Source organism: Dendrobates tinctorius, unplaced genomic scaffold (genome assembly GCF_039654945.1).
Source record: "Dendrobates tinctorius isolate UK_male_01 unplaced genomic scaffold, ASM3965494v1 ptg000166l, whole genome shotgun sequence".
NCBI classification, from domain to species: Eukaryota; Metazoa; Chordata; class Amphibia; order Anura; family Dendrobatidae; genus Dendrobates; species Dendrobates tinctorius.
Window position 1 is genome coordinate 2641081 of NW_027361833.1, and position 72089 is coordinate 2713169.

Below are 72089 nucleotides of genomic sequence, written 5' to 3' on the forward strand. Positions count from 1 at the left end.
GGATAGCGTACACATTCAAAATATATGTCTCAGGAGGCAGGCTCAGACGGTGTTAGGCCCAGTATGGATTGCACGTGATTGCACAAAGGTTAGAAAGGGTACAGTATCCCAAGATAACATGTATGGATAGCGTACACATTCAAAATATATGTCTATACAGCATGAGGCAGGCTCAGACGGTGTTAGGCCCAGTATGGATTGCACGTGATTGCACAAAGGTTAGAAAGGGTACCGTATCCCTGGATAACATGTATGGATAGCGTACACATTCAAAATATTTGTCTATACAGCATGAGGCAGGCTCAGACGGTGTTAGGCCCAGTATGGATTGCACGTGATTGCACAAAGGTTAGAAAGGGTACCGTATCCCTGGATAACATGTATGGATAGCGTACACATTCAAAATATATGTCTATACAGCATGAGGCAGGCTCAGATGGTGTTAGGCCCAGTATGGATTGTACGTGATTGCACAAAGGTTAGAAAGGGTACCGTATCCCCGGATAACATGTATGGATAGCGTACACATTCAAAATATATGTCTCAGGAGGCAGGCTCACACGGTGTTAGGCCCAGTATGGATTGCACGTGATTGCACAAAGGTTAGAAAGGGTACCGTATCCCTGGATAACATGTATGGATAGCGTACACATTCAAAATATATGTCTCAGGAGGCAGGATCAGACGGTGTTAGGCCCAGTATGGATTGCACGTGATTGCACAAAGGTTAGAAAGGGTACCGTATCCCCAGATAACATGTATGGATAGCGTACACATTCAAAATATATGTCTATACAGCATGAGGCAGGCTCAGACGGTGTTAGGCCCAGTATGGATTGCACGTGATTGCACAAAGGTTAGAAAGGGTACCGTATCCCTGGATAACATGTATGGATAGCGTACACATTCAAAATATATGTCTATACAGCATGAGGCAGGCTCAGACGGTGTTAGGCCCAGTATGGATTGCACGTGATTGCACAAAGGTTAGAAAGGGTACCGTATCCCTGGATAACATGTATGGATAGCGTACACATTCAAAATATATGTCTATACAGCATGAGGCAGGCTCAGACGGTGTTAGGCCCAGTATGGATTGCACGTGATTGCACAAAGGTTAGAAAGGGTACCGTATCCCCAGATAACATGTATGGATAGCGTACACATTCAAAATATATGTCTCAGGAGGCAGGCTCAGACAGTGTTAGGCCCAGTATGGATTGCACGTGATTGCACAAAGGTTAGAAAGGGTACCGTATCCCTGGATAACATGTATGGATAGCGTACACATTCAAAATATATGTCTATACAGTATGAGGCAGGCTCAGACGGTGTTAGGCCCAGTATGGATTGCACGTGATTGCACAAAGGTTAGAAAGGGTACCGTATCCCCGGATAACATGTATGGATAGCGTACACATTCAAAATATATGTCTCAGGAGGCAGGCTCAGACGGTGTTAGGCCCAGTATGGATTGCACGTGATTGCACAAAGGTTAGAAAGGGTACCGTATCCCTGGATAACATGTATGGATAGCGTAGACATTCAAAATATATGTCTCAGGAGGCAGGCTCAGACGGTGTTAGGCCCAGTATGGATTGCACGTGATTGCACAAAGGTTAGAAAGGGTACCGTATCCCTGGATAACATGTATGGATAGCGTACACATTCAAAATATATGTCTATACAGCATGAGGCAGGCTCAGACGGTGTTAGGCCCAGTATGGATTGCATGTGATTGCACAAAGGTTAGAAAGGGTACCGTATCCCTGGATAACATGTATGGATAGCGTACACATTCAAAATATATGTCTATACAGCATGAGGCAGGCTCAGACGGTGTTAGGCCCAGTATGGATTGCACGTGATTGCACAAAGGTTAGAAAGGGTACCGTATCCCTGGATAACATGTATGGATAGCGTACACATTCAAAATATATGTCTATACAGCAGGAGGCAGGCTCAGACGGTGTCAGGCACATTATGGATTTGACGGCCCAGATTACACAGCGGAGGAGCAGGGAGAGGTAAAGATTGCAAATGCTGGGGCCCTGCCCAAGCAAGGGGGGCCCACTCGTGGGCGTCGGTACTGGCACTGGGCCCCTCATAGTACAGGGGTGTGTCTGACGGCGGGTGTGCACCACCACCGTCAGAGACACTTGATTGCACTATGAGGGACCCTGTGCCAGTGCCCGCGCCCAAGAGTCGGCCTACCCACCTGTCCAGGGCAACGGCACTTGCACGGTGTCGTGCGGTAGGTGGTGACCCCGGCCATGGGGGGGGAGGCAGCACAGTTAGGGAGTTTTAGAAAGTGGCATATGTTGATGTTGGACATTCAGCTGATGCAAAAGGCGAAATAGGTGAAGTAACAGGAAGAGGTGGACCAAAGCAAGCCATTTTTCTGTCACCCTATGTGTCATCAGGGGAAGGTGGGACAAAATCCTTGGAAACCCATGCGTGGTTCATTTTAATGAAGGTTAGATCATCCACATTTTGGGTTGACAGACTTGTCCTTTTTTTCTGTCAGGATTGATCCAGCTGCACTGAAGACTCTTTCCGATAGCACATTTGCAGCTGGGCAAGCGAGCTCCTGTAAGGAATATTGGGCCGATTCAGGCCAGGTGTCCAGTTTAGCGGCCCAATAGTCAAAGGGGAATGACCTGTGTGGGAGAACATCGATATGGGAGGAAAAGTAGTTTGTAACCATAGTTGACAACTGCTGTCTCCTGTCACTTTCCATCGATGCAGTATTACAAGTTGTGTGAGCGGTATTTGAAAAATCAGTCCACGACATTGTCATGAAACCCCTGTCTCCAACGCCACTTCTGCTGTGTGCACCACGAACACCTCTGCCAAGCTGCCCCCGGCCCGTACGGCTCGTGTGAGAACCATCACCGCTGCTGTGTGCTGGGAATGCCTCAAGCAACCGATTTACCAGAGTTGCTTGTTTATTAGCCAATATTAGGTCAAGGTTCTCCTGTGGCATGATGTTTTGTAATTTGCCTTTATAGCGTGGATCCAGGATGCTGGCCAACCAGTAGTCATCATTGTTCATCATTTTGGCAATGCGGGGGTCCCTTTTTAGGATCCGCAAGGCATAATCTGACATGTGGGCCAATGTTCCTGGTGTCAATGATGCACTGCGAGTGCTGGGTGGAGGAGCACTTTCTGGCAAATCCACATCCCTCCAGTCACGCACAAACCCTGTACCAGACCTTGCCACGCCAACATTTTCACTTGCCCCACGAGATGCATCCTCCTCCCCTAAGTAATCATCCCCATCATCATCCTCCTCCTCCTCTTCTTCCTCCACCTCGTTCAGGAGAGGTCCCTGAGCAGACAATGGCTGAATGTCATCAAGGATTCCCTCCTCCTCTTCCTCCTCATCAACATTGGCTGCAGACGCCTGCTCCTTAAGGTGCGTCAAAGTTTGCATGAGCAGACGCATAAGTGGGATGCTCATGCTTAGGATGGCGTCGTCTGCGCTTACCAGCCGTGTGCATTCCTCAAAACACTGAAGGACTTTACAAAGGTCTTTCAGCTTCGACCACTGCACACCTGTCAACTCCATGTCTGCTCTCAAAGTGCCTGGCCGTGTATCCTCCCACAAATGCATTATGGCCTGCCTCTGCTCGCACAGCCGCTCCACCATGTGCAGGGTGGAGTTCCACCTTGTTGCAATGTCGATAATGAGGCGGTGGTTGGGAAGGTGGAGCAATCGCTGCAGCTTCTGCATACGGAGTGTACAGGCGACCGGCGGATGTGTGCGCACAGTCTTCGCACCTTCTGGAGCAGGGCTGTTAACTCCGGATAATTTTTGAGGAAGCACTGCACCACCAGGTTCAAGGTGTGAGCCAAGCAAGGTATGTGGCTGAGTTTTGAAAGGGCTATGGCTGCCACAAAATTACGGCCGTTATCACTAACTACCTTGCCTGCCTCAAGATGTACACTGCCCAGCCATGACTCAGTTTGTCACTTCAAGTACTCGGCCAGCACCTCGGCGGTGTGTCTGTCGCCCAAACACATCATCTGCAACACAGCCTGCTGACGCTTTCCACTAGCTGCTCGATAGGGGACACATCGTGTGCAACAGTGGCAGCTGCAGATGGAGTGCTCGTACGACTGCGCTCTGTGGACGAGCTTTCGCTTCTGGAGGAGGAGGAGGAGGAGGGTCGAACGCCTACAGCCAACTGTTTCCTATACCGTGGGCTAGGCAGCACTGTCCCACCACCGCTGTCCCCTGTGGACCCTGCATCCACCACATTAACCCAGTGCGCAGTGATGGACACGTAACGGCCCTGGCCATGCCGACTGGACCATGCATCAGTTGTGAGGTGCACCTTTCCGCTCACTGACTGCTTGAGTGCATGGACAATGCGGTCTTTCACATGATGGTGGAGGGGTGGGATGACTTTGCGAGAGAAGAAGTGGCGACTGGGTAGGTCATAGCGTGGTACTGCATAGGCCATGAGTTCGCGGAAAGCTGTGCTTTCCACCAACCGAAAGGGCATCATCTCAAACGAGATTAGTTTGGCAATGTGGGCGTTCAAACCCAGTGTACGCGGATGAGAGACTGAGTACTTTCTTGACCTACTCTTAGTGTCTGGGAGGGTGAGCTGGACTTGAGAGCTGCATATGGTGGAAGTAGCGGTGGACAGGGCGGACTGAGAGAGGGTTGATGATGGTGATGGAGTTGGTGTTCTTTCTGATGGCCTAGAATCAGTCTTTCGTTGATATAACAGTGGGATTCCCTGACTGCTGTGGTCTTGCAATGACACCTCAACATTTGCTGCTGTGCTAACCGGTGGGCTTACAGTGGGGGAAACAATGTAGCGTTGCTGACTACCTTCGTTGTGATCAGTTGCACATGTGGCACTTGAGGTTTGGTGTTGTGTCCACGCTTGCAAGTGCATGCTGGTTAAATGTCTAAGCATGCAACTGGTATTCAAATTTTTCAGATTTTTCCCTCGGCTAAAGGTCTTTGCGCACTTCTTACAGACAACCTTGGCCTGATCATGAGGATTTTGGTCAAAAAAGTGCCACACTGCACTCTTCCTACTTTGGCAGACATTTTGCGGCCTAGCACGCTGTGATCTTTTGACCCTCTGGACAAGCTGTCCAGCAACTCTTTTGATGTTTGGAACCTGTCTTTGGAGTGCTCCGGGCCTGCCAGATAACAGCTGTTACGATGTCGATGTCTGCTGTGGATGCTCCTCATCTGAGCTATTGGAAGCAGCACCCTCTTCCCCCAATGGATGCCAATCTGGGTCAACAACTGGGTCATCCATCACCTCCTCTTCTATGTCATGTGCACCTTCCTCTGTGTCACCGTGTATGGTGGTATAGTGTGCGGGAAGGGGCACCTGAGTCTCATCAGGGTCAGAATCTGGCTCTGTACACTGCGAGGACAATGTAGTGCTCTGAGTGAATGTACCAGCAGAATCATCCATCAGCGGCTGTGCATCAGTGCACTCCATGTCAGATTCATCTTGGCCTGGGTAATTCACCATTTCACTTGATAATCCAGGCATGGTATGTTAAAACAGCTCCATGGAGTAATCAGTAGTATGGCCTGCGTCATCCTTCAATCTTGGTTGGGGTGAAGGACACAAGGAAAGGTGTGGTTCATGAACATGAGCCTCCAATGACGACTCAGTGCTTTTACTTTTTACAACTGAAGAAGAGGAGGCAATAGAGCTGGAGGCTGAGTAAGCAATGTAAGACAAAACTTTTTCCTGATGCTCTGGCTTTAAAAGCGGTTTGCCAACTCCTAGAAAACTAAGCGTTCGAGGCCTTATGTAGCCAGACGATGACGCAGGGTCAGCACCTCCTGCATTCGGTCCTATTTTGCTCTTGCCACTACCATCAGATCCACCACCAACACCATCATTACCAGCTGCCAACCCCCGCCCAATTCCACGGCCTCTTCCACCAGCCTTCCTCATTTTTGGTAGAAATGTAGACAAAATCCAAAAATTATATAGTAATGTAAAACAAGGTACAAGGTGTCTATAGGACAGGGGAGATTTTGAATTTCTGCAGACACTTGTTGACACTGGACACTTTTGGATTGTGTGAGGCCCACTGATATCTGAGCGCTATGTGACAGGCTCGATGGCACAGCTGTGACAAAAGTGACTAGAGGATAAGGGAGATTTTGAATCTCTGCACACACTTTTGGACACTGGACACTTTTGGATTGTGTGAGGCCCACTGATATCTGAGCGCTATGTGACAGGCTCGATGGCACAGCTGTGACAAAAGTGACTAGAGGATAAGGGAGATTTTGAATCTCTGCACACACTTTTGGACACTGGACACTTTTGGATTGTGTGAGGCCCACTGATGTCTGAGCGCTATGTGACAGGCTCGATGGCACAGCTGTGACAAAAGTGACTAGAGGATAAGGGAGATTTTGAATCTCTGCACACACTTTTGGACACTGGACACTTTTGGATTGTGTGAGGCCCACTGATGTCTGAGCGCTATGTGACAGGCTCGATGGCACAGCTGTGACAAAAGTGACTAGAGGATAAGGGAGATTTTGAATCTCTGCACACACTTTTGGACACTGGACACTTTTGGATTGTGTGAGGCCCACTGATGTCTGAGCGCTATGTGACAGGCTCGATGGCACAGCTGTGACAAAAGTGACTAGAGGATAAGGGAGATTTTGAATCTCTGCACACACTTTTGGACACTGGACACTTTTGGATTGTGTGAGGCCCACTGATATCTGAGCGCTATGTGACAGGCTCGATGGCACAGCTGTGACAAAAGTGACTAGAGGATAAGGGAGATTTTGAATCTCTGCACACACTTTTGGACACTGGACACTTTTGGATTGTGTGAGGCCCACTGATATCTGAGCGCTATGTGACAGGCTCGATGGCACAGCTGTGACAAAAGTGACTAGAGGATAAGGGAGATTTTGAATTTCTGCACACACTTGTGGACAGTGGACACTTTTGGATTGTGTGAGGCCCACTGATATCTGAGCGCTATGTGACAGGCTCGATGGCACAGCTGTGACAAAAGTGACTAGAGGATAAGGGAGATTTTGAATCTCTGCACACACTTTTGGACACTGGACACTTTTGGATTGTGTGAGGCCCAATGAATATCTGAGCGCTATGTGACAGGCTCGATGGCACAGCTGTGACAAAAGTGACTAGAGGATAAGGGAGATTTTGAATCTCTGCACACACTTTTGGACACTGGACACTTTTGGATTGTGTGAGGCCCACTGATATCTGAGCGCTATGTGACAGGCTCGATGGCACAGCTGTGACAAAAGTGACTAGAGGATAAGGGAGATTTTGAATCTCTGCACACACTTTTGGACACTGGACACTTTTGGATTGTGTGAGGCCCACTGATATCTGAGCGCTATGTCACAGGCTCGATGGCACAGCTGTGACAAAAGTGACTAGAGGATAAGGGAGATTTTGAATCTCTGCACACACTTTTGGACACTGGACACTTTTGGATTGTGTGAGGCCCACTGATATCTGAGCGCTATGTCACAGGCTCGATGGCACAGCTGTGACAAAAGTGACTAGAGGATAAGGGAGATTTTGAATCTCTGCACACACTTTTGGACACTGGACACTTTTGGATTGTGTGAGTCCCACTGATATCTGAGCGCTATGTGACAGGCTCGATGGCACAGCTGTGACAAAAGTGACTAGAGGATAAGGGAGATTTTGAATTTCTGCACACACTTGTGGACAGTGGACACTTTTGGATTGTGTGAGGCCCACTGATATCTGAGCGCTATGTGACAGGCTCGATGGCACAGCTGTGACAAAAGTGACTAGAGGATAAGGGAGATTTTGAATCTCTGCACACACTTTTGGACACTGGACACTTTTGGATTGTGTGAGGCCCACTGATATCTGAGCGCTATGTGACAGGCTCGATGGCACAGCTGTGACAAAAGTGACTAGAGGATAAGGGAGATTTTGAATTTCTGCACACACTTGTGGACAGTGGACACTTTTGGAATGTGTGAGGCCCACTGATATCTGAGCGCTATGTGACAGGCTCGATGGCACAGCTGTGACAAAAGTGACTAGAGGATAAGGGAGATTTTGAATCTCTGCACACAATTTTGGACACTGGACACTTTTGGATTGTGTGAGGCCCACTGATATCTGAGCGCTATGTGACAGGCTCGATGGCACAGCTGTGACAAAAGTGACTAGAGGATAAGGGAGATTTTGAATCTCTGCACACACTTTTGGACATTGGACACTTTTGGATTGTGTGAGGCCCACTGATATCTGAGCGCTATGTGACAGGCTCGATGGCACAGCTGTGACAAAAGTGACTAGAGGATAAGGGAGATTTTGAATCTCTGCACACACTTTTGGACACTGGACACTTTTGGATTGTGTGAGGCCCACTGATATCTGAGCGCTATGTGACAGGCTCGATGGCACAGCTGTGACAAAAGTGACTAGAGGATAAGGGAGATTTTGAATTTCTGCACACACTTGTGGACAGTGGACACTTTTGGATTGTGTGAGGCCCACTGATATCTGAGCGCTATGTGACAGGCTCGATGGCACAGCTGTGACAAAAGTGACTAGAGGATAAGGGAGATTTTGAATCTCTGCACACACTTTTGGACACTGGACACTTTTGGATTGTGTGAGGCCCAATGAATATCTGAGTGCTATGTGACAAGCTCGATGGCACAACTGTGACAAAAGTGACTAGAGGATAAGGGAGATTTTGAATCTCTGCACACACTTTTGGACACTGGACACTTTTGGATTGTGTGAGTCCCACTGATATCTGAGCGCTATGTGACAGGCTCGATGGCACAGCTGTGACAAAAGTGACTAGAGGATAAGGGAGATTGGATTGCTTTTAAAAAAGCAGTTTGCGGAGCAGTGGGTAAACAGCAATGCAGGAATGTCAGGAAGCCTTAGAAGGCAGCCCAACAACCAACACCACTGATACACCACTATATAGCCCTTGCACTGCACACACTGTGACTGGTGTGTTGTGCAGGCCAAATCGCTAGCAGCAGAAGCAGTTTTTTTGTCTTCTTCCCTGCCTAATGCTCTCCCTACAGAATCAGCAGCAACCTCTCCCTATACTAAGATCGGCAGAAGTAAGATGGCGGTCGGCGTGCACGCCCTTTTATACCCCCTGTGACGCCCACCAAAGCAAGCGAATCACTTGCATGCCCTTCTGAAAGATGGTGGTGACCCGTGCCTATGTCATCACGTTGCCCACAGTGTCCGTGGATCCTGATTGGCTGAAAAAGAGCGCAAAACAAACTTTTGAAACGCAACTTTGGAGCGTAAGTCGCCGACCTCGTGGCCGACCTCATCCTAGGGTCGGGTTTCGTTTCATGAAACCCGACTTTGCCAAAAGTCGGCGACTTTTGAATTTTTTCGACCCGTTTCGCTCAACTCTAATGGGCATTGGTAGAATAGGCATAAGGTGAATATCATGATTATTTATTATTTTCAGCTTTTTACAGGTGACAAATACTTCAATGGAAAGATGAGTATAACTGTTTTTTATTTTTGCTTCAAATAAAGGTGTCAGTGACTTTCTTTTAAATAAAAGATTTTATTCTGGCTGTTTATTTTTTTACAATGGGGTTAGTCAATGGGGCATCTTATAGATGCCTTTCCATAACTAACCTATAGCCTTGATGTCAGCAGCCATAAAATAGCTGACAACAACCATTATCCCACTTTCCACCTTCTGCGTTAGCTTAGCTGGTTGTCAAAAATGGGGGGAACTCCATGCCATTTTTTAAAAATTATTTATTTAATTAATTAAAAAAAAGACATGGGGGCCCCTCTATTCTTGATAATCAACCATGATAAAGCTGACAGCAGAGGGTTGCAACCCGCAGCTGTCAGTTTTGACTGTGCTGGTTATCAAAAATAGAAGAAAACCCATGCCATTTTTGAAAATGTGTTTAGAAATAGCACATATGCGGGCAGATGAATACTCCCATAAGCGGTGCCTGCTCTCGCTGTTTTCAGCAACAGCATGTATAGGCTGATGGGGGAATTACTTTCTCATCAGTTGATGTCTGTGACTGGATGTAAACTTTTACCATTGGTCACAGCTGGGGTCAGAATTTTTTTAGAAGTTCGGTCAAACCTGCTGAACATGAACATCCACTGTTTTGCCCACCACTACTCTAGTGGCAACATGTTTTATACCACATTATCCAATACCTGGCAATGTGCTTGATTATGCAAGACTTACATACAGCTATAGAAACCCATGTCATGAAGTTCACAGGATACATGATCTTGGTCTCAATACCAATTGGAGGTTTGAAGCTGCATTTATTGAGTCAACAAAATGTTGGTAACTTTTATGTATGTCTTCAGGACTTGACTCCCCTGGTGGGAGATTTAAATAATCTGTCACTTTGTGACTGAATTGCTGTGGTTCTGAAATACTTCCATTCTGCAAAAATATCACTCATGCTTGATAATGGGATAATTGACAGTGACAAAATTTCATAAACTGACCACGCTAGAATTACGTGAGCCTTTTAAAACTGTGGCAATGGAACTGAGTGACAAGCCTGAATTCAATGAATAACTGGCAACTACCAACACGTTTGACAAAATAGTGTATATATCCAATGCAGAAAAGCAGATACAAAATTTTGTATTTCATATAAAAAATGTGTATTGATATGATGTTCTTATGGATCAAACGTGTCCTTTACCTTTATTTAGATCCAGAGGAGCAAAGAAAACTCCAATCTTTTATAGGTATTGCATATAAAAAATGTGTATTGATATGATGTACTTATGGATCAAACGTGTCCTTTACCTTTACTTAGATCCAGAGGAGCAAAGAAAACTTCAATCTATTATAGGTGTCCAAAGTCTATTTTACGAATGTCATGAGTATAAAGCAGGGGAAGAGTCATGAGGAGATCATTTGCATATTCCCAGTGCCTTCTGGGATAAGTGAAGAGTCTCCGCGAGCTCAACGATCAACGAATTTTGGCTCATCTTTCATCGTTTTTAAGAAATCTCAAGATGGAAGAGGCCAGGAGCCATTTGGTGAGCTGCATTTCTTGCTACATGTTCACAGATTTACCAGTGGAAAAGCCAAACTTCACATGCCACAAATGCAAGCTTGTGTCCCTGTTGGAGGAAAAGTTGCAAAATCTCGAAGAGAGGTTAGCTACGTTGAAGATCATTAAGGAAGGTGAAGAGTTCTTGGACAGAGCAGAATTATCTCTTCATGTTACAGAAAGAGAAGAAATTCGAAGTGCACCTGAAGAAACAGAGGAATGGAGACATGTGACCCAGAGAAGCAGGAGGATCAGGAGGCAGTCAGCACCCATACTGCTCAGAAACCAGTACCAGGCTCTCACGCAGGAAAACGATGAAGAAATACATCAGGATAAGACTTTGCCAACAAACAGCAACCTTGTGCGCCTTCAGAGTCCTCCTGAATGGAGAAAGAAAAATGTTATGAAGAAGAAACGGAGAGTGGTGGTCATGGGGGATTCCCTGTTGAGAGGAACAGAGGCCGCTATCTGCAGACCGGATATAACTTCAAGAGAAATGTGCTGTCTTCCAGGTGCAAAAATTAAAGATGTGTCTGACAGGATATCAGGACTCTTCAGACCTACAGATGACTACCCATTCCTGCTACTACATGTGGGGACAAATGACACCGCAAGAAACGACCTGGAAACCATCTGCAGAGACTTTGAAGACTTAGGCAAGAAAGTGAAAGAACTGGGAGCGCAGGTGGTCTTCTCTTCCATCCTCCCAGTGGATGGCCATGGAGCAAGGAGGTGGAATAAGATTCTGCAGGTGAACAACTGGCATGTCGATGGTGCCGTCAGCAATGATTTGGATTTCTGGATCACGGAGTGAACTACTTATACGATGGACTACTTGCTAGAGATGGGGTGCACCTTACGAAGACTGGAAAGCATGTATTTGGAAGTCGCCTTGCTACACTTGTAAGGAGAGCTTTAAACTAGAGCAACTTGGGAAGGGAAGCAAAAGACCAGAAAAAGCCATACACCTGACAAATGCTATTGAGAACTCTGCTATTAGAAGTGGAAAGGAAGAACAAAGATGAAAGAATCTAATTAATAAAAATATTGGAGAAAGAGGTAGTGGCCAGTTTTAAATGATAATCTACTTTGTTAGGCCTCTTTCACACATCAGTTTTTTGCCGTCAGGCGCGATCCGGCTTTTTTTTGTAAAACCGGATCCGGCAAAATGCAATGCCGGATCCAGTTTTTCCCCATTGACTTGCATTAGCGCCGTATCGCGTTTCATCCGTTTTTTGCCGGATCCGGCTACTTGTCTCATTCCGGCGTCTGGAAAAAACGGCTACTGTAATGTTTCTTGTCTCCGGCGAAAAAGCCGGAAGCGCCGGATCCAGCGCTTCCAGCTTTTTGCTACAATGAAAGTCTATGGGCGCCGGAATGCGCCGGATCCAGAAAAAGACGGATCCAGCCACCGGATCCGTTTTTTTAAGTCTGCGCATGCTCAGATCCAATTGGCCAGCCCCCAGAAAAAGATATAACCTGCTAGACGGATCCAGCAAAAAAACGGATCCGTTTCTACAGTTCTCCAAAATTTATGCCGGATCCGTTTTTTCTAAAAATAGCCGGATCCTGCCTGACGGCAAAAAACTGATGTGTGAAAGTAGCCTTAGAGTAACTTTTTTGTGTGCCAACTACCTTATCCAAGAGTTGAGGATCCTGCAAATTAATTTGCACTCACTTTCTCACAACATATACAGTATATGCTGTGCCTGTTTTGCTTCTAAAACAGATATTATATGATGGCTTTTAGCAAAATAATGTACGGTAAGTATTATCTCACAGTTCAAAAAGACTGACTTGAAACTTTCTCCACTCCAATTCAATTAGACTAGATGTCAGAAGTCTATCTACGGTCATGTTGATTTTGCAAAATAACCATTGACAGCCTAAGGTAAAACTGCAAATAAGGACTAAAGTGTGTCAATAGTGTTTCATAAGAACAATTTGAGGCAAGAGTTGTACTTGTTGGAACATTTTGACATGTATTTAGTGATGAAACGTACTAAGTTTTCAGTGTTTCGAGACTTGCTGTTAGCTGTAGTGTTTTATTGATTTTCCTGTTAAATTGCACAAGGCCACCTGGGACATCACTGAGATGGTAGCAACAGAAATAAATCAGTAAAAGAAGTTCCTACATCTGATTTTCTCTAAAGGTAATCAAAAGTGACCCTTGCACTTGAATTATCTGTCATATAGTCATTTTTTCATATATGAATAAACGATTTCTCTATACTTTCCCACATCAGATAATTTGTACTTTTCCAACAATATTTACTTTATATATAAACCTCAGTATTTTACTTTGATTGTGAATATAATCAATTATTTTGGCTATTCTAATTTTTTTTAGCATTTTTGTCTTAATCCAAATTATTTTTTATTGATCTGCAGTCCCTGAAACAGTCATATTACCAAGGTAAGCAGCAATTGCCTTGGTACAAGAAAAATAATTCACTTTAGGTTTTTTATTTTCTTCTAATAACATTAGGTTCCACTAAAAATGATAACATTAGTAGAAAATAACATGCTGAAGATCAATTTTTTGTGTACTCCAAACATATACACGTAGTCAAAATTGTTGGTACCCCTCGTTTAATGACAGAAAAACCCACAATGGTCACAGAAATAACTTGAAGCTGACAAAAGTAATAATAAATCAGAAATCTATGAAAATGAACAAATGAAAGTCAGACATTGCTTTTCAACCATGCTTCCACAGAATTTAAAAAAAACTCATGAAATATGCCTGGACAGAAATGATGGTACCCCTGAAAATAATGTGACAAAAGGGACATGTTAAATCAATGTGTGTCCACTAATTAGCATCACAGGTGTATACTATCTTGAAATCAGTGAGTGGACCTGCATAGAGGGCTGAAGATACTCACTGTGCTGTTTGGTGACATGGTGTGTATCACACTCATCATGGACCAGAGGAAGCGAAGGAAAGAGTTGTCTCAGGAGATTAGAAAGAAAATTATAGACCAACATATTAAAGGTAAACGTTATAAGACCATCTCCAATCAGCTTGATGTTCCTGTGACTACAGTTGCACATATTATTCAGAAATCTAAGCTCCATGGGACTGTAGCCAGCCTCCCTGGACACGGCTGCAGGAGGAAAATTGAGGACAAATCAAAGAGACAGATAATACGAATGGTAACAAAAGATCCCAGAATAACTTCTAAACATATTAAAGGTGAACTCAAAGCTCAAGGAACCTTAGTGTCAGATCGCACCATCCGTCGTTGTATGAGCCAAAGTGGACTTCATGGGAGACGACCAAGGAGGGCATTATTATTGAAAAAATAATCATAAAAATTCCAGACTGGAATTTGCCAAACTACATGTTGACAAGCCACAAAGCTTCTGGGAGAATGTCCTATGGACAGCTGAGACAAAAATGGAAGATTTTGGCAAAGCGCGTCAGCTCTATTTTCATAGACGGAAAAATGAAGCATATCAAGAAAAGAACGCTGTCCATATTGTGAAACATGGAAGAGGCTGCAATTTCTCATGAGTTTAGAATGTTTCATTGTCACTCTTTAAAGTAGAGAAAAAGTGTGACACCATTTTTCTCAGCAGCGATCTGGGAGTCAGAGTTGCTTCCAGGGGTCTTCCCCATGCTGTTCTCCTTCCATTAACCACTTTTCCCATCCAGTTGCACATTTTCACTTCCAAATTATCGTCTTTGTAGGGTCTGCCAGAAAAAAAAGCTTGGCTTTTCCATTGACTTCCTTTATACTTGTTGCTTGAAACGAGCATTCTAATATTAGAACTTGCTTGTTTCATGCAAGGAGCACCCAAGCATTTTAATGCTCGCTCATCTCTAACATCTTTGACTTTAAAAATCCTTGTTTGACGCATGGTTGGGAATGCTTAAAGAAAAACGTGTCTCTGATTGAGGATTCATAAATCAAAGTGAAAACTAGGGGTTTCTTAAGGGTTTTGAGAGGAATATTAAGTTTCTGGACAAGAAAATATTCAATAAATGTATTGCTGTGTGTGAGTATAAAAAGGCCATACTAAGCAGGTGCAGAAATTGGAAACTCATGAAACATGATCCGAAGTTGTACCAATGGAGAAAGAAAGTATCATGCATAAGGCGATCTTTCATCTCTCACCCTAACAGGCTTTAGAGCTTTCCCACGTCAAGATGCTGCCACAGAAAAAATCTCTTTGACCACTTTAAGGTCATGGGCTTCCAGTCAGAGAATGACTTTGTTCTTCTTCTGGCATTACCTTATGACCCACTAACATGAGTTTATTTGGATCAGCTACAAGTAAATTATAAAAGATAGACGTTAGAAAGACAAAATTATAAGTATTTTTTTCTAGATTTCTCTTCTAACCTAATTTCCTCTGTAGCTAGGAGGATCTTGAAGCAGAAGCTCAAATTTGATATAAAGTGGCAATCATAATTATAGAACCCCCATTGCACATTATATTAGCAACAGTAAGACATTTTCTAGCTTACAATAAAGCAATAAAACAAAAACAGTTTACATAGGTCAACGCAACAAATATAAGAAATTTCTTCAACACAAAATGCCTCCAAATCACTCATATTCTTGTGTTTACATGTTACAACAGTCATCATCAAATCTTGCCAAAGAATTCTCTATTGGATTCAAGCTAGTCAACCACTCCAGAATCTTCAGGATTTATTTTTAAACCAAACCATGATTAGATTAATAAACCTTCATAAAGGTCACAACCAGAACTTCATTCTCCCCTCACTTGGGGATTGGCACAGAAACCAGTTGTAGGGAGCTACATCTATCTGATATCTAATCTGTTGATATAGGTAGGACTTAATAATAGATCACCAAATTTTACACTAGTGTGATATTGCAGTGTTTTGTGCAAGCAATCAAATGCAAATTTTAAATGTTAAGCTTAAAATTTTGTACTGGTTTCACTACATTAAATAGCAAATTAAATGATACCAATGAAAAATTTAACTCGAGAAAATGCAAATTACACGGTTAATGAAAAACAGAGTAAAAAACAAAAGCTGAAAAAAAGTGTGGTCCTTAAAAGAATAATTAGAAAAATAGGGGGAAATTACAAAAGCCCTTTTAATCTTTGAACAATTATCTTTAGATTAAAAAAAATGTTAAAGGACACCATTGACACAAAAAAACAGATTATTTTAAGACCATGAGAAAAAAAGTTGAAGTGTTACAAATTGCATACATTTAAGGTGCATTTTTCAGGCTACCATTTCATTCATTCTTTCACTGATATGCTGTATACAACCTGCTCCTTGATTCACATTTTTCTCATGCTATTTTCATTAATACATGCTGATTGTAAGGTCTGTGTGCCCAGAATTCTGCTTCTTTCACTAGTTTCCATGCACTAACACAGTTTTATCCTTATACTGACTTCTACTGTAGTGCTTGATGAGTTTTTTCTACTTATTTTGAAAGACACATATGCTGAGAACTGTATAAATAACCTTTCTGCACACAATCTGCTTTGGTTGCTCTCCTTTCTCTCCTTTCCCTGAAGTTTGTATGTTCTCCCCATATTTGCGTGGGTTTCCTCCGGGTACTCCAGTTTCCTCCATATTCCAAAGACATACCAAAAGGTAATTTAGATTGTGAGATCCATTGGGGACAGTGATGACGATTTTTGTAAAGTGCTGTGGAATATTATAGTGCTATATAAGTAAAGCATAATAAATAAATAATAACTGCCTTCTTTTTTTTCCAATCTATAGCTTATAATTTGACCACATTTGAATGCTTTATTTGCTCTCCACACACTGATCTGCTAGGTAGAAGCTCCTTATGTCAAGGACAAAGTTTTTAATTTTTACAGCATACAAAGGCAGGTGTTGGTTCAAAACAATGCCGGACGGGGGTAACAAGGGCCCACCAGTAAGTTGAGTCTGGTGGCTCACTGTTCAGCTACCTGCAAATATCACATTACCTTCACTCACAAATTTGTCTATAATTTTATGTAATAAAAACAAGGTAGTTTTTTAATTGTATGTTGAGATGAAGCCCTTGTCTGTACATAGTGTACATATAAGTGGCGTTGACAGCCCATCCCTGCATGGGTGTCTACAGGAGGATCCTCCTGTTCTCCTGTGGACCAGTCTGAGCCTGGAGCAAAGCTACAGTGTACCAAAGCAAAACATTAAGTTAAGCCTCTTTAGGATGTTTAGGAGATATGCATGTCTTTTTAGATCACAGTTTGAGCTGCCCACTAACTTTTTGTGTGGCTAAAACCTGTGCACTGTTCTTCTTTGGATTTTGCTGCAGTTCTTTGTATCAAAATGTATGTACAATATATGATTTCCACAAAGTTCTGGGTGTAAACACAATCTTAGATTTCTCATATAATTACAAATAATTTATTTTTTTTATACTTATTTATTATTTGGTTCCAGGTTTCCTCTACATAAATATCACGTAACGGTGATCTAATGGCTGATAGATATTAATACCATTATTTACAGTAACCTGAAAAGCAAAGCTAGAAATCAATGCACACTTAAGCTGAATATAAGAGAGTTTTACTAGTGTCTTAACTTCCAGTTGCAGGTCTTCTCCCAAGAAGACTAACTATTCAGGTATTAAAAACTCAACACAGAAACATAAAAATTAGATATTTACATTTAATAAAAAACACACAAAAATGGTTTGTCAGCAATATACATGGCATTGAAAAAAGATGCCACAGCAACAATGTCTGTGTGCCTAGAATATTAATCTTATGCTTTTTAACTAATGTTATTTTATATGCTGTATTTTAAAACAGATTTAGTTTTGCAGGGCTAAATCAATAACTAAAAGGTGAACTTTGTTTCATAGTGAATGTTTTAAAAACAACAAAATATGCACTTGAAAAACTAAAGATGCAATACATTAAACATTGAATTTCTAGTAGGAAAGTCAATTATTTAAATATTTACAAGAGAGAAGTGTCAATCATTACATTTTACAGGGATCTCCCAGGAAAAGCATGCAGTAGATAGCCAACGGCAGTCAGCAAACCAAGGTCAAATGTATAGGTTTGAGCTACATTAAAAAATCTTTTCTGATGCAATTTTATAGACAAACTGGAAGCCTTGAAATGAACCAGCTGTACACAAGAGTATAGTATGAATCATTATTTACCATGATCAGTGACAGCATACTCAATATTAGAATTGACTGGAATATACCATAGATGTTTAACAACTCTCAAAGCCACAGATTGCAAGCCCAACAAGCTAAAGGAATGTTTTAGATTAAAAGTTCACGTGATTTTGGCAGAGAACATTTCCTCACTAATTAAGAAGCATGGCTTAAGGCGCAATGTTTTGTCTTTTGTACCTTATTCTTTTATCACTGCATCAGAGTGCATGTAGTTCACTTGGCATAGAATACATATGGCAGAAAAAAAATGAAACGGAAAAAGGGGAATGTTTGCAGAATTAAAAAAAAATTGACATATTTTTCTGTATTTATATAATTTTAGCATTTTAGATATAGCATTCTAAATTAATGTTTATTGCTTACAAAGTGTAAAATATTATTGTTTAAGATAGGTGTTCCTCTTAGGTTCCAGAAGGGGTTTTCCAAAATATGGCATTACGTGATAAATACCCATTTTAAGGTGTTCCAAACATTCTTTGGGAATGCATACACAATGTCTTAAAAGGCAGACTCTGCAAATAACCTGCAGGAAAAAGTGCAAAAAAACCAACAAAAAATTAATATAATGTACTGCATAATCAATACGGCCTGCAGTGAATATGTGCCATCTTTGAAGTTTCTTTTTACAGCTTAAGACTTCAAAATACGTGAAGTGACTAAAAGATGTAACCTGTTTATTGTTCGGTCGCTCACTATTTATAGTTTAAGTTATCAAAAGAAGCCACCAGTGGCAAACACCCCGCAAAAATAACTGAAGTGCGTAAGAACAGACACTTAATGAAAAAGACACATGTCATGTAGAGGACAGGCCTAGCATGTGGAAGAAGGTGATGTGATCATATGATAGAAAGTAGAACTTTTTGGGCTAAATGGAAAAGTGCTTTTTGTGGCAGAAAACTAGCACTCACCCTGAAAACACCATACCCATCGTCAAACATGGTGGTAGCAGCATCATGCTGTGCGGAAACTTTTCTTTAGCAGGGACAGAAAAACTGGTCAGAGATGATGGGAAGATGAATGGAGGTAAATACAGGACAATCCTGGAGGAAAACCTGTTAGAAGTTGCAAAATACTTGAGACCGGGACTAGGGTGTAGGTTTACCTTTTAGCAGTACAACGATCCAAAGCACACTGCCAGATCTAAAATGGTAAGGTTTAGATCAAAGCATATTCATGTGTCTGAATTGCTCAAAGTCCAGACCTAAATCCCACTGAGAATTGTGGAAATCCTGCAACTTGAAAATTGCTGTTCACAAATGTCTCCAGCCAGTCTCACTAAGCTAGAGCTAGTTTGCAAAGAAAAGTGGGCAAAACATTCAGCCTCTAGATGTGCAAAGCTGGTAGAGATATATCCCAAAAGACAGCAGTAATTGCAGCAAAAGGTGGTCCTACAAAGTAGTGACTCAGAGGAGCTGAATTCAAATGCATGTAACAATTTTCGGATTTATATTTGAAAATATTTAAATAACTATATATTGTTACTAGTTATGAACGAGTATACTCGTTATTCAAGATTTCCCGAGCATGCTCGGGTGATCTCCGAGTATTTGAATGTGCTCGGAGATTTAGTTTCTGTCACTGTAGCTGCATGATTTGCAGCTGCTAGCCAGCCTGAATACATGTGGGGATTGCCTGTTTGATAGGAAATCCCCACATGTATTCACTCTGTCTAGCAGCCGCAAATCATGCAGCTATGGCGAAATAAACTAAATCTCTGAGCACATCCAAATACTTGAAGATCATCCGAGCATGCTCAGGAAATCTCGAGTAACGAGTATACTCGCTCATCACTAATTGTTACCTTTACACTTCACAAATACTTGCTACTTTGTGTTGGTACACACGTGGTCAAAATTGTTGGCACCCCTCGTTTAATGACAGAAAACAAACAAAGGTGACAGAAATAACTTGAATCTGACAAAAGAAATAATAAATAAAAAATCTATGAAAATGAACAAATGAAAGTCAGACATTGCTTTTCAACAATGCTTCCATAGAATTTTAAAAGAATAAGACACATGAAATAGGTCTGGACAGAAATGATGGTACCCTTAACTTAATATTTTGTTGCACAACCTTTTTAAGGTAATCACTGAAATCAAACGATTCATGTAAATGTCAATGACACTTCTGCACCTCTTGACAGGTATTTTGGCCCACTTCTCAAGAGCAAACTGCTCCCATTGTCTCGTGTTTGAAGGCTGCCTTTTCAAGATGGCATGTGTTAACTCTTTGCAAAGATGGTCAATAGGATTTAGGTCAGGGTTCATAGAAGGCCACTTCAGAATAGTCCAATGTTTTCCTCGTAGCCATTCTTAGGTGTTTTTAGCTGTGTGTTTTGGGTCATTATCCTGTTGCAAAACCCATGACCTGTGACTTAGACCAAGCTTTCTGACACTGGACAGCACATTTCACTCCAGAATCCCTTGATTGACTTAAGATTTCCTTGCACCCTGCACAGATTCTAGACAACATGTGCTAGATGCAGCAAAGCAGCTCCACAACATAACAGAGCCTCCTCCATCTTTCACAGTAGGGACTGTGTTCTTTTCTTGATATGCTTTATTTTTCCATCTATGAACATAGAGCTGATGTGCTTTGCCAAAAAGTTACATTTTTATCTCATCAGTCCATAGGACATTCTCCCCTGAAGCTTTTTGGCTTGTCAACATGCAGTTTGGCAAATTCCAGTCTTGATTTTTTATGATTTTTTTCAACACTGGTGTTAGGCATCAAGTTCCTGCCACTGCACAGGTGGAATCTCAAGCCATATCCTCTGCGGTCTCCCATTCTTCTGCGGCTGCAGAGGTTCCTTCTCAGCAGACATGTCAGTCCCAGCATCTTGCTGAGGCTAATGCTATGCGTCTGGTTGCTGCTGCCACCCCAGGTTCAGCTATAGCATTCAGCATTGGTCAGTGGCGAGCAGATGCTCCTGGGACTAAGTCCTGCTTTTCTCCATCTGAGCATGTCCATGAGACCACCGCTCATTGGTGGTCGGAGGTCGCATGCTGAGGTCCTGAAGCAGCTTGGATTGGGCCATCAGGAAGGTCCTGAAAGGCTGCAGTTATAAAAGGATCGCACAGCCGCATGGCCATGCGCTTGTATAGACAATGTGGAGTGAGTGTTGTATGCACGTATGAATGTCTCTAGTGACTGACTCATTATGAAACCCCTACGCTTGGTATGCATGTGTTGAGCAGCCTTGCCAGGTAGTGCCTAGGCTGATAGTGCAGGTAGGAGGCAGAGTCAGGACCTAGCTTGCGCCAAGTAGTGACTTTGCCTGTATGCCACTGTGCACTTGGTCTGCACTCCACAGTAGCCTGCATCTATTAGTGGTGTTCGTAGGTGCGATGCCATGCACCTAGTGGGTCTAGAGAGGCTCTTACCCTGCATCCTTGGGGCAGAGTCTTGTGACCGTACACTAGCGCTGTCTCAGCTGTGCCCTGTGACAGTTAACAGGGTACAGCATCTGTGTTATGCGGTACCGTGGCTGTGTGAAGCAACAGAGCCCGTCGCTACTACATACTGCCCCTTGACAAAGGCTTGTTCTGGCCGAAACGTGCATCGGGGAGGGAGCACTACTACAGATTATTCCCTGCCATTTACCAGGTATACTAGTGATGATTATTTAGTTATTTTTTTCATTCCTGTAATTTAGTACTGACACTGCTTATTAGGCCATTTGGGAATGTGCAATATTATGGGATAATACTGTGATCTATTACATCTTTGATGTACATATTATTCAAATTCCCGTCTGTGTAGTATGTGCACCACTTTTTCATGTGTACATGTGGTTTTGCCTTTGTTTCCTTCCCTCCCTACTCCTTGTATCTGTTGTGTACTTAATAAAAAGATTTTCTATTTTGTATAATATGCTTTTGGGATTTTTTTATCGTGGTTTTGTTTATTCTGTTATGGTTTATCTAGCGATTTTTCCCTTGATAGTCCTTGATTAATATTCCACACACTATATCAATAATTATTCTTCAACTTGTATTGCTTGTGTGGTTTTCCATGAGGATTTTATGGAAGTTATTAAAAAATGCAGTTACTCTTTAAGAACCTATTATGATGCTTGTTAGACTAGACTTATAGCTCATTAAAGAGATCCTGTCATCAGGATTTTATATTCCAGCCCATGGACATGTGCTTTAATGCTGATTAAATCTTTATTTTTCCAGTAGAAACTCAAAACTGAAAAGTCTGCAGTCACTCTGAATGACCCCAGTGCACAAAGCTGGATTTGCTGGTTTCAGAATGGAGGGTTTGTGTTAGTTATACATACCTCTGGCTAGTGGGCGCCACCTGACTCCATTCACTTATATTGAGCTGAGGTCGTGCCCTGAACAGTGATGTAGCCGGCAAGTGGGCGTGTCACACAGAGTGCCTGCAGACTTATTGATTTTAACTGGACAACCTGTTTAAAGTGTATTTATATACAGTAGGCACTGTAAGTATTCAGACCCCTTTAAATTTTTCACTCTTTGTTTCATTGCAACCATTTGGTAAATTCAAAAAAGTTCATTTTTTTCTCATTAATGTTCACTCTACACCCCATATTAACTGAAAAAACAAAAATGTAGAAATTTTTGCAAATTTATTAAAGAAAAACTGAAATATCACATGGTCATAAGTATTCAGACCCTTTGCTCAGCATTGAGTAGAAGCACCCTTTTGAGCTAGTACAGTCATGAGTCTTCTTGGGAATTATGCAACAAGTTTTTCACACCTGGGGATCCTCTGCCATTCGTACTTGCAGATCATCTCCAGTTCCGTATGGTTGGATGGTGGACAGCCATTTTCAGGTCTCTCCAGAGATGCTTAATTGGGTTTAGGTCAGGGTTCTGGCTGGGCCAGTCAAGAATGGTCACAGAGTTGTTCTGAAGCCACTCATTTGTTTTTTTAGCTGTGTGCTTAGGGTTATTGTCTTGTTGAAAGGTGCACCTTCGGCCAAGTCTGAGGTCCAGAGCACTATATCTCGGTACTTGGCTGCATTCATGTTTCCTTCAATTGCAACCAGTCGTCCTCTCCCTGCAGCTGAAAAACACTCCCATAGCATGATGCTGCCACCACTATGTTTCACTTTTGAGATTGTACAGGGCAGGTGATGAGCAGTGCTTGGTTTTCTCCACACATACATGTTAGAATTATCACCAAAAAGTTCTATCTTTGTCTCATCTGACCAGAGAATTTTATTTCTCATAGTCTGAGAGTCCTTTGTGTTTTTTAGCAAACTCTATGCAGGTTTTCCTATGTCTTGCACTGAGCAGAGGCTTCCGTTGGATCCCTCTGCCATAAAGGCCCAATTGGTGGAGGGCTGCAGTGATAGTTGACTTTGTGGAACTTTCTCCCATCTCCCTACTGCATCTGTGGAGCTCAATCACAGTGATCTTGGGGTTATTCTTTACCTCTCTCACCAAGGCTCTTCTCCCACAATTGCTCAGTTTGGCTGGATGGCTAGGTCTAGGAAGACTTCTGGTGGTCCTAAACTTCTTCCATTTAAGGATTATGGAGGCCACTGTGCTCTTAGGAACATTGAGTACTGCAGAAATTCTTTTGTAAGCTTGGCCAGACCTGTGCCTTGCCACAGTTCTGTCTCTGAGCTCCTTGACCAGTTCCTTTGACCTCATGATTCTCATTTGGTCTCCCATGCACTGTGAGCTGTGAGGTCTTATATAGACAGGTGTGTAAATCAAGTCCTATCAGTTTATTTAAACACAGCTGGACTCCAATTAAGGAGTTGAACCATCTCAAAGATGATCACAAGAAAATGGCCAGTATGTGACTTAAATATGAATGTCTGAGCAAAGGGTCTGAATACTTATGACCATGTGATATTTCAGTTTTTCTTTTTTAATAAATCTGCAAAAATGTCAACATTTCTGTTTTTTTCATTCAAGATGGGGTGCAGAGTGTACTTTAATGAGAAAAAACTTTTTTGAATTTACCAAATAGCTGCAATGAAACATAGAGTGAAAAATTTAAAGGGGCCTGAATACTTTCAGTACCCACTGTACATGCCTTTTGCTTAGGGCATAAAATCCTAATAACAGTTTCTCTTAAGTCTGCATATCAGTAGAACAATATTTTTTATGATAAGATTTGGCTAAGGTCTGATTTACCTCTAAGGCCTGTTTCACACATCCGTTTGTCTCCATCAGTCAAAATCCGCCGTTTTGCAAAAAAAAACGGATCCGCCATTTTGCTTGGCGGATCCGTTTTTTTCCCATTGAGTTGCATTACCGGCGGATCTGGTGGCTGAAAAATTCTCTCTCTCCTTCCCCAGGCAGCGGTTTCTTTGCAGATTGAAGTCTTGTCATGGACCATTTTCTAAAACTTCCACCAAAGATTTTCAATTGGATTGAGATCCGGACTATTTGCAGGCCATGAGATTGACCTTATGTGTCTTTTTTCAAGGAATGTTTTCACAGTTTTTGCTCTATGGCAGGATGCATTATCATCTTGAAAAATGATTTCATCATCACCAAACATCCTTTCGATATCAACATAAACTTGTGCATTTGTTGAAGATGTAATGACAGCCATCTCCCCAGTGCCTTTACCTGACATACAGCCCCATATCTTCAATGACTGTGGAAATTTGCATGTTCTCTTCAGGCAATCATCTTTATAAATCTGTCATGGTCACGCGTGTGTCTGGACGCAGCGACTACCGCAAGGCGAACCCATAACACACGTGACCCTGGATACACCGCCTCCAGTGGGGCGAATTTAAATAATAAAACGTGCAGCTGGATGCGCCGCCTCCAACTGGCGAATTTAGGTAATACACTTTATGTACAATAGTCTGGAAACCCCGCCTCCAGTAAGGTGAATTTAAATAATAAGGGGGAACCTGGGTAACATTAACAATGGTGGGCCCTGCGATAGGGAATAGGGACGTGGAGACCTCCTGTGCTCCCCTGAGCCAGTGTCCCTGCACTCCTAACCTTGCCTATGCCGGTTCCGCACCGGGCGACGCACGCATACCTCAAACCCTGAGTCGCCCTGACCTAAACCCTCACTAGGGAATTGGACGGTGCGGAAACTAATCCCACCACTGCACTAAACACACATGAGGAAAGATGACAAAACAGGGGGAACACCACTTAGCTTTGCTCTGTTGCGTACGCTCCTAGCAACAGAGCCCACCACCTGCGTGCATCTTCTCCTCCACCCGGATCCATCTCCATAACTGGATCCTTCACCATAATGAAGCCTTGGAGCAGAGTCCACCACCAATTGCAGAAGTCCAGTAACAGAGTCCCAAAGATGAGTTCAGCTCCTGCCCAAAAAGTCAAGCATGCATGAGTCCAGCTCTCAGCAACCAAGTCCCGCAGGCTGAGTGCAACTCTCTCCATAGTCGCTACTCCACCAAGCCATGCAAGCACTTCCTGCCGACACCATAAACTGTGACTCCACCACGCCATGCCAGCCCTTCTTGCAGACCACATAGCTGCCACTCGTCCCCTCTGGCTGGGTTGCGCAGGACTCATGTTCAGCTCCTTCCTTCACCCAGGCTTCCTTGCCAAATGAACACACAATATCACCAACAGTGATCAAACACACCTGGCACTCTTTTATAGAGCCTAACACCTGTTTTACAATTGCGTGCACATTAAACCAAAGAAATTAAAATGCACTACCGCTCACCACCACCGGGGCAACTTAGAATGAACGACATCACGTGTAATAATTCTAATGGCCACCGGGGGCAATCAACCCACTTTGGCACCAAGCCAAAGGAAAAAAGTTCACTTTGTCCAATTAACTTGTCAGATCCAGCCTGGATCATGACAAAATCTCATTGGAATGGCACCAAACAAAAGTTCCAGCATCATCGCCTTGCCCAACGCAGATTCGCAATTCATCACTGAATATGACTTTCATCCAGTCATCCAAAGTCCATGATTGCTTTTCCTTAGCCCATTGTAACCTTGTTTTTTTCTATATAGGTGTTAATGATGGCTTTCATTTAGCTTTTCTGTATGTAAATCCCATTTACTTTAGGCGGTTTCTTACAGTTCGGTCACAGACGTTGACTCCAGTTTGGTCCCATTCGTTCCTCATTTGTTTTGTTGGGCATTTCCTGTTTTGGAGACATATTGCTTTAAGTTTCCGGTCTTGACACTTTGATGTCTTCCTTGGTCTACCAGTATATTTGCCTTTAACAACCTTCCCATGTTGTTTGTATTTGGTCCAGATTTTAGACACAGCTGACTGTGAACAACCAACATCTTTTGCAACATTGCGTGATGATTTAATCTCTTTTAAGAGTTTGATAATCATCTCCTTTGTTTCAATTCACATCTCTCGTGTTGAAACCATGATTCATGTCAGTCCATTTGGTGCAACAGCTCTCCAAGGTGTGCGCACTACTTTTTAGATGCAGACAAATGAGCAGATCTAATTTGATGCAGGTGTTAGTTTTGGGAATGAAAATTTACAGGGTGATTCCATAATTTTTTCCCTCAGAATTGAGTGATTCCATAATTTTTCCCCTATGCTTGGTTTAAAAAAGTAACCATTACTGACTACCACATTTTTTGTTCTTGATTTCTTTTAGTGTTTCTTAAAACCAGAAAGTTGCCATTTGAATTGACTTTAGCTTTGTGCCATGTCTATGATCTGCTTTTTTTCTGCAAAATTAAACAACTGAATGAACATCCTCCAAGGATGGTGATTCCATATTTTTTGCCAGGGATTGTATGAATGACTGTTAAACTGAATCATCTTTTTTTTCTTTTGTTTTAAAAGTGAATGTGAATGTACTAGCCTGAGTCTTCTTTGTTTCTTTTAAATGTGGAGAAGAGCCACCCAATTGTTTGAACGAAAGTTAGTGGGAGGTGAATTGGTACTGCATGGAAGATCGGTAATATCTTAGGTGTAGTATACATTAGAGATGAGCGACTTTGCCTTTTTTCGGGTCGAGTCAGGTTTCATGAAACCCGACTTTCGAAAAAGTCGGGTTGAACGAAATCTGCCGATTATCGTGAAAAGTCAAAGGCCGATTGAAACACGAAACCCAATGCAAGTCAATGGGGAAGCAAAGTCGACAGGGAGTGGAGGACATTAAACACACCTATAGTGCCCATTTCAATGCCAAAAACATCAATTTTTATTACTGAAGCTTGTCAACCTTAGTTTACTTCATAATAATAGTTACGCACTGAAAACTGGGGGTTATTTAGCTAAAGTTGTGGAGGGGTAGGGCTGGCTCCAAGTTTTCATGTGCCCTGGGACAAAGAGTGCCCCTTTAACACATACCACAACTCATGATGCTCCGATATGGTAGAGAAATAGCGGTATAGTACAATGAAAAATGCTTCACTTTTTACATCTCATGACTGATATAGATTTTAAATTCTCCAATAGCTCCAAAAACGGACAGTATATTACTCCATACAGTATTATGGGCACCGCATAGTGCGCTATACAGAGTAATGAGGCCCATATATTTCTCCATACAGAATCATTGGTCCCATATAATGTTTGAAACAGTATATGATGAGCTCCACATAATGCTACAGTATATGTTGGTCCCCATGGATGAAGCTCCATTGTCTTATGGGCCCAAATAATGCTCCATATTTAATGGGCCCCATTTCTAATGTTCCAGTGTATAATGGGCCTTGTAAATGCTGCTCCAGTGTCTGATGTCCACCTTTGGAATGCTCCAGTGTATGGTGGGCCCCATATATCATTCTCCAGAGTATAGTGCTCCCCAAAAATAGCTGTCCCAACATTGAAAACAATTAAATAAGTCTCCTTGCTAGGGAATCCCTGTACTAGTCTGGACTCCTCATCATCCCCATCTTCCATCTTACTGCACTTGGTTGTTTAGGCAGAGGGCGTACAGACGTGACGTCATTGCGCACTCTGATCAGAATATCACTGTCAGGACACGTGGAAGACGTCATGGCGGTAGAGCAGGGAGAGGTAAGTATTTCAACTTTGCAAGTGCTGTGATCCGGAGCAAACAGGAGGGCCCACTCATTGGCGACGGCACTGGCACAGGGCCCCTCATAGTATGGCAGTGTGTCTGACGGCGGGTGGGCCCTCCCACTGGCAGAGACACTTTTGCATACTATGAGGGGCCCTGTGCCAGTGCCGTTGCCCATGAGTATGCCCCCCACCTGCTCAAGGAACCTGCACTTTCATCTGCACCTTCCTCTTTGTCACCTTGTAAGGTGGTATAGTATGCGGGAAGGGGAACCTGAGTTTCCTCAGGGTCAGATTCTGGCTGTGTAGAGTGTGAGGGAAATGTAGTGGTCTGGGTCAATTTACCAGCAGAATCATCTTGCAGTGGCTGGGCATCAGTGCACTTGTGATGTCCCCAGGAGTATGGAGGCCACAGTGGCATTACCTTCCTCCTAGGGAGTGTAATAACATGCTTGGGAGCAACGAAGGATCTCTCTAGCAGTTCAACCAACACACAACACATTTCCCACTCCAGGCCAGCAGGGAGACCTCTGAACCTGACTGCTGAGGAGCTGCTCTCTGTGGTCGGGAGGAGGTAAGTTAGGGCACTCTGTGCAGGGAAGGGGAAGTGTGTGGACGTGAGAAGGGGAGCTGGAGGATGAGCAGAGTTAAGGCTCACTGCAAGCTGGAGCGCATGGTCCGGATTCCGGTCTCCGAGTTTGTAGGGACACTGACGGTCCTGCAGCAGAAACTGGAGGAAGTAGCAGCTGTAAATGCTCTGTACCCAACTAAGGCTCGGAGGCCCCAGCAGTGACGTGTGGGAGCCAGAAGGAAAAGGCTTCGGCTGTCTGCCATACGAGAAAGTTCCAAAAGAGAGTCAACAGGGGGAACTTCATTGAACTCAGCACTGCGAGTACCTCAGATAAGCGCTAGAACGGAGGCCACGCTACCTATCTGCAGAGAGAGAATTCGAAATTGGCTTCCAGGCTGACCAACTCCTTCTCCATCTGTACTTTGGGTCCTGGACGGCACTTACCAAGTACAGGTAAAGGAACTGCACGACTGTGTTTCTCATCTTTCTCCTGCGCCTGGCGCACGGCTCTGCTACATCCTGCACTGCACACCATCTACCAACTCTTTCATCTGCCATGCGACCACGGCCCTACCTGTGCAGGGCTTCTACATCTTAGCTGCACCACAACATCTGTCCCAGAGAAGCGACACTGCAGCGCTAGTCAATCTAATCAGAAACCACAGGTGGCGTTACGTATCATTCACTTATAAACGTAATTCACCCCTTTGCATGGACGCCCAGGGCCACGGAACGGGTCACCACCACCGTGACACATCCCGGTGAGACACCGGCCCGGTACCGATTAACCCCACTGCCCTGGCTGGCCACCCACACTCCATGTCTGATTCATCTTGGACTTGGGAATTCATGATTTGACTTGATAACCCAGGCATGGTATGATAGAAAGAGCTACATGGACTAATGTGAAGTGTGGCCTGCTGCATCATTCACTTTTGGTGGGGGTGAAGGACACAAGCAAAGGGGTTCTTCCTGACCAGGAGCCAGCACTTGATGACTCAGTGCTTGCATTTTTTGAAACTTCAGAAGAGGAGTGCATATTTGCTGGAGTCTGTTTCGGCAATCTAAGCCAAAACCAGTTCCTCATGCTCCGCCTTTAAAAGCGGTTAACCTACTCCCAGAAAAGGTAGCCTTCCAGGCGTTCCGGGGCCAGACCATGACGCAGGCTCAACACCTCCTGCCTTAGCTGCTATTGTGATTTTGCCACTACCAGCAGATGCACCATCACCATCATCACCAGCTGGCCCCCCCACGCCCACGTCCGCGGCCTCTTCCACCAAACTTCAAAATTTTGCAGAAAATAGACCCAAAATAACATCAGATATATGGCACTGTATCAGAAGCGTACAGCTCTATTCAGTCAAAGGATAATTGTCAATCTCCCTATATATTCCATCAGTCACACAGAGACGCTCACAGGCTCAGTATGGATTAGACAAGAATATAAAAATTAGACAAAGTGTACAGTACCATCAGATAGCAGGTATATATAGTATAGTTTAAACATTCTAAATCTCCATAGATATTTGAGGAGGCACACACAGACGCTCTCAGGCTCAGTATTGGATTACAACACAATCTAAAAAGCCGTAAAACGGTAATGGATCTCAAGAGTACAGCTGTACACAGTGTAGGTGTCATTGTTTTCAATTTCAGTATTTATTTCCACAGTCAGAAAATAACTCTCACTTGGTCAGTTTGGATTTGACCAGAATATAACAAGCAGTAAATGGGTAATGTATCCCAAGCGTAGAGCTGTATGCAGTGTTTGGGTAATTTTTAAATGTACATCTAAATTGCACGAGTAACCCATAGACACTCACACGCTCAGGATGGATCACACCACAATATAACAAGAAGATCCGCAAGAAATAATCACACATGTGGGACAATGTTCCAGGTGTCAATGATACACTTAGAGTGTTGGTTGGAGGAGGACTTCCTGGCAGAAAGGGTACAATATCACCAGATACCAGGTATATATAGCATAGTTTAAACTTTAACAATGTACTTCTATATATCAGGAGTAGTGTTGAGCCACCCCACTAGTATTTTGGTTCGTCGCACAGGAGGCAAGTTCGTCGAATGTTTGTCGAACGTTCGAAGAACACCGTCGAACCCCATTGAAAACAATGGCAGGCAAACACAAACACATAGAAATCAATTACAAAACACCTTTAAAGGTGTCCCAAAGCAGACAAAATGCTCAGAAGACAAAAATAACATATGGAAAAGGGCAGCTACATTTAGAAAAGAGGTGGAGGAGTAAAAGGAGGAGGTGGAGGAGACACAGATATAGGCTTGTCGTGCCCTTATGAAGTCAAGAAAGGCTGGAATAAAAATGTAAAATACAAACCCCCCAAAAAAAAAATTCTGAAATCGAACACGATCATATACCATCGGACTTTCCACCAACAAATTGTGCCAACTGCCGATGGGGCGGCGTTATTTCCACGAGCCTCCAAACTGCGTCCATGAAGGCAAAGTGTTTAGTTTCCAGGGGCTGTATGATTGCAAAGCTGAACCTTAAAGGAATGTCCAAAAGCGCACCACCAGGAGTGGATCCTGTGGCTTAATTGGACTCCACCCAGGAAACCACAACCATACAAGCTACAGAAAAGATGGACAGATTGCAAGCTTTGTCAATTCTGTGTGTGGTGTGGTATGTCCTTTTGTAGTTGTGCTAGCGATTTCTCAGCTTTATTCCATTAACGACCGAGACTCCGGCATGACCCCGCAGTACGCGTCAAGCTTACTAGAGGGATACGCGTGGCTCTGGCGCGCGAGATCGAGCAATAACAGGTCTATCATGCTCTTACATGTCCGGGGCTGCATGCCCGCTACACTGAAAGGACCAGCTTTTGTCGGTTACAGGTGCTGATAACCCGCTGAACACCGTTAGTGATGAGGATCTGGGATTCCAATTATTCCCAGCGAACGATGATTTCCCAGTAAGTGCAGGTCAACCGCAATTACGGAATTAGGCCTACCGGCATTCCTGACAAAATGAAAAAATTACGTGTCCAAACCACAGGTGCTGTAGCTTGCCTAACAGCTCGGCAGCCGTTCTCAGGCGCAGTATGGATTTGACAACATTGTAGAAAGTTGATAAAGGGTACAGTTTCACCGGATAACACATATATATGTAGCATAGATTACACATTAAAAACCTATGTCTATAGATCAGGAGGCAGGCTCAGACGGTCTCAGGCCTAGTATGGATTAGACGTGATTGGACAAAGGTGAGAAAGGGTAACGTATCACCTGATTACAGGTATGTATAGCATAGTTTACACATTAAAAACCTATGTCTATAGATCATGAGGCAGGCTCAGACGGTCTCAGGCCCAGTATGGATTAGACGTGATTGGACAAAGGTGAGAAAGGGTAACGTATCACCGGATTACAGGTATGTATAGCATAGTTTACACATTAAAAACCTATGTCTATAGATCAGGAGGCAGGCTCAGACGGTCTCAGGCCCAGTATGGATTAGAAGGAATGGACAAAGGTAAGAAAGGGTACATTATCACTGGATAGCAGGTATATATGTAGCATATAGCATAGCTTAAACATTTAAAATATACGTGTTCTCAGTATAGATTAGACAAGTCTAAAAAGTCGAAAAAAGGAATTGTTTTTGAAGCATACACCAGTATACACTTTTGGTGGTATTTTTAAATCTTCATATGTATTTCTGTCTCAGTAAGACAGTCCAGCATCTCCGCAATAGGAAATGAGATGCATACAATTACTGACATAAAGTCTAGTGATTGCAGAAATCTAGGAATTAATAATCACGGGAAAAACTTCCGTCACAATTCTCAGAGGCGATGCTGACCCTCCATTAATTCGCATGTGGAGACAGCGAAAACATAGCTTTGTGAAGAAAGTGTTGCTGTATCGCAGTACCGTTGATCCCATCGGCGTTACTCATTTCCATCAAATTTTTATCACAGGGAGAGATGTAAACATGTTGCTCACTGCCTATCATGATCTGTCACGTAACTTTGGAGTGCAAAAGACAGAAGCCACAGGCCGAAGGCGATTCTATGGGATAGGCATGAGAGGGCACATTTAAAAATGTGCGCTGGAATGTCTGTGAGTAGGAAAACTGTGAAAGCTGATGATAACCACCACTGCATGTCATTGTGAGTCAACGTCCATAAGAAATGGAAGCCATTGATCATCTGAAGCTAGAGCCTGGCCAGTGGGACAGGGCATAGCTACATCTTAACCATCATCTATCAGTTCAACAAATTTGTAGTGTCAGTCCCAGTGAAGGATTTGACAGGCCAGACTACAAAGCAGAGGAGCAGGGAGAGGTAAACATTGCAAATGCTGTGGCCCTGCCCAAGCAAGGGGGGCACACTCGTGGGTGTCGGCACTGGCACTGGGCCCCTCATAGTACAGCGGTGTGTCTGACGGCAGGTGTGCACCCCCACTGTCAGAGACACTTGATTGCACTATGAGGGACCCTGTGCCAGTTCCCGCACCCAAGAGTCAGCCTACCCACCTGTCCAGGGCAACGGCACTCGCACGGTTGTGTGCGCTAGGTGGTGACCCCAGCCATGGGGGGGACGCAGCCCAGTTAGAGAGGTTTACAAAATGGCATATGTTGATCTGGGACATTCAGCTGCTGCTAAGGGTGAAATTGGTCAAGTCCGAGGAAGAGGAGGACCAAAGCAAGCCATTTTTCTGTCACCCTATGTGTCATCAGGGGAAGGTGGGACAAAATCCTTGGAAACCCATGCATGGTTCATTTTAATGAAGGTTAGATCATCCACATTTTGGGTTGACAGACGGGTCCTTTTTTCTGTCAGGATTGATCCAGCTGCACTGAAGACTCTTTCTGATAGCACAATTGCAGCTGGGCAAGCGAGCTCCTGTAAGGCATATTGTGGCAATTCAGGCCAGGTGTCCAGTTTAGCGGCCCAATAGTCAAATGGGAATGACCTGTGAGGGAGAACATCGATATGGGACGAGATGTAGTTTGTAACCATGAAAGTGAGAGGAGACAGCAACTGCTGTCTCCTGTCACTTTCAATTGATGCAGTATTACCAGTCGTGTGAGCGGGACTTGAAAAATCAGTCCACAACATGGTCATGAAACCCCTGTCTCCAACGCCACTTCTGATGTGTGCACCACGAACACCTCTTCCAAGCTGCCCCTGGCCCCTACGGCTCTTGTGAGAACCATCACCGCTGATGTGTGCTGGGAATGCCTCAACCAACCGGTTTACCAGAGTTGCTTGTTTGTTAGCCAATATTAGGTCAAGGTTCTCCTGTGGCATTATGTTTTGGAATTTGCCTTTATAGCGTGGATCCAGGATGCTGGCCAGCCAGTAGTCGTCATCGTTCATCATTTTGGCAATGCGGGGGTCCCTTTTTAGGATCTACAAGGCATAATCTGACATGTGGGCCAATGTTCCCGGTGTCAATGATGCACTGCAAGTGCTGGGTAGAGGAGTACTTTCTGGCAAATCCACATCCCTCCAGTCACACACAAACCCTGTACCAGACCTTGCCATGCAAACATTTTCTCTTGCCCCACGAGAAGCATCCTCCTCCCCTAAGTAATCATCCCCAACATCCTCCTCCTCCTCTTCCTCTTCTTCCTCCACCTCGTCCAGGAGAGGTCCCGGAGCAGACAATGGCTGACTGCCATCAAGGCTTCCCTCCTCCTCTTCCTCCTCATCTACTTTGGCTGCAGACGCCTGCTCCTTAATGTGCATCAAAGTTTGCATGAGCATACGCATAAGTGGGATGCTCATGCTTATGATGGCATCGTCTGCGCTTACCAGCCGTGTGCATTCCTCAAAACACTGAAGGACTTTACAGAGGTCTTTCAGCTTCGACCACTGCACACCTGTCAACTCCATGTCTGCCCTCAAAGTGCCTGCCCGTGTATCCTCCCACAAATGCATTACGGCCTGCCTCTGTTCGCACAGCCGCTCAACCATGTGCAGGGTGGAGTTCCACCTTGTTGCAACGTCGATAATTAGGCAGTGCTTGGGAAGGTGGAGCAATCGCTGCAGCTTCTGCATACGACTGGAGTGTACCGGCGACCGGCGGATGTGCGAGCACAGTCCTCGAACCTTATGGAGCAGGCCTGTTAACTCCGGATAATTATTGAGGAAGCACTGCACCACCAGGTTCAAGGTGTGAGCCAAGCAAGGTATGTGTCTGAGTTTTGAAAGGGCTATGGCTGCCACAAAATTCCGGTCGTTATCACTAACTACCTTGCCTGCCTAAAGATGTAGACTGCCCAGCCATGACTCAGTTTGTCACTGCAAGTAGTCGGCCAGTACCTCCACTGTGTGTCTGTCGCCCAAACACATCATCTGCAACACAGCCTGCTGACGCTTTCCACTAGATGATCGATAGGGGGACACCTCGTGTGCAACACTGGCAGCTGCGGATGTAGTGATCGTGCAACTGCGCTCTGTAGACGAGCTTTTGCTTTTGGAGGAGGAGGGTCAAACGCCTACAGCCAACTGTTTCCTATACCGTGGGCTAGGCAGCACTCTCCCACCACCGCTGTCCCCTGTGGACCCTACATCCACCACATTAACCCAGTGCGCAGTAATGGACACGTAACGGCCCTGGCCATGCCTACTGGACCATGCATCAGTTGTGAGGTGCACCTATCCACTCACTGATTGCTTGAGTGCATGGACAATGCGGTCTTTCACATTAAGGAGGAGGGCTGGGATGGCTTTGCAAGAAAAGAAGTGGTGACTGGGTAGGTCATAGCGTGGTACTGCGTAGGCCATGAGTTTGCAGAAAGCAGCGCTTTCAACCAACCGGTAGGGCATCATCTCTAACGAGATTAGTTTGGCAATGTGGGCGTTCAAACCCAGTGTACGCGGATGAGAGGATGAGTACTTTCTTGTCCTACTCGTAGTCTCTGGTAAGGTGAGCTGGACTTGAGAGCTGCATATGGTGGAACTAGCGGTGGACATGGTGGACTGAGAGAGGGTTGATGATGGTGATGGAGTTAGTGTTCTTTCTGATGGCCTAGATTCAGTCTTTCATTGATATAACATTGTGATTCCCTACTGCTTTGGCCTTGTGACGACACCTCAACATTTGGTGCTGGTGGTGTGCTTAACGGTGGGCTTACAGTGGTGGAAACAATGTAGCGTTGCTGACTACCTTCTTTGGGAGCAGTTGCACATGTGGTACGTGAGGTTTGGTAGTCCGTCCACGCTTGCAAGTGCATGGTGGTTAAATGTCTAAGCATGCAACTGGTATTAAAATTTCTCAGATTTTTCCGTCAGCTAAACGTCTTTGCGCACTTCTTACAGATAACCTTTGCCTGATCATTAGGATTTTGTTCAAAAAAGTGCCACACTGCACTCTTCCTACTATGGAAGACATTTTGAGGCCTTGCATGCTGTGCAATTTTGACTGTCTGGCCCAGCTGTCCTGCAACTGTTTTGGTTTTTGTAACATGTTTTTGGACTGTTCCGGGCCTGCCAGAAAACAGCTGTTGCGATGTCGATGCCTGCTGCGGATGCTCCTCCTCTTCTGAGCTATTGGCAGCGGCACCCTCTTCCCCCAATGGATGCCAACCTGGGTCAACAACTGGGTCATCCATCACCTCCTCTTCAATGTCATGTGCACCTTCCTCTGTGTCAACGTGTATGGTGGTATAGTATACGGGAAGGGGCACCTGAGTTTCATCAGGGTCAGATTCTGGCTCAGTACACTGCGAGGACAATGTAGTGCTCTGAGTGAATGTACCAGCAGATAAATCTAGCAGTGGCTGTGCATCAGTTGAGGGAATGCCTCAACCAACCGGTTTACCAGAGTTGCTTGTTTGTTAGCCAATATTAGGTCAAGGTTCTCCTGTGGCATTATGTTTTGGAATTTGCCTTTATAGCGTGGATCCAGGATGCTGGCCAGCCAGTAGTCGTCATCGTTCATCATTTTGGCAATGCGGGGGTCCCTTTTTAGGATCTACAAGGCATAATCTGACATGTGGGCCAATGTTCCCGGTGTCAATGATGCACTGCAAGTGCTGGGTAGAGGAGTACTTTCTGGCAAATCCACATCCCTCCAGTCACACACAAACCCTGTACCAGACCTTGCCATGCAAACATTTTCTCTTGCCCCACGAGAAGCATCCTCCTCCCCTAAGTAATCATCCCCAACATCCTCCTCCTCCTCTTCCTCTTCTTCCTCCACCTCGTCCAGGAGAGGTCCCGGAGCAGACAATGGCTGACTGCCATCAAGGCTTCCCTCCTCCTCTTCCTCCTCATCTACCTTGGCTGCAGACGCCTGCTCCTTAATGTGCATCAAAGTTTGCATGAGCATACGCATAAGTGGGATGCTCATGCTTATGATGGCATCGTCTGCGCTTACCAGCCGTGTGCATTCCTCAAAACACTGAAGGACTTTACAGAGGTCTTTCAGCTTCGACCACTGCACACCTGTCAACTCCATGTCTGCCCTCAAAGTGCCTGCCCGTGTATCCTCCCACAAATGCATTACGGCCTGCCTCTGTTCGCACAGCCGCTCAACCATGTGCAGGGTGGAGTTCCACCTTGTTGCAACGTCGATAATTAGGCAGTGCTTGGGAAGGTGGAGCAATCGCTGCAGCTTCTGCATACGACTGGAGTGTACCGGCGACCGGCGGATGTGCGAGCACAGTCCTCGAACCTTATGGAGCAGGCCTGTTAACTCCGGATAATTATTGAGGAAGCACTGCACCACCAGGTTCAAGGTGTGAGCCAAGCAAGGTATGTGTCTGAGTTTTGAAAGGGCTATGGCTGCCACAAAATTCCGGTCGTTATCACTAACTACCTTGCCTGCCTAAAGATGTAGACTGCCCAGCCATGACTCAGTTTGTCACTGCAAGTAGTCGGCCAGTACCTCCACTGTGTGTCTGTCGCCCAAACACATCATCTGCAACACAGCCTGCTGACGCTTTCCACTAGATGATCGATAGGGGGACACCTCGTGTGCAACACTGGCAGCTGCGGATGTAGTGATCGTGCAACTGCGCTCTGTAGACGAGCTTTTGCTTTTGGAGGAGGAGGGTCAAACGCCTACAGCCAACTGTTTCCTATACCGTGGGCTAGGCAGCACTCTCCCACCACCGCTGTCCCCTGTGGACCCTACATCCACCACATTAACCCAGTGCGCAGTGATGGACACGTAACGGCCCTGGCCATGCCTACTGGACCATGCATCAGTTGTGAGGTGCACCTATCCACTCACTGATTGCTTGAGTGCATGGACAATGCGGTCTTTCACATTAAGGAGGAGGGCTGGGATGGCTTTGCAAGAAAAGAAGTGGTGACTGGGTAGGTCATAGCGTGGTACTGCGTAGGCCATGAGTTCGCAGAAAGCAGCGCTTTCAACCAACCGGTAGGGCATCATCTCTAACGAGATTAGTTTGGCAATGTGGGCGTTCAAACCCAGTGTACGCGGATGAGAGGATGAGTACTTTCTTGTCCTACTCGTAGTCTCTGGTAAGGTGAGCTGGACTTGAGAGCTGCATATGGTGGAACTAGCGGTGGACATGGTGGACTGAGAGAGGGTTGATGATGGTGATGGAGTTAGTGTTCTTTCTGATGGCCTAGATTCAGTCTTTCATTGATATAACATTGTGATTCCCTACTGCTTTGGCCTTGTGACGACACCTCAACATTTGGTGCTGGTGGTGTGCTTAACGGTGGGCTTACAGTGGTGGAAACAATGTAGCGTTGCTGACTACCTTCTTTGGGAGCAGTTGCACATGTGGTACGTGAGGTTTGGTAGTCCGTCCACGCTTGCAAGTGCATGGTGGTTAAATGTCTAAGCATGCAACTGGTATTAAAATTTCTCAGATTTTTCCGTCAGCTAAACGTCTTTGCGCACTTCTTACAGATAACCTTTGCCTGATCATTAGGATTTTGTTCAAAAAAGTGCCACACTGCACTCTTCCTACTATGGAAGACATTTTGAGGCCTTGCATGCTGTGCAATTTTGACTGTCTGGCCCAGCTGTCCTGCAACTGTTTTGGTTTGTGCAACATGTTTTTGGACTGTTCCGGGCCTGCCAGAAAACAGCTGTTGCGATGTCGATGCCTGCTGTGGATGCTCCTCCTCTTCTGAGCTATTGGCAGCGGCACCCTCTTCCCCCAATGGATGCCAACCTGGGTCAACAACTGGGTCATCCATCACCTCCTCTTCAATGTCATGTGCACCTTCCTCTGTGTCAACGTGTATGGTGGTATAGTATGCGGGAAGGGGCACCTGAGTTTCATCAGGGTCAGATTCTGGCTCAGTACACTGCGAGGACAATGTAGTGCTCTGAGTGAATGTACCAGCAGATAAATCTAGCAGTGGCTGTGCATCAGTGCACTCCATGTCAGATTCATCTCGGACTGGGGAATTCATGATTTGACTTGATAACCCAGGCATGCTATGAGAAAAGAGCTCCATGGAGTAATCTGTAGTGTGGCCTGCCGCATCCTTCACTTTTGGTAGGGGTGAAGGACACAAGAAAAGGTGTTGTTCCTGACCAGGAGCCTCCACTGACGACGCAGTGCTTTTAATTTTTGAAACTTCAGAAGAGGAGGCGATAGAGCTGGAGGCTGTGTCAGCAATGTAAGCCAAAACTTGTTCCTGAAGCTCCGGCTTTAAAAGCGGTTTACCTACTCCCAGAAAAGGGAGCTTACAAGGCCTTGTGGAGCCAGACAGCGCCCTCCTGCCTTAGGTGCTATTGTGCTTTTGCCACAACCAGCAGAAGCACCACCACCAACACCACCATCAGGACCAGCTGGCAACCCCCACCCACTTCCACGGCCTCTTCCACCATACTTCTTCATTTTTTTGAAAAAGGAACCCAAAATAACAACAGCTATATGGTACTGTAAAACAAGGTAAAGGGTCTATAGAGTCTTGGTGAGAATTTGAATCTCACTGTAGATTGGAGGACGCTGAACTATTGTCTCAGGCCCAGTAGAGATTACACCGCAATGTGACAGGCAGAAATTTGCTGGTGTATGAGAAGGAAGAAGCTGTATAGAGTATTGGTGAGAATTTGCATCTCACTGTAGATTGGAGGACGCTGAACTATTGTCTCAGGGCCAGTAGAGATTACACCGCAATGTGACAGGCAGAAATTGGCTGGTGCATGAGATCACAGAAGCTGTATAGTATTGGTGAGAATTTGAATCTCACTGTAGATTGGAGGTCGCTGAACTATTGTCTCAGGGCCAGTAGAGATTACACCGCAATGTGACAGGCAGACATTGGCTGGTGTATGAGAAGACAGAAGCTGTATAGAGTATTGGTGAGAATTTGAATCTCACTGTAGATTGGAGGACGCTGAACTATTGTCTCACGCCCAGTAGAGATTACACCGCAATGTGACAGGCAGAAATTGGCTGGTGTATGAGAAGACAGAAGCTGTATAGAGTATTCATGAGAATTTGAATCTCACTGTAGATTGGAGGATACTGAACTATTGTCTCAGGCCCAGTAGAGATTACACCGCAATGTGACAGGCAGAAATTGGCTGGTGTATGAGAAGACAGAAGCTGTGTAGAGTATTGGTGAGAATTTGAATCTCACTGTAGATTGGAGGACGCTGAACTATTGTCTCAGGGCCAGTAGAGATTACACCGCAATGTGACAGGCAGAAATTGCCTGGTGTATGAGAAGACAGAAGCTGTATAGTATTGCTGAGAATTTGAATCTCACTGTAGATTGGAGGACGCTGAACTATTGTCTCAGGGCCAGTAGAGATTACACCACAATGTGACAGGCAGAAATTGGCTGGTGTATGAGAAGACAGAAGCTGTATAGACTATTGGTGAGAATTTGAATCTCACTGTAGATTGGAGGACGCTGAACTATTGTCTCAGGGCCAGTAGAGATTACACCACAATGTGACAGGCAGAAATTGGCTGGTGTATGAGAAGACAATGAGTAGATTGAGTAGATTGGAGGACGCTGAACTATTGTCTCAGGCCCAGTAGAGATTACACCACAATGTGACAGGCAGAAATTGGCTGGTGTATGAGAAGGCAGAAGCTGTATAGAGTATTGGTGAGAATTTGAATCTCACTGTAGATTGGAGGATGCTAAATTATTGTCTCAGGCCCAGTAGAGATTACACCGCAATGTGACAGGCAGAAATTGGCTGGTGTATGAGAAGACAGAAGCTGTATAGTATTGCTGAGAATTTGAATCTCACTGTAGATTGGAGGACGCTGAACTATTGTCTCAGGGCCAGTAGAGATTACACCACAATGTGACAGGCAGAAATTGGCTGGTGTATGAGAAGACAGGAGCTGTATAGAGTATTAGTGAGAATTTGAATCTCACTGTAGATTGGAGGACGCTGAACTATTGTCTCATGGCCAGTAGAGATTACACCACAATGTGACAGGCAGAAATTGGCTGGTGTATGAGAAGACAGAAGCTGTATAGTATTGGTGAGAATTTGAATCTCACTGTAGATTGGAGGATGCTGAACTATTGTCTCAGGGCCAGTAGAGATTACACCACAATGTGACAGGCAGAAATTGGCTGGTGTATGAGAAGACAATGAGTAGATTGAGTAGATTGGAGGACGCTGAACTATTGTCTCAGGCCCAGTAGAGATTACACCACAATGTGACAGGTAGAAATTGGCTGGTGTATGAGAAGGCAGAAGCTGTATAGAGTATTGGTGAGAATTTGAATCTCACTGTAGATTGGAGGATGCTAAATTATTGTCTCAGGCCCAGTAGAGATTACACCGCAATGTGACAGGCAGAAATTGGCTGGTGTATGAGAAGACAGAAGCTGTATAGTATTGCTGAGAATTTGAATCTCACTGTAGATTGGAGGACGCTGAACTATTGTCTCAGGGCCAGTAGAGATTACACCACAATGTGACAGGTAGAAATTGGCTGGTGTATGAGAAGGCAGAAGCTGTATAGAGTATTGGTGAGAATTTGAATCTCACTGTAGATTGGAGGATGCTAAATTATTGTCTCAGGCCCAGTAGAGATTACACCGCAATGTGACAGGCAGAAATTGGCTGGTGTATGAGAAGACAGAAGCTGTATAGTATTGCTGAGAATTTGAATCTCACTGTAGATTGGAGGACGCTGAACTATTGTCTCAGGGCCAGTAGAGATTACACCACAATGTGACAGGCAGAAATTGGCTGGTGTATGAGAAGACAGGAGCTGTATAGAGTATTAGTGAGAATTTGAATCTCACTGTAGATTGGAGGACGCTGAACTATTGTCTCAGGGCCAGTAGAGATTACACCACAATGTGACAGGCAGAAATTGGCTGGTGTATGAGAAGACAATGAGTAGATTGAGTAGATTGGAGGACGCTGAACTATTGTCTCAGGCCCAGTAGAGATTACACCACAATGTGACAGGCAGAAATTGGCTGGTGTATGAGAAGGCAGAAGCTGTATAGAGTATTGGTGAGAATTTGAATCTCACTGTAGATTGGAGGATGCTAAATTATTGTCTCAGGCCCAGTAGAGATTACACCGCAATGTGACAGGCAGAAATTGGCTGGTGTATGAGAAGGCAGAAGCTGTATAAAGTATTGGTGAGAATTTGAATCTCACTGTAGATTGGAGGACGCTGAACTATTGTCTCAGGCCCAGTAGAGATTACACCGCAATGTGACAGGCAGAAATTGGCTGCTGTATGACTAACTACAAGGTGTATATAGAATTGGGCAGAATTTTAATCTCCCTAGAGTGTAGGTCTGTAAGAACGGACAAACTCCTCGGCTTTTCCTTACAGAGTCACACACAGATAGCTTCAATTTGGCCATGATAACAGCCGGTACACGGTACTATGTGAGGAGCGTACACCGCTGTACGGTGTGTGAAAAAATGAACGCTCAGTAACTCACCAGGACAAAACAATAAAATTTGGATTGCTTTGAATAAAGCAGTTTGCTCAGCAGTGTGAAAACTGCAATGCAGCTATCAGGGAGCCTTAAAAGGCAGCCTAATAACCAACAGAGCTGATGCACCAAAATATAGCCTCCCCTTGCACTGCACAGTAACTGGTGTGTTGTACAGGCAAAATCGCTAGCAGCAGAAGTAGTTTTTGGTATCTTCTTCCCTGCCTAACGCTCTCCCTATTCTGAGATAAGCATAAGTAACATGGCGGTCGGCGTGCACGCCCTTTTATACCTCCTGTGATGCCACGCAAAGCAAGCCAATCACTTGCATGCCCTTCACAAACATGGTGGTAACCGCTGCCTATGTCACCACGTGCCCACAGTGTCCGTTCTTCCTGATTGGCTGAAAATGGGCGCAAAAGCATCTTTTGAAACACGACTTTGGCACGATGGTCGCCGACCTCGTGGCCGACCTCACGCTAAGGTCGAGTTTCATTTCATGAAACCCGACTTAGGCGAAAGTCGGCGACTTTTGAATTTTTTCGACCCGTTTCGCTCAACTCTAATATACAACTATTTTTTTTTACAATCTATTTCTTCCCATCCAAGATATTAATGGAAGGTATTAAACTTGGGTATAATACATTTTTCTGATTCCATAAATTATGCTCTATAAATATATAATATATAAATATACAAATTTTAACAAATTATAAGAATAGCTTCTATAGGTGCTTCTTACAAAATTAGAATATCATAAAAAGTTAAATAATTTCAGTTCTTCAATAAAAAAAGTGAAGCTCATATAAGTCATAACAAGCAGAAATTTATTTCAAATGCTTATTTCTGTTAATGTTGATGATTATGGTTTACAGCCAATGAAAATTCAAAAGTCTTCATCTCAGTAAATTAGAACAATTAACGAAAAACACTTGCAAAGGCTTCTTAAGCAATTAAAAGGTCCCTTAGTATTTTTCAGAAGACTCAACAATCATGGAGAAGACTGCTGACTTGACAAATGTCCAGAAGTCATTGACACACTCCACCAGGAGTGTAAGCCACAAAAGGTCATTGCCAAAGAAGCTGGCTATTCATAGAGTGCTGTATCCAAGCATATTAATGGAGAGTTGAGTGGAAGTAAAAAAGTGTGGTAGACAAAGGTGCACAAGCTACTGAGATAGCCACAGCCTTGAAAGGATAGTTAAGAAAAGACCATTCAAAAACTGGAGGGAGATTCACAAGGCGTGGAATGCTGCTGGAGTCATTGCTTCAAGAACCACCACACACAGACATATCTAGGACACGGGCTACAATGTCGCAATCCTTGTGTCAAGCCACTCATGACCAATAGACAACACCAGAATCATCTTACCTGGGCCAAGGAGAAAAACAACTGTACTGTAGCTCAGTGGTCCAAGGTGTTGTTTTCAGATGAAAACAAATTTTGCATTTCATTTGGAAATCAAGGTCCCAGAGTCTGGAGGAATATTGGAGAGGCACACAATCTAAGCTGCTTGAGGTCTAGTGGGGAGTTTTCACAATCAGTGAGTCATGTCATCTGCTGGTGTAGGTCCACTTTGTTTTATCAAGACCAAAGTCAGTTCAGCCATCTGCCAGGAAATTTTAGAGCACTTCATGCTTCCCTCTGCCGACAGTCTTTTTGGAGATGGAAATTTCATTTCATTCTCCAGCAGGATTTGGCACCTGTCCACACTGACAAAAGTACCAATACCTGGCTTAAAAATAACAGTATCACTGTGCTTGATTGGTCAGCAAACTCGCCTGACCTTAACCCCATAGAGAATCTATAGAGTATTGTCAAGCGGAAGATGAGACATCAAACCCAACAATGCAGATGAGCTGAAGACTGCTATCAAAGCAACCTGGACTTATATAACACCTCAACAGTGCCATGGGCTGATCACCTCAATTTCACGCTGTATTGATGTAGTAATTGATGCAAAAGGAGCCCCGACCAAGTATTGAGCGCATTTACTGAACATACATTTCAGTAGGCCGACATTTTGGATTTTAAAAATCATTTTCATGCTGCTGTTATAATGTATTCTAATTTACTGAGATAATGACTTGTGGGTTTTCATTGGCTGTAAGCCAAAATCATCAACATTAACAGAAATAAACACTTGAAATAGATCACTCTGTTTGTAATGACTATATAATATATAAGTTTTACTTTTTGTACTGAAGAACTGAAATAAATTATCTTTTTGATGATATTCTAATTTAGTGAGAAGCACCTGTATGTTTCTACTCTTTATGGTTATTTTTTCATGTTGCGACCTATGGCTATTCTTATTTAAATCACTTACTGTATATACTCGTGTATAAGCAACCTGTGTATAAATCGACCCCCCTAATTGGGAAAACTTATTGACGTATAAGCCTAGGGTTAATGCTGGCCCAAGAAGATGCTCCATAAATACCCCCCATATGCTGCTGCACAAGGGTTATGTTGCCCCATAAATACCCCTCATATGCTGCTGCACAAGGGTTAATGCTGCCCCATAAATACCCCCAATATGCTGCTGTACAAGGGTTAATGCTGCCCCATAAATACCCCCCATATGCTGCTGCACAAGGGTTAATGCTGCCCCATAAATACCCCTCATATGCTGCTGCACAAGGGTTAGTGCTGCCCCATAAATACCCCCCATATGCTGCTGCACAAGGGTTAATGCTGCCCCATAAATACCCCTCATATGCTGCTGCACAAGGGTTAATGCTGCCCCATAAATACCCCCCATATGCTGCTGCACAAGGGTTAATGTTGCCCCATAAATACCCCTCATATGCTGCTGCACAAGGGTTAATGCTGCCCCATAAATACCCCTCATATGCTGCTGCACAAGGGTTAATGCTGCCCCATAAATACCCCCCATATGCTGCTGCAATAAAAAAAAATGACATACTCACCTCTCCATCGCTGGGGGGCCAGGTGCCGGTGATATTTACCTGTCCCTGTTCCATCGCCATCCACCGCTCTGTCTCCCGGCTCTTCGCAGTGACAGCAGAGGGCGCACACTGACTACGTCATCGCGCCCTCTGCCATCAAAGCATGGGGACCCGGAGACACAGCGGTGCACGGCTTGGAATAGGGACAGGTGAATATTACTCTGCCCTGTCATACCTCTCCTGGCACTTCTCTGCAGCCCCTGTTTCTCCTTTGCCATCTGCTTCCTGCATTCAGATGGTCACGTGGTAGCACTCATTAAATATGCGCATATTCATGAGTTTAATGAGCGGTACCACGTGACCACTGAAAGCAGGAAGCAGATGGCAGAGGAAGAAGCAGAGGCTGCAGAGAAGTGCCAGGAGAGGTAAGTATGATCTCTGACACCCCTGCTCACCCTCCCCCGCCCACCCCCGGTATATGACTCGTGTAAAAGAGAGGGGGGGGACTTTTAGCCCCCAAAAATGGGCTGAAAATCTCGGCTTATACACGAGTATATACGGTAGTTATTATAAATAAACCATAAGCATAATAAAATAATGTAGTAGTGTGTTTTCCTCCTGATGCACTGTTTTCCAGATAATTTGCCAAATCTTCACATGATTCAGACTGTGTTCTGTAAACAGTCTTCCCACGTATTTTAATCAACAGAATAAAGCTCAATTTGATCTTACTGAAATCCTTGCTGTTATGCTCAGTTTCAACTTGATTTCTTGATTCTAATTAGTAATCTTTTAATAAAAATTAGTTTTGATCCATATCTAATGTTGAGCGATACCTTCCAATATCGTGAAATATCGGATTGGATTGGATCGCACCGATACCCAAATAGTATCGGATATCGCCGATTCCGATACCGGAAACCAATGCAAGTCAATGGGACAGAAATATCGGAATTAAAATAAACCGTTTCTTTCCTTGTAGGTTAATTCTACATGAAGAAAAACAACTAATAATAATGTAGAATGTATTGGGGGAGGTGGAGGAGACATTAAAGGCATAGAGGTTTAGCCCAATCAAATGGAATAGCAGGAATATTTTTTTTTTTTAAAGACGTTCGGAGTTACAAAGATATTGACTATGTTAACCTTTTTTATATTTTGTCAGATATGTATGTTTCACTACTTCCATGCTCTTCACCTTCTTTTTTACTTCTCCCACACTTTCTCCTTCATCATCCTCAGCAGCAGCATCTTTTTCATCAACTTCTTCTTCACCTTATTTATCTTCTTCTTCTTCACCTTCTTCCTATTATTCTTTTTTTTACATTCTTCATATTCTTCTTATTCAACTATTATTCTTCTTCATATTCTACTTCTTCATCTTCTTCCTATTTTTCTTCTTCATATTCTTATTTGTGACAGCCAGGCATTCCTGTAGTTATCTATAAAAGTTTGAAGATTACACCAGCCGCTCTGCCTGTCACAAAAGATTTACAACAGGATTTGTCCACATTCAGTTTGGCCTGCAGCAGCAGGAATTTGCCAGGGGCACCACGAGGAGGAACGGACTCACCCCCATACACTGCTTAGTCTTCTTCTGCTTATAATTTAGATAATGTCTTTTGCTCTGATTTTTAGTCTTATGCTTAATGTTCTTCTGCTTTTAGTTCTTCTGCTTCTTGGTCTTCTGTCTCTTGTTGTTCTGTATCTTGGTGGTTGTCTTCATGTTCTTGTCCTCTTGGTCATCTTCTTCAGGGTCATCTTTTTGGTCTTCTTTGGGGTGGTCTTCAGGGTCGTCGTCAGGGAGATCCAGAGTGATTACCAAAAACCATTTCAAAAAGTTTGAACTTGGAAATGTAGCAGAAGGTACAAGAAGGCTGAGGAACTGCCGAGAACCAGCTAACGGTACTGGAGCCCGGATGGGTAGCAGAAGGAACAAGAGCCAATGGAACAACCGAGGACCAGCTGATGGTACTGGAACCTGGTTACTAAGCAGGAGGTACCTGTGCTAGAAAGCACTACCAAGAACCAGCAGACGTTGCTGGAACTCGGATACCGAGAAGGAGGCACCTAAGCCAAAGGCACTGCCGAGAACCAGCTGACGGTGCTGAAACCCGGAGGGGCAGCAGAAGGAACAAGAGGCAATGGAACTACCGAGGACCAGCTGACGGTGCTGGAACCCGGATGGGTAGCAGAAGCTTCAAGAGCCAATGGCATTACTGAGGACCAGCTGACGTTACTGGAACCCGGTTACTAAGCAGGAGGTACCTGTGCTAGAAAGCACTACCAAGGACCAGCAGACATTGCTGGAACTCAGATACCGAGATGGAGGCGCCTAAGCCAAAGGCACTGCCAAAAACTAGCTGACGGTGCTGGAACCCGGAGGGGCAGCAGAAGGTACCCATGAAAAACAAAGTTGCAAGGCCGCAAGCCGGCCGCAGTTACCGAAACCCACAATCCTACAGGGGGTGCATGTCCTATTGGCACTACGGAACCAGCCTTTATTGCCAGAACCCAAAGCCCACAAAGGAAGCACCTAAACTGCAGGCACCATAGAGTCGGCTAACCCAACTGCAACACGACAGGACAATGTATTGGTGCCAAAGTGACGTTGACAATTCCCTGAAACAGCTGACGGTGCTGGAACCCGGAGGGGCAGCAGAAGGAACAAGAGCCAATGGCACTACCGAGGACCAGCTGACGGTACTAGAACCTGGTGACTAAGCAGGAGGTACCTGTGCTAGAATGCACAACCAAGGACAAGCAGACGTTGCTGGAACTCGGATACCGAGATGGAGGCACCTAAGCCAAAGGCACTGCCGAGAACCAGCTGACGGTGCTGGAACCGGAGGGGCAGCAGAAGGAACAAGAGGCAATGGCACAACTGTGGACCAGCTGACGGTGCTGGAATACGGTTACTAAGCAGGAGGTACCTGTGCTACAAAGCACTACCAAGGACCAGCAGATGTTGCTGGAACTCGGATACCAAGAAGGAGGCACCTAGACCAAAAGCTCTGCCGAGAACCAGCTGACGGTGCTGGAACCCGGATGGGTAGCAGAAGGAACAATAGCAAATGGAACTAGCGAGGACCAGCTGACGTGCTGGAACTCGGATGGGTAGCAGAAGCTACAAGAGCCAATGGCACTACCGAGGACCAGCTTACGGTACTGGAACCCGGTTACTAAGCAGGAGGTACCTGTTCCAGAAAGCACTACCAAGGACCAGCAGACGTTGCTGGAACTCGGATACCGAGATGGAGGCACCTAAGTCAAAGGCACTGCCGAGAACCAGCTGACGTGCTGGAACCCGGAGGGGCAGCAGAAGGAACAAGAGGCAATGGAAATACTGAGGACCAGCTGACGGTGCTGGAATCCGGATGGGTAGCAGAAGCTACAAGAGCCAATGGCACTACCGAGGACCAGCTTACGGTACTGGAACCCGGTTACTAAGCAGGAGGTACCTGTGCTAGAAAGCACTACCAAGGACCAGCAGACGTTGCTGGAACTCAGATACCGAGAAGGAGGCACCTAAGCCAAAGGCACTGCCGAGAATCAGCTGACGGTACTGGAACCCGGATGGGTAGCAGAAGGTACCCATGAAAAACAAAGTTGCAAGGCCGCGAGCTGGCCGCAGTTACCGAAACCCACAGTCCTACAGGGGGTGCTTGACCTATTGGCACTACGGAACCAGCCTTTATTGCCAGATCCCGCAGCCCACATAGGAAGCACCTAAACTGCAGGCACCATAGTCGGCTAACTCGACCGCAACACAACAGGACAACGTATTGGTGGCAAAGTGACGTTGACACTACCGGAAACAGCTGGCATGCTGGAACCAGGCTGGGCAGGAGGGAGTACCCGTGCCAAAGACACTGCCGAGAACCAGCTGACGGTGCTGGAACCCGGATGGGTAGCAGAAGCTACAAGAGCCAATGGAACTATCGAGGACCAGCTGACGGTGATGGAACCCGGAGGGCCAGCAGAAGGAACAAGAGCCAATGGCACTACTGAGCACCAGCTGATGGTTCTGGAACCCAGTTACTAAGCAGGAGGTACCTGTGCTAGAAAGCACTACCAAGGACCAGCAGACGTTGCTGGAACTCGGATACCGAGAAGGAGGCACCTAAGCCAAAGGCACTGCCGAGAACCAGCTGATGGTGCTGGAACCCGGATGGGTAGCAGAAGCTACAAGAGGCAATTGAATTACCGAGGACCAGCTGACGGTGCTGGAACCCGGAGGGGCAGCAGAAGGAACAAGAGCGAATGGCACTACCGAGGACCAGCATGATGGTACAGGAACCCAGTTACTAAGCAGGAGGTACCTGTGCCAGAAAGCACTACCAAGGACCAGCAGACGTTGCTGGAACTTGGATACCGAGAAGGAGGCACCTAATCCAAAGGCACTGCCGAGAACCAGCTGATGGTACTGGAACCCGGATGGGTAGCAGAAGGTACCCACGAAAAACAAAGTTGCAAGGCCGCGAGCCGGCCACAGTTACCGAAACCCACAGTCCTACAGGGGGTGTTTGTCCTATTGGCACTATGGAACCAGCCTTTATTGCCAGATCTGGCAGCCCACATAGGAAGCACCTAAACTGCAGGCACCATAGAATCGGCTAACCCGACCGCAACACGACAGGACAAAGTTTTGGAGGCATAGTGACGTTGACACTACCCGGAAACTGCTGGCATGCTGGAACCAGGCTGGGCAGGAGGGAGTACCCGTGCCACAGACACTGCCGGGAACCAGCTGGCGGTGCTGGAACTCAGGGTAAATACTACAAACAGAGTGGAGACAGAGGCCTAATTGGAGCAAGTTTAAAATCTGTAGTTGTGTGAGTGTGGACAGAGCAGGAGAATTTGCCGGACTCACAGCTGGGGATCAGCTGACATTACTGAACCCCAATAACACTGGAGATTATGTTGACTGTGCAGATGGCATTTCTGAACAGCAACTGGCGGTGTTGGAGCCCAGGTTTAATACTACAAACATAGTGGAGCCAGAGGCCTAATTGGATCAAGATTAATATCTGTTGTAGACTAGAACTGATTTTAAACTTGCTCCAATTATGCCTCTGGCTCCACTCTGTTTCTTGTATTCACCCTGGGCTCCAACACCGCCAGTTGTTGCTCAGAAGTGCCGTCTGCACAGTCAACACTTGTTCCTGTGTTATTGGGGTTAAGTAATGTCAGCTGATCCCTGCTGTGTGTCCGGCAATTTCTCTTGCTCTATCCACATTCTAGTGGGAATGTGGACAGAGCAGGAGAAATTGCCGGACACACAGCAGGGGATCAGCTGACGATACTGAACCCCAGTAACACAAGAGCAAGTGTCGATTGTGCAGACGGCACTTCTGAGCAGCAGCTGGCGGTGTTGGAGCCCAGGGTAAATACTAGAGACAGAGTGGAGCCAGAGGCCTAATTGGAGCAAGTTTAAAATCAGTAGTAGTGTGAATGTGGACAGAGCAGGAGACATTGCCGGACACACAGCAGGGGAGCAGCTGGCGTTACAGAACCCCAGTAACACAGGAGCTAGTGTTTTTCTCTGTGCAGACAGCACTTCTGAGCAAAACTGGCGGTGTTGGAGCCCAGGATCAATCATGGTGTAGGCTGAGGCCTACTTGGAGCAAGTTTAAAATCTGATGTAGTTTGAATATGGAGGGAGCAGGAGATATTGCCGGACACACAGCAGGGGAGCAGCTGGCGTTACTAAACCCCACTAACACAGAAGCTAGTGTTTTTATCTGTGCAGATGGCACTTCTGAGCAACAACTGGTGGTGTTGGAGCCCAGGATCAATCATGATGTAGGCTGAGGCCTACTTGGAGCAAGTTTAAAATCTGATGTAGTTTGAATGTGGAGGGAGCAGGAGATATTGCCGGACACACAGGATGGGAGCAGCTGGCGTTACTGAACACCACTAACACAGGAGCTAGTGTTTTTCTCTGTGCAGACGGCACTTCTGAGCAACAACTGGCAGTGTTGGAGCCCAGGCTCAATCAAGGAGTAGGCTGAGGCCTACTTGGAGCAAGTTTAATATCTGATGCAGGGTGAATGTGGAGGGAGCAGGAGATATTGCCGTACACACAGCAGGGGAGCAGCTGGCATTACTTCACCCCACTAACACAGGAGCTATTGTTTTTCTCTGTGCAGACGGCACTTCTGAGCAACAACTGGCGCTGTTGGAGCCCAGGGTCAATCATGGAGTAGACTGAGGCCTACTTGGAGCAAGTTTAATATCTGATGTAGTTTGAATGTGGAGGGAGCAGGAGACATTGCCGGACACACAGCAGGGGAGTAGCTGGCGTTACTGAACTACACTAACACAGGAGCTAGTGTTTTTCTCTGTGCAGACGGCACTTCTGAGCAACAACTGGCATTGTTGGAGCCCAGGGTCAATCAAGGAGTAATGTGAATAACAGGAGAAGCAAAAGAGCACGCAGTCAATTCCATATAAAAAATACAAAAGTTCTTTTTATTTATTAAATACAATAATCCAAGACAAATAGCAAAGAAGTGCTCATGAATGAATGTAGACAATAAGTCCTCACCTGCCAAAAGATGGAAAACCAAATAAGCCACACACATGGGGAAAATATCCTATCTCAATCAGAGTGCCATATCAGCATCTAAGGGGTGAATTGTAACACAACGGTCACAGAATAGGAAAAGAGAACTGCCTGCTAGCAAAGGTAATACAAGTGTGCCCAATATAGGTTAAATTCTAAAGCTGCAGACAGATGCCCATGGAGCAACTTACCCGGGAGGGGAAGGAGAGGAGGTTCAGCAGAGTGGCCTCCGACGCACGTTTCGCGACGTCCCCCGCCGCTTTATCAAGGAGGAGAGTGGTGATAAAAGTCCCAGTAGGGCCTTCAAATAGCCTTCATGTGACCGGGGTCCACCAATTGTAATGGCACTTGCGGCGCATGCGCCCTGGTGTCTGCAGGTCCTACACTGTAGCGCAGCGTCACACACACTGTGCACATGCCGGAGGAGCCGGAGCAGAGCGCACCGTGCTGAAAGACGCCGGCCACAGCGTGGAGCCACATACAACGTGGCGATGCGCACGGCCATAAATCAAGAGTGGATATGAGAACAGCTCTATAGAGCCTAAAATCAGGAATCTATAAGGGGCCAAAATGATTTAACTCCATGTCACAATACTATGCTGTAAACAACACAAATAGAAGCCACCGCATTACATGCATTATAATAAATATGCAATGAATATTAATTATGTAAATACACCACCTCAAAGAGTATATAACAGTGCAATGAATCTAAATTTGAGCACATCAAATAAGTATATAAACCACACCATAAAATGGATTCATTACAATACACAATCAACAGAGGGGCAAATAAACATATGCATAAAATAAATAAAGCATGCTGCCAGTTGACAAATCTAAAAAGGCCTCCATAGATATACTTGATTGTAGAAATAGTGCATCAGATCCACTGAATAGGGCTAATTCATGACCAACATGGACACGTTGAGTGATAACTAAGAAAACAGAGAAAAATCATTAAAAAACAATTGAATAAAAATAAAAACAAAAAAATAATAAAAACATCCACTGCTGAGCAGCATGGGAAATATGGAGTCATGCGGGCACAACACAAGGAAAAAGAGCTATATCACACATGTCCCGTCATATCAAATCCAGGTCTCAAAGGAGGAAAAGAAATGTCACTTAAACCCAAGAGGAGGAAGAAGGGGGGGGGACAAATACCCAATAGAATATGGGATTATAGGAATGGGGTAAAACTTAAAGACTCATTCAGTCCTCTAGGGCTCACGGTGGCACGTCGGACAATCCATTTCACCTCCATTTGCCCGAGGAATTTTTTGTAATCCCCACCCCTTATACCCATATGTAACGCATCAATCCCCCTAATTTTTAGCAGCCCCGCATCACAATTTTGATGCGCCCGAAAGTGTCGGGGAATGGTTTTAAGTTCTGTGGGATCAGATGCAGTCCTGGCTGCACCAATGTCCCGCACATGTTCACGTACTCTCACCCTCAGCTCTCTCGTGGTTAGGCCCACATAAATTTTAGGACTCGGACAAGTGGCGTAATAGATGACATTTGACGTGCCACATGATATCCGTTGTTTGATTTTAAATTCCCTCGTACCATACGAGTAGCTGAAGGTGAAGCAACGTAGGACATTGGCGCAAGCCAGGCAATGTCTGCATGAAAAAGATCCACATACCAGACCATTCGACCCAAAGAGATTTTTGGGAGTAGGCACATAGTGGCTCTGTACCAAGAGGTCACTCAAATTGCTAGAGTGACGTGGCGTCATGGAAGGGGAGTGCCCCAGGATGGCCCTCAGGGCTGGTTCTGTCCCCAAAATGGGCCAATGTTTTTGCAAAATGGCGCGCATATTGCGCCATTCATGATTATACGTAGAAATAAAACGTATAGGTCCATCTCTATCTTGTCTGCCACTCCTCTTGGTTGATTGAAGGAGACCGCTGCGCGGGGTGTGTCTCGCCCTATTATAACCCATCTTGACACACCTACGGCTGTAGCCCCTCTTTAGAAAACGGTCACTCAAATCGTGGGCTTGCCTCTCAAATCGATCATCGGTGGAACAGATGCGCCACATGTGAAGGAACTGTCCAACCGGGATGGCCCTCACTGTGGCCGGATCATGGGCCGAAGATGCATGCAATAAAAAATTTACAGAGGTGGGTTTCCTGAAAACGTCCATCAGGATACGCCGATCTGTGTCGATCTCCAGACGGACGTCCAGGAAATCCACACCTCTGTCGTCATATTGATATGTCAGACGAATATTGCAATTGTTGTCATTCAAGGACCTCATGAAATCCCCGAGCTGGTCGACAGTACCGTCCCACAAAAACAAAATATCATCGATGAAGCGGTGCCAACACAGCACATGGGGAACCTCCTGCAGGCCCCTGTCACCAAACAAATTCCTCTCCCAGGCACCCAGGAAGAGGTTGGCATACGAAGGCGCACAGGCCGCCCCATGGCCATGCCCCGCTTCTGTAAATAAAACTGATCCTTAAAAACAAAAAAATTGTGGGTCAAGATAAACTCGACCAGCTTAAGGACCAGCTCACATAGAGGGCCATCCAGGCCAGAGGCCCCCAGAAACAGGCGAACAGCATCAAACCCCACCGAATGATCGAAACAAGTATAGAGGCTTTCAACGTCGGCAGTGACAAGAAGAGTGGAGGGCTCCACAAAGATGCCATCGACCCGCGCCAGGACGTCCATCATGTCACGGATGTAAGATGGCAGTGCTTCCACCAATGGTTTTAAGTAGAAATCTATAAATCGGCATATAGGCTCACATATTGTTATGAATGAGTCACCGGAGGAGGAAAAAACAAAAATGCAAGCTAAGTCCAGAAAACCGGAGAGGTTGGTAGCTAGCGGATTGCAGACCCCTGATCCTATTCACAACAACTAACAGTAGCCGTGGAGTGTTCCTACAGTGGTCCTAGATGCCTCTTCACAGCCGGAGAACTAAATAAGCCTAAAAAAAGAAAGGGGAAATCTAAACTGCCCCAGAGCAGACCCCAAAGCAATAGACAGCCCCCAACATGTATTGTCGGTGAAAACAGATGAAAACACAAACACAGACAGAAAGACAGGCAGAGCAAATGATGGGGCCCAACTAACTAGTTAGGAAAGGACAGAAAAGATGCTGGCTGCAATCCGCAAAAACCCTACCAAAAATGTCCCAACACGTCTGATAGGAAAAATGGCCCTGAAGTCACTAGACTTCAAAATCCCTATATCAGCACTCCGATATATTCTGAAGACAGAGCAAAAGAGATTTAACTGATCAGGGACAAAAATTGAAATTCAGCAGAGCCCGAGCCGGGGCTGACAGAACACAAAACTAAGCAAATCAGACAAAATCTCATGGAACAATAACAGAGCAAAACTTAGCTTTAGAAGACAGGAACTGAAATGGAGGCCAGAGCTCAGAGCAGAGAAATCACCAGCAACCCTACAGGGCGTCGGCTGCCTTATATGCACTCAGAGATTCCTGATGTCCAATCGCAGTCCACCTGTTCAGGTGACAGGATTCTCCCATCCAAATCAGTTTCACCACCTCCTTTCACCAGCAGAGGGAGTTCGTCGGACATCAAAGGTGAACGAGAAAATGAGCTCAAAGCACATATACTGTCAATTCCTGACACGATAGGGCGCCCCGGGATCAATCAAGGAGTAGGCTGAGGCCTACTTGGAGCAAGTTTAATGTCTGATGCGGTGTGAATGTGGAGGGAGCAGGAGATATTGCCGTACACACAGCAGGGGAGCAGCTGGCATTGCTGAACCCCACTAACTCAGGAGCTAGTGTTTTTCTCTGTGCAGACGGCACTTCTGAGTTACAAGTTGGAGCCCAGGGTCAATCACGGAGTAGGCTGAGGCCTACTTGGAGCAAGTTTAAAATCTGGTGCGGGGTGAATGTGGAGTGAGCAGGAGATGTTGCCGTTCACGCAGCAGGGGAGCAGCTGGCGTTACTGAACCCCATTAACACAGGATCTAGTATTTTTCTCTGAGCAGATGGCACATCTGAGCAACAACTGGCGGTGTTGGAGCCCAGGGTCAATCAAGGAGTAGGCTGAGGCCTACTTGGAGCAATTTTAAAATCTGATGTAGTTTGAATGTGGAGGGAGCAGGAGATATTGCCGTACACACAGCAGGGGAGCAGCTGGCATTACTGAACCCCACTAACACAGGAGCTAGTGTTTTTCTCTGTGCAGACAGGACTTCTGAGCAACAACTGGCGGTGTTGGAGGCCAGAATCAATCATGGTGTAGGCTGAGGCCTACTTGGAGCAAGTTTAAAATCTGATGTAGTTTGAATGTGGAGGGAGCAGGAGATATTGCCAGACACATAGCAGGGGAGCAGCTGGCGTTACTGAACCCCACTAACACAGGAGCTAGTGTTTTTTTCTGTGCAGACGGCACTTCTGAGCAGCAACTGGTCATGTTGGAGCCCAGGGATTACAGTTAAGGTGGTAGAAACATGAACACAACAGGTGACCTGGATACTGTTGCCAACCAATTATTTAATCTGGAAGAGGACGGGCAAATTCAGGCGAGATCCATGCCTTGTTCATTTTCAGAAAAGTAAGCCAGTCAACCTTATCGGAGGATAGTCGCATGCGAAGGTCTGTTAGTACACCACTTGCGGCACTAAAGACGCGTTCCGATAATACACTGGCAACAGGGCAAGCCAGCACCTCCAATGCATACTGGCTAAGCTCTGGCCAGGTATCCAGCTTAGAGGCCCAAAACTTGAAGGGGGAAGAGCCGTCTGGGAGTACATTGAGAGGGCAAGACATGTAGTCTGTCACCATCTGACGGAAACGTTGCCTCCTGCTGACTGGAGCCGTCTGTGATGGTGTAGACATTTGTGGCGGGCACACAAAACTTTGCCACATGTTGGCCATACTGGTCTTGCCTTGTGCTGAGGCGCTGTTTCCGCTCCCTCTTGTGCATAGCTTCCTCCACTGCCTCGATGCACAGAGCTGCTTTGCAAAGCACTAGCAGCACTGCTCTCGGGTGGAATGGAGAACATGATGGAATGCACCAGTGTGTCTTGGTACTCCCGCATTTTACGCTCCTGGTTCAACGGTGTTATGAGGCTTTGTAAGTTGTCCCGGTAGCGAGGATCTAGGAGGGTGTACACCCAATTACCAGCCGTGTTGAGAATGTGGGCGATGCGGTGGTCGTTTCTCAGGCACTGCAGCATGAAATCAACCATTTGCTGCAGACTCCCAACTGGCCAAGAAACGCTGTCCCCTGCTTGAGGCGTCATCTCTGCCTGCTCTGCATCACCCCACCCTCGCTCTACATACTGACTACTAGAGCGTTGTGTACCTCCTTCCTCTGGAGAGATGTCTTCCTCCTCCATTGACTCCTCCTCATCCTCCTCACAAAGTGTCCCCTGCCTAGGCCTTTGTGAGGAACCACGTTGCGCAGACTGTCCAGAAGCAGATGGCATTTGTGACTCCTCATCCTCCACCTCTTCCAAAACCTCCTCCCTTAGTGCTTGCAGTGTTTTTTGAAGCAGGCAGATAAGGGGGACAGTCATGCTGACTAGTGCATCATCTGCACTCGCCATCCGTGTGGAATCATCAGAGGCATGCAAAACATGGCAGATGTCCTTCATAGAGGCCCACTCAGTGGTGGTGAAGTGTGACCGGCACGCAGTGCGACTTGTTTGCGCCTGATGCAGCTGGTACTCCATTACTGCTGCCTGCTGCTCACACAACCGCTCCAACATATGTAAAGTTGAATTCCACCTGGTGGGTAGGTCACATATGATGCGATGTTCCAGAAGGTGGAGTCGGCGCTGCAGAGTTGGAATGCGCGATCTTGCCATGCTGGAACGCCGCAAGTGAGCGCACTCTATGCGGACCTTGTGCAGCAGTGCATCAAGATCCGGATAGTCCCTCAGAAAGCTCTGCACGACCAAGTTGAGCACATGTGCCAGACATGGGATGTGAGTGAGGTTGCCTAGGCCCAGAGCTGCCACCAGATTTTGGCCATTGTCACACACTACCAAGCCTGGCTGGAGATTCGCTGGCACAAACCACACATCGCTCTCCTGCTTGATGGCATTCCAGAGCTCCTGCGCTGTGTGGCTTCGATTCCCCAAAGAAATTATTTCAGTACGGCCTGTTGACGTTTGGCCATGGCTGTGCTCATATCGGTCGTAACAGGTAAGCGTTCATGGGTCCATGTGGAGGTAGACTGTGACGGCTCCTGTAGCGCTGATTCTGAGGAACTGGAGTATGAGGAGGAGTCAATGTGTACAGACTGGATTCCTGCAATCCTTGGAGTTTGCAGAACATGTACAGCACCACTTTCAAGATCTGTACCCAGCTCCACAACATTGACCCAATGGGCAGTGAGGGAGAGGTATCGTCCCTGTCCATGGTTACTGGTACACACATCGATGGTCAGGTGGACCTTGCTACTGACGGCGTTTAGTAGCGCATGTTTAATTTTTCCCTCCACATGCTTTTGCAGGGCAGGGATGGCTTGCCTGCTGAAATAAAAGTGGCTGGGCACGGTGTATTGTGGGACTGCCAATGCCATGAAGTTACGGAAGGTGTCAGTCTCCACCAGCCTGAATGAGAGCATTTCAAGGGCCAGTAGTTTTGCAATGCCAGCATTCAGAACCTGTGCTCGGAGATTGTTTGAAGAGTATGGCCGCCTTTTCTCCCATGCCTGTGCTACAGATGGCTGTAGAGTGGCCTGGGAGTGTGAGGATGACAGGGAACGTGATGCTGTGGGTGGAATGTCTCTGGGTCTCTGGACAACAGTGCCAGAGGTTCTTCCATGGCGATCCTGTGAGGAAGTCGAACTAGCTGTGTGTGAGCTGGAGGAAGAGGCTACCACACGAGCTGAAGAGGTGGTAGGTGGTGCTGTAGATTGGCCTATGTCTTCAGCGTGTCTTTGTAACTCCACCACGTGCTTGGTCCGCACATGTTTCCACATATTTGTGGTATTCAGGTTGCTGACACTTTTCCCTCTTTTGACTTTCTGATTACACAGCTAGCATTTGACAAAGCAAATGTCATCTGCAACTGTGTCAAAAAAGGACCACACACTGCAAGTCCTGGGAGCGCCCATTTTGGGTTTTGGAAGAGGAATGCTCCTAATGGGTGCCGAAGTGGAGGCTACAGGCAACCAAGTTTGCCCCCTCCCTCTCCCTCCTGTTTTAGTCATTCGGGGAATCTCTTCCTCAGAGCTGCTCCCACCACCTTCCTGTTCCTCACAGCATGATGGGTCAAGGACCTCATCATCTACACTCACCTCTTCAAACACTTGCTTCTCCTGGGGCCCCCTGTTTCCAAGCCAAGAGATTCAGAGAACAGAAGTAGAGATGGCTCCTGTCCAGGGCTCTCTGACTGCCTGGGCAATTTGGCAGGTGGTGAAGAGACAGATGGGTGCTCTTCAGTGCTCTGGCCCTGAGAGGATGTGGAAGTAATTGAAGTCGATGCGTTAGCTGCCGTCCATCCGACAGCGGCTTCAATTTGTTTGTCCCGCAGCAGTGGGGTACGGCCAGGTCCTACAAAGCTGCGCATAAAGGACTGTTCCCTGGTAAAACTGGGGGATGCTGAGTCACTGGTGCCCGCAGCAGGCACAGAATCCCCACGTCCTCTCCCTGCTGCAACTCCACGCCCACGACCACGTGCCTTACTCCCTGCCTTCTTCATCTTGGTAGACTGATAAAGATAGGCAGAAAAGTACAAAGGGGGGCTTAGTGTGCTTATTCCTGAACAGCTGCTAACAGGTATAAGAAACACTAATTTTATAAAGTGTGTGGACTACACTTTAATATGAGCTAATGTGGCCTACACAACTGTCAAGTGGAGTGTTTGGTGAACTTTATTTACGTGTTTTTTTTTTCAAAAAACAAAAAGGATGTGACCAAAGATGTGAAAGCGATAGTATCACAAACTTTTTGGAGCTATTACAATGCAGGAAGGTAACCTACAATGCAATAGATGAGGCTCCAAAAAATAGGCTAATACTAATCTGGCTGGGGCTGCAGGGCACAAGCCAGAAAAAAGGCTCCTCTATCTACTCCTATATAGTGTTTGCAACCAATCTAGCTGGATACAGATGGAAGCACACTAATAGGAGAAATTCAGGAAAAATAAGCAGCACTACAGCAAAAAAGAACAATGTATGAGGCAGTGATGCACGTTGAGCGGACTACAACCAGAGGTGGCTGCAGAGCACACTAAAGCGTGCACACACAGAGACCTCACAGACAGCCATGAACAGTGCAGAGAACTGTGCCCTAGCACTGAAAGGCTGCAGAAAGGCTCCGCTGTCTACTCCTATATAGTGTTTTCAACCAATGTAGATGGATACAGATGGATGCACACTAATAGGAGAATTAATGAAAAATGAGCAGCAATAAAACAAAAATAAATATGTATGAGGCAATGACGCACGCTGAGCGGCCTACAACCAGAGGTGGTGCAGGACACACTACAGCGTGAGCTGCACTAACACAGACCTTGCAGACAGCTGTGAACAGCGCTGCAAGGCAAAAGAAAGCATCTCACATTGGTTGCTAAACTAGCCTGGGTAAAGCACAATCTAGCAAATCGATATTTCAAACTTGTCCCTCAGAGTCACAAGAGCAGCGTCCTGTCTAGTGTTGAGCATTTCGATACTGCAAATATCGGGTATCGGCAGATATTCGCTGTATCGAAATTCTGATACCGAGTACCGATATTTTTTCAATATCGGATACCGGAATCGGAAGTTCCCATAATGCAATGAGACACTGTTGTGGCTGTGATTGGCTACTGAAATGATGTCATTATGATGCGCGGTTTGTGCGCATTATGATGCGCGGTCTGTGCCGACTGCGGGGGGTGTGTACGGGCCTGCCAGGGGCCTGTGCCAGCTGTTGGGGGTCTGTATGGGCCTGCCGGGGGCCTGTGCCTGGTTGCCAGGGGTCTGTACGGGCCTGCCGGGGGCCAGTGCCGGCTGTCGGGGGTCTGTACGGGCGTGCCGGGGGCCTGTGCCGGCTGTCAGGGGTCTGTACATGCCTGCCGGGGTCCTGTGCTGGCTGTCGGGGGTCTGTACGTGCCTGCTGGGGGCCTGTGCCAGCTGTTGGGGGTCTGTACGGGCCTGTGCCGGCTGCCTGGGGTTTGTACGGGCCTGCCGGGGCCCTGTGCCGGCTGCCGGGGGTCTGTGCGGGCCTGCCGGGGGTCTGTACGGGCCTGCCAGGGCCCTGTGCCGGCTGCCGGAGGGTCTGTGCGGGACTGCCGGGGGTCTTGTGTGTGTGCAGGCATCGTCCGATGGGACTACAAGTCCCATCGGGCAATGCCTGCTACAATGACAGTGATTGACACATTAGCCCAATGATGGGACAGTAGTAGTCCCATCATCCGGCTAATGTGTTAAAACAAAAAACATACATACTACATACATACTTCATATATACTACATTCATACAGCATACATACTACATACATACTACACATATACTACATTCATACAACATACACACTACATTCATACAACATACATACATACTACATACATATATACTACATTCATACAACATACATACAACATGCTACAGACATACAACATACATACAGCATACATACTACATACATACTACATACACTCACTGGCCACTTTATTAGGTACACCTGTCCAACTGTGTGTTAAGACTTAATTTCTAATCAGCCAATCACATGGCGGCAACTCAGTGCATTTAGGCATGTAGACATGGTCAAGACAATCTCCTGCAGTTCAAACCGAGCATCAGTATGGGGAAGAAAGGTGATTTGAGTGCCTTTGAACGTGGCATGATTGTTGGTGCCAGAAGGGCTGGTCTGAGTATTTCAGAAACTGCTGATCTACTGGGATTTTCACGCACAACCATCTCTAGGGTTTACAGAGAATGGTCCGAAAAAGAAAAAAAATCCAGTGAGCGGCAGTTCTGTGGCCGGAAATGCCTTGTTGATGCCAGAGGTCAGAGGAGAATGGGCATACTGGTTCGAGCTGATAGAAAGGCAACAGTGACTCAAATTGCCACCTGTTACAACCAAGGTAGGCAGAAGAGCATCTCTGAACGCACAGTGCGTCGAACTTTGAGGCAAATGGGCTACAGCAGCAGAAGACCACACTGGGTACCACTCCTCTCAGCTAAGAACAGGCATCTGATGGCTACTTTCAGCAGGATAATGCGCCATGTCATAAAGCTCGAATCATCTCAGATTGGTTTCTTGAACATGACAATGAGTTCACAGTACTCAAATGGCCTCCTCAGTCACCAGATCTCAATCCAATAGAGCATCTTTGGGATGTGGTGGAACGGGAGATTCGCATCAGGGATGTGCAGCCGACAAATCTGCGCCAACTGTGTGATGCCATCATGTCAATATGGTCCAAAATCTCTGAGGAATGCTTCCAGCACCTTGTTGAATCTCTGCCACGAAGAATTGAGGCAGTTCTGAAGGCAAAAGGGGGTCCAACCCGTTACTAGCATGGTGTACCTAATAAAGTGGCCAGTGAGTGTACAACATACATACTACATACAATACATTCATACATTCATACAATACATACATGCTACATATATACTACATTCATACAACATACATACATACTACATACATATATACTACATTCATACAACATACATACATACGACATACTACACTGTGTTCCAAATTATTATGCAAACAATATTTCCTCATATTTTCTCTAAATTACCTATATGAATTGCAGTCATTGTTATTTTCCAGTCATCTAATATTCTAGTATAATTGCAATGTTTTTGAACAAACTGCCTATGAAAACAGTATATTTTTAAAAATAATAAACACTCAAAATGCATGTTCCAAATTATTATGCACAGCAGAGTTTTCAACCTTTTTATTTTTATTTTGAATAAAAAAATGGTCAATTGTGAAATAAGCATTATCAGCTTATTACAAAATGAAATCAAACAGTTTTCAAGTCAAAACTTTATTCTAGGTGATGTTACATTTGCACATAGGACCCCTTGTTCGAAAGAAGCTTCTGAACTCTCTCGTCCATTGAATTTGTCAGTTTTTGGATGGTTTGTGCTTCAATTGTTTTGCATGTGGACAGAATACCCTCCCAGAGCTGTTGCTTAGATGTGAACTGCCTCCTGCCATCATAGACACTCCTTTTGATGATGCTCCAGAGGTTCTCAATGGGGTTGAGCTCAGGGGAAGATGGTGGCCACACCATAAGTTTGTCCTCTTTTATGCCCATAGCAGCCAGAGATGCAGATGTGTTATTTGCAGCATGAGACGGTGCATTATCATGCATGAAAATGATCTTGCTGCGGAAAGCACGGTTCTTCCTCTTGAACCATGGCAGGAAGTGCTGTTTTAGAAACTCCACATAGATTATGGAGTTCATCTTTACCCCTTCAGGGATCCTAAAGGGGCCGGCAATCTCTCTCCCCATGATTCCAGCCCAAAACATTACTCCACCTCCTCCTTGTTTGCGCCTGCCGTGTTTTCATGGGGTGTCCATCAACCAGCCATCCTCCACTCCATCCATCTGGGCCATCGAGCGTTTCACTGCACTCATCGGTGAACAAAACAGTTTGGAAGTCAGTCTTCATGTATCGTTTGGCCCACTGGAGCCGTTTCTGCTTGTGTGCAGTGGATAGAGGTGGTCGACAGGATGGGTTACGCACAGCTGCAAACCTCTGAAGGACCCTGCATCTTGTTGTTCGGGGGATGATGGAGGCACCAGCAGATTCAAAAACTTGTCTGCTGCTATGACAAGGCATTTTTGCAGCTGCTCTTTTAACCTGACGCAATTGCCTGTTGGAAAGAGTCCTCAATTTTTCCTTATCAGCATGCACATGTGTGTGCTGGGAATCAGCTACATACTTCTTGATTGTGCGATGATGACAATGAAGTGTCTTGGCAATGTTGATTGTAGTCATGCCTTGACCTAAATACTCCACAATTTGTTGCTTCTCAGCAGCTGACACATCCTTTTTCTTTCCCATTTTGGCAAAAAATGTAGGCTGCTTAATAATGTGGAACAGCCTTCTTAAGTAGTCTTGCCTTTATTTGGACACACCTGCCAAACTAATTTGCACAGGTATCTGCAATTGCTTTCAGTGATATAAAGAGCCCTGACACACATCACCATCAGTGAGTTTAAATGACAAACAAAAAAATTCTAACCTTATCACTCCTAAACTCTTTTTGCATAATAATTTGGAACACAGTTTATTTAATGAGTCATTCACCAGTCCAATCATCCGTCAACAAACACACAGCAGCAAGTATGAAATACTGGCGCACGGCGGAACGGCCATGTGCACTTTTTATAGCGTACGGGACCTGCCGGAAATCTCCAGAGCCTTGAGCAGAACCAATGGAATCAGGAGCAGGACCTGAGCACCTGACTCCTGAACTCCAATGGGAGCTCGTCCCATGGACATGCTCAGAAGCTGGGAAGAAGGACTTAACCTCTGGAGACAAATGTGAGGATCTGGATTGCTGCATAGGCAGGATAGAAACCAGATTCCTAACAGTTACTATCGTTCATTAGTCTCACTTTATGGCAAAAGCTGAGTGGGAACTTTCTCACACAGCAATGCCAAAAGTGAGACTAGGGACTATTTTTTTATAGTGGCGGAGGAATACAGTGCGGAATAATACCTACCTCCCGTCATTGGATTCCTGGAGCCCCTAGAGAGCGGTCGCATCAGCTGATGCTGCTGTTCTCCACGGGAGATCGGCGTGGGACACTCGTGGATTTCTGCGGATCAGGGAGTATATCGGTTGTTTGTTATTTTCATATTTTTTCACAGATGACACTGGCTTCGGGGATCAAAGTGACAAGTGATGGTGAGTATGTACTCTATGTTATATGTACTGTATGTCTATATGTATGTATTGTATGAATGTATGAAACTATTGTATGTAGTATGTATGTAGTATGTCTGTAGCATGTTTTATGTATGTTGTATGTATGTAGTATGTACCGTATTTTTCGCTTTATAAGACGCACTTTTGTTCCCCCAAATTTTGGGGGAAAGTAGGGGGTGCGTCTTATAATCCGAATATACGGGGGAGGGGGTGTATATATATATATGTACTGCAGGGTCCAGGGGAGGTGGGGGCAGCTTTGGAGCGATGCTGTGAGCTGGTAAAAGCTGCCGAAGGGAGCCTTTGATCTCCTGCTCCCGCTCATATAATATGCACTGCCGCTGTCCATCACCATGGTGCTGAAACCGCACCACGGTGACTGGCTGGGGGAGCGGTGCATATTATAGCTGCCTGCGCCCTCCTTTGATCGCACATGATCCCCTGTGTTAGATATCGCCCCCATGCTGCTGCCCATAGTAAAATAAAAAACTCTTTCCTTACCTCCTCCAGCGCTGATCTCCCGGTGTCTCTGCTGCTGCTGTCATCAGCACTCTGCTGTTCTGATCACATGACCGGCTCTGAGAACCAGGAAGTGGAGGAGGAGCTCAACCACACTGAGGGAGACACGAGGAGGGACAGCGCTGAGAAGGTAAGGAAAGAGTTTATTTTACTAAAAGCAGCAGCATGGAGGCGATATCTAACACAGGGTGATGTGTGCCAGCCACAGGGGGGCCAGTGTGCCAGCCACAGGGGGGCCAGTGTGCCAGCCACAGGGGGGCCAGTGTGCCAGCCACAGGGTGATGTGTGCCAGCCACAGGGGGCCAGTGTGCCAGCCACAGGGTGATGTGTGCCAGCCACAGGGGGCCAGTGTGCCAGCCACAGGGTGATATGTGCCAGCCACAGGGGCCAGTGTGCCAGCCACAGGGTGATGTGTGCCAGCCACAGGGTGATGTGTGCCAGCCACAGGGGGGCCAGTGTGCCAGCCACAGGGTGATGTGTGCCAGCCACAGGGGGGCCAGTGTGCCAGCCACAGGGTGATGTGTGCCAGCCACAGGGTGATGTGTGCCAGCCACAGGGGGGCCAGTGTGCCAGCCACAGGGGGGCCAGTGTGCCAGCCACAGGGTGATGTGTGCCAGCCACAGGGGGCCAGTGTGCCAGCCACAGGGTGATGTGTGCCAGCCACAGGGGCCAGTGTGCCAGCCACAGGGTGATGTGTGCCAGCCACAGGGGGCCCGTGTGCCAGCACAAGGGGGCTATATTCAATATAAGGTGGCCATATCCAGATTAAGGGGGCTAATTTTAGGGTGGGGGGGCTATGAGGGACATATACCCTATATGATTTGTTAGACGCACACTGGCATTATAAGACGGACCCCATTTATTAAAAAATTCTCTATTCCTTCACCACATTTGGGGGTGCGTCTTATAATCAGGTGCGTCTTATAAAGCGAAAAATACGGTATGTAGTATGTACTATGTGTGTATGTTGTATCAATGTAGCATATATGTAGTATGTATGTATGTGGTATGAATGTAGCACATATGTAGTATGTATGTGGCATGTAGTATGTATGTATGTTGTATGAATGTAGTATATATGAAGTATGTATAGAATCATAGAATCATAGAATCATAGAGTTGGAAGGGACCTCCTGGGCCATCTGGTCCAACCCCCTGCTCAAAGCAGGATTCGCTAAATCATCCCAGTCAGATGTCTGTCCAGCCTCTGTTTGAAGACTTCCATTGAAGGAGAACTCACCACTTCTCGTGGCAGCCTGTTCCACTCATTGATCACTCTAACTGTCAAAAAGTTTTTTCTAATATCTAATCTGTGTCTCTTCCCATTCAGTTTCATCCCATTGCTTCTAGTCTTTCCTTGTGCAAATGAGAATAAAGTTGATCCTTCTACAATGTGACAGCCCTTTAGATATTTGTAGACAGCTATTAAGTCTCCTCTCAGTCTTCTCTTTTGCAAACTAAACATTCCCAAATCCTGCAACCTTTCCTCATAAGACAGGGTTTGCAGACCGGTCACCATTCTGGTCGCTCTTTTCTGAACTTGCTCCAGTTTGTTGATGTCTTTTTTAAAATGTGGTGCCCAAAACTGGACACAATATTCCAGATGAGGTCTGACCAAAGAGGAGTAGAGGGAAATAATGACTTCACGTGATCTAGACTGTATGCTTCTGTTAATACATCCTAGAATTGCATTTGCAATTGTATCTAGTATGTAGTATGTATGTTGTATGAATGTAGTATATATGAAGTATGTATGTAGTATGTACAGTATGTGTGTTGTATGAATGTAGTATATATGAAGTATGTATGTAGTATGTATGTATGTTGTATGATTGTAGTATATATGTAGTATGTATGTATGCTTTATGAATGTAGTATATATGTAGTATGTATCTATGTTGTATGAATGGTGTATATATGTAGTATGTATGTAGTATGTATGTATGTTGTATGAATGTAGTATATATGCAGTATGTATGTAGCATGTATGTAGTATGTATGTAGTATATATGTATGCTGTATGAATGTAGTATATATGTAGTATGTATATAGTATGTATATATGTAGTATGTATGTAGCATGTATGCAGTATGTATGTAGTATGTATGTAGTATATATGTATGTTGTATGGATGTACTATATATGAAGTATGTATGTAGTATGTATGTATGTTGTATGAATGTTGTATATATGTAGTATGTATGTAGTATGTATTTTTTTTTCTTTTTTTTACATTCAACACATTAGCCGGATGATGGGACTACTACTGTCCCATCATTGGCTAATGTGTCTATCACTGTCATTGTAGCAGGCATAGCCCGATGGGACTTGTAGTCCCATCGAACGATGCCTGCACACAGACACAAAGACCCCCGGCAGGCCCGCACAGACCCCCGGCAGCCGGCACAGACCCCCGGCAGGCCCATACAGACCCCCGGCAGTCCGCACAGACTACCGGCAGCCGGCACAGACCCCCGGCAGGCCCGCACAGACCCCCGGCAACCGGCACAGACCCCCGGCAGGCTCGCACAGAACCCCGGCAGCCGGCACAGACCCCCGGCAGGCCCGCACAGACCCTTGGCAGCCAGCACAGACCCCCGGCAGGCCCGTACAGACCCCCAGCAGTCCGGACAGACCCCCAGCAACCGGCACAGACCCCCGGCAGGCCCGCACAGACCCCCGGCAGTCCGCACAGACCCCCGGAAGGCCCGTACAGACCCCCGGCAAGCCCGCACAGACACCCGGCAGGCCCGTACAGACCACCGGCAAGCCCGCACAGATCCCGCCCACACACACAGACACGCACAGTGTCTGCCCATGCACCGCCCACACTCTTCCCCCCTTTCGAACAGAATGTGCAGGTACAGAAGGGTTTTTTTTTAATTCCGATATTTCTGTCCCATTGACTTGAATGGGACTTCCGGTATTAGAATCGGCGATACCCGATACTTTTTGGGTATCGGACGATCCAATCCGATCCGATATTTCTCAATATCGGACGGTATCACTCAACGCTAGTCCTGTCCCTAACTGAATTCACAGCAGAGTGAACCCAAAATGGCGGCGGCAGCTTTTATAATGCATCATGACATCATTTCAGCAGCCAATCACAGCCATGCCATGCCTAACATGCCTAACAGGATGTGCCCATACTTCTTAGGATTCCTCATTGGCTGAATCAAATCAAACTGGCTCATAGCATTATGGGACCTTTCGATTCCGGTATTCGATATGCAAAAAGTATCGTAACTCAGTATTGGAATTCCGATACCGTGAATATCGACCGATACCCGATATTTGCGGTATCGGAATGCTCAACACTATTCACATCACATATTCTTGTATTTGTGAAATAAGACATTTTGGTTATCCTTCAATATAACCTTTGATTCAATATTAAAAAGTGGTGAAATTAGAAATATAAGCTTCAAAATGGACTAGATTATAATTCAATTTCCGGAATTAACAAGGAAGGTAAAATTGTGTTGTTGATTTACGCAAATAGAGAAATGAAAGTCAGGTTAAAAAAGGGGTTAAACAAGTTATATTATTAGCGCAGGGTAGCAGAACTCTTATTAAAAATGGCAGTACCATAAATGTTCAAGTATTGTCAAGAATATTCTGTTGGATGACAATACACTGTGATTTGTACACACAGCGGACCATAGCTGATGGGTGAATGAAATGATCCATAACCCTTACTGACACATTTAGAGCAGTTCAGCTGCACACAGAGAACAGTCCATCATTTGCACCCTTCTGTGAAAGCTGGCTTTACCAAGTGTTTCAATGAAATATGTGCAACTTCCCATTTAAATTAGTACCACATGAACCATGAAGAGCACCACAGGTATCTGTTGTAGTACCAGCCTAATGCAAAAGTGGCCAGAGTTGTATTGCTTTAATAGGAAAGCCGTACAACCACTCATTTGTAACATATTAAAACCAGAAGAAATAAATTATTCTATATATGATGAATTATTGCATATGTAGAGAAAATATTAAATAAGTGTTTCACATCTTAAAAGCATGTGATGTATACTTATTAATTTATTGTATTATGTGAAATTATAATTAGATTTTTTCTTTGCTTTTTTGTTAAATAATACATATGAAACCAATGTGTTATGCAATATTACCTTCCTTTGTGTAGTATTTTTAACGAAAGAAAAAAAACTTGTAAAGAAGACATGATCCTTTCAAAAACATGATAAAATAATATTATTGCAGATAATGTTTAAGCCACATTAGGTCTTTGTTCATACTTGAACTGTGACATTCCATCAGTCTTTAAAGTATTTTTTATGGCAGGTATTTAAACAATATGAAGAGCTAGTCTAGCGATTAACATAAAAAAACTCAATAAACTCCATTAATAGCGATAGTGTCCTTTTGGATAAATCAAACTTCAGATCGCTCAGTGTCATTGCCCCCTTTGAAGCATAGATACAAGAGTGGAAGCCAATACATCAGCATGAACACAGTAGTATTTCATCTACTCATATTAGATTGCAAATTAAGAAACATATTTATCATATGTTTTTGACAGTTATAATGTGTATAACAAGTGCCACTAATGCATTATATTTTTATATGGAGGTTTATTGAGCAGCAAACATTAACTTCTATGAACTTAAGTGGTTGTCCATTTGTAGCTTCCTCTAATCATTGACCAGACTTGTAGTGATCAGCTAAGCATTGCTTCTCTTTGCTGTTTTAAAGGTTGTTCCCCCAAAAAATTTCTGACTGCTGAGACCCTGAGATTAGGACTTTAGTCTAAGATTAGGACTTTAGAACCCTGAAAATGAGGCTATATAGTCCAATCCATTGTGAAGCAGAAATGTGCATGAACAGCCTTTGTTTCTTTTGCTATGTATGGATATAGCCTAATTTTGCAATTCATAGATCCATAGACACTAGATGGAGCAAAGGCCATGAATATGCAACTCCATTCCATTCAGGACAGAGCAGTAGAGTCTCATTTCAGGTCTTCTAAAGCCATGACCTTGGGACACTGGGGGTACCAGCATTTTCTATCCCAGCAATTAGCAATTTGTTCTCTCACCTATGGATAGGGAGTAACTTGTTTTTTAGTAACAATTGCTCACTGCAGCAAGAGAAACCTACTTTTCACCTCTCATATCAACCTGTTTCACAACCCTAAACAGCTATTCAGTACATTCAATTCTCTCCTCCATCCACCAGCTCCCCCTCCCTCTCCTTTCATCTCAGCTGAAGACTTTGCTTCACCACCTGTGAACTTGACCCAATAACATCCCACCTCATTCCAATCCTTACCACAGTCTTCATCGCAAGCCTAACTCAACTCTTCAACCTGCCACTAACAACTGGTGTCTTCCCCTCCTGAATGAAACATACCTCGATCACACCCATCCTCAAAAAGACCACCCTTGACCCATATTCTCTATCTAGCTATCGCCCCATATCATTTCTACCCTATGCCTCCAAACTACTGGAACACCACGTCCATTTTGAACTGTCCTCCGACTTTTCCTCTTGCTCCCTCTTTGACAGCTTACAATCTGGCTTCAGACTGCACCATTCCACTGAAACTGCCCTGACTAAAGTCACCAACGACCTACTAACGTCAAAGCAAAGCAACGCTAGTTTTCCTCCTCCTTTTCCTGGACCTGGCGTCTGCCTTTGACACAGTGGACCATTCTCTCTTACTACAGACTTTCTGATCTGTTGCCTTTACAGAATTGGCCTGTAATTCGATCTCCTCGTACCTAACAGACAGGACATTCAGTGTCTCCTACAAACACACACCACCTTCTCATCTCGCCCCTATATGAGGATGTCCTCCAACGTTCAGTTGTAGGCCCAGGCACTATGCTTAGGGTATGCGCTCATTCCCTCTTAAAGGGACCGCCCACATCACCTTGAGTTCTTTCCAGCATATAGCAGGGTGGCATCTTCTACTTAACCCCTTAGTGATAGAGCCAATTTTGTACTTGGTGACCAAGCCAATTTTTACAATTCTGACCACTGTCACTTTATGAGGTTATATCTCTGGAACACTTCAACAGATCCCACTGATTCTGAGACTGTTTTTTCATTATATACTGTAATTCATGTAATTCATGTTAGTGGTAAAATGTCTTTAATATGGCTTGTGTTTATTTATGAATATGGATATTTGGCAAAATTTTTTTACATTTTGCAATTTTTTTATTTTTTATTTTTGTGCCCATAAATCAGAGAGTCATATCACATAAAATAGTTAATAAATAACATTTCTAACAATTCCCACATGTCTACTTTAAATCAGCACAATTTTAGAAACATAATTTTTTTTTCATGACATTATAAGTGTTAAAAGTTGACCGGCGATTTCTCATTTTTCCAACAAAATTTACATAACCATTTTTTTTAGGGACCACCTCACATTTGAAGTCAGTTTGGGGAGTCAATATGGAAGAAAATACCCAAAAGTGACACTATTCTAAAAACTGCACCCCACAAGGTGCTTAAAATCACATTCAAAAAATTTAGGAACCTTTCAGGTGCTTCACGAGAACTAAAGCAATGTGGAAGGAAAATATGAACATTTTACTTCTTTCACAAAAAATTTACTTTAAACCCAAACTTTTTTATTTTCACAAGGGT